Raw genomic sequence first — 72089 nt, 5'->3', positions numbered from 1 at the left:
GCTCAAAAACAAGTCAATTCAGGATCATGTCAAGGGCTCTACTGGCTGTCTGTGCTGAATGTCAAAGCCAACACTGGCTACCTGCGCTGAATGTCAAAGCCAACACTGGCTACCTGCACTGAGCGAGAGTGGACATGTGGCAAGCTCATTTCTCAAGGTGTCAAAACCCGGGAAGCTTCCAAAATGACACTTGCCTCAGGGAATTCGACTGGTGATGAGTAAGAGGTTCCAAACCTCCAAGTGGATGCAAGAACCTCCAAGTGGAATCAAGAACTGACAGAGGGAGAGGACACTAGTCAGATCTCAAGCTGACTCATCCTCTCTCCAAAACATCTATATATGGATCTCTCCTCCATGAGATCTAGAGGCTGGAATTTTGTTATTGCAAAGAATTGCTGTTGGTTTGAGACTGGAATCATTGGGTGCTTAATGCTTTGAAGGGAGGTGAAGATAGGAATTCCATTTTTCTGGGAAGGAGATGCTGGATTGGAGCCCTCTGGGTTGTATCTCTTCCTGAACCTTGTTATTCATCAATAAAGCTATCTTGGTTTCTCCTATATACTGATGTATCTTTGATGTATGATTGCATTAGTATGTTTAGTTTACTTCTAATCCTGAACTAGTTATGTTTATGAATCTATGTCTTTGTGTAGTGTTCTTCTCTTGTAATCTTGCAGAGACCTGTTGAAGCTGGGCGAGCGAGAAGACAAGTAGCTGTGAACTCCCAAAGAGAAGAGAAACCGGATCGAGGGACAAACAGAAGACACTGGTTAGTCCATCCATCTCTCTTCATTCTTAATTCATAAAGGAAGAATACTAGAATAGCTGTTTCTGTTTGTTGCTAAGGCACTGTCACACCTTAGGTGGATAGGATCGTCCTGCATAGGCATTTTTCCCCACAACAAATTGGCGACTCCGCTGGGGAGATCTGTTTAGTCATTTTATTTGTGTCTCTATCATTGTTTGTTTCATAGACTCAACATCAACAATCGAACTGCTTCTGATATTCTCAGTTGCAAAGTAGGCAGTTGCTGCCTTGATCCAATCACTGGATTTGTCTATGATCTGAACAATGGACTCACAAATGATTTGATGATCCTTTGTGGTAGATCTTAGTACCCCCTCAAAGCATCCCTTTGATTGTACCTTGCTTGTTGCTTTTATTTGGCCTGAAACTGTTGATTAATTAGCAATCTGTGACCCAGAACCCAGTGAGAAACTCTCGTTTCTCATTCAGTGCAAACCCTGTGAAGGGATTCTGCATTTCAACGCAGGTCCCGTGAAGGCCACCTGCATTGAATGTCAAAACCCCAGTGTTGAGGTTGTGCTGATCCAGTTTTTCCTTGTGCAGCTGGGGTTCTCTGCTCTCTGTTGCCCTATTTTGATCTCTGTTTTTTGCAGCCTGTAACCAACATAGGTACCAGTCTGATAACTCCTTTTCTCTGCTTAAATTCCGCCTCCTTTTGTACAAAAAGACTGTGAGTGTTTTTATGTGTTTGTGGTGTCATTTACAGTTTTCCTTTGCATGAGTGAAATAATCATCCTGTAGCCCTTGATTCAGATCTGTTGATTGTGATCTTAGGAGAGAGTTCATTGGCTGTTTACAGTTGATTATACATTTGCTTTGCTTATTGGTTTGAGTTTGTCTCTTTTAAGTGTCAAAACAAGTGTTCATTTTGAAAGTCACAAAGTGTTGTAATCTCTTCTACCCTTTCTGATTTTGAAAAAGTAAACTTGTTTGTATTTGTCATTTAAAAGCAAATTCAAAGCTGTACAAAAAGCTTTCTTTGTAGGCATCAATACTATGAAAGCGGAAAACAAACACCTGCATTGTGCATTTGCATTTTGATAGTTTGCATGCTTGATTTAGGAAAAGTGCATTAGAGTGTGCTGATTGCTCTTTGAGAAAAGATGGTGTCTTTCTTTTCCCTGAGTAGCTAGAATTTTCAAAGTTGAAAAGATATAAAGCTTGCTTATCATCTTAGACTGCATCTAGGAATTGTATCATACATCTCGTGGTGATCCAGAAAGGCAAACTTCTAAAAAGATCAACTTAAAATAAACTGAATGAACTTAAAAACGCTTTGCAACATAAAGCACAACATAGAGGTCTAGGCTAGAGACGTGTTCCGGCGTCGTAAAGCCTGGTGACTGTCGATCTCGTTGAAGGTGGGTGATTCCTCCTGAGGGACGATAGCGCCAGTACGGATTGTGCTCCCACGTACCGTCGCGTATATATTGGGAGACCCCTATAGGAATATAACCTTTATCCTTAGGAAGCCGTGTCGGCCACCCTACTGATCGCAATGCACTGAACACAGCATTTAGGAAGATCGACCGCCCGTACCCTAAAAAGTATTCTGCGGTTTTGCGAAAAGTTTGGCACACTCTCTGCCTAGAACTCCATAGCACTTTCTTTTGGCCTTTTTCAGACTCTATAACAGAAAAAGTCCATCCGAGCATTTGTCACTTCGGGCTCGTTAAAACATCGAAGGAGACTAGAGTCATCTTTAGCTTTTTCTCGACTCTTTAAAAGTGAAAAAGCAAGTTGTGTCTAAAGCGTCTAAAAATTCATTCAATTCGGAAACACACTTTCCCCTATTTGTATTTTGGTTGATCGAGTAATCCGCAATCGTGGAAGAAATTCAATTGAAACCCAGTCGTTCGCGGAGGCTTACGAGTCAACCGTCTTTGTCTCCGGAATCGAAAACAGTACGGACAAAGTGGACTCGTTTAACCGGTTCGAAATCTCCTATCAAAGTTAGAACAAGTGTTCCGACAACAGCTGAGATTCCGGTTACTCCAAACATTTCTGGAAACCCTGCCTCTATTGAAGAAGTTCAACAGCCACAGAGGGACAGTGACACTGATCCTAGTCTGAGAACAAATACTTGCGTTACTGAACCAGTTCCATCTGTAACCGGTCCAGAGAGTCTTGTTCCTCAAACAACTGTCGTTGTCGATTCAACCCCTTCTTCGGCACCAAAAATATTTTACGGACCTGACGGTCTTCCTCTTCCACCTGGCTTGATTGCGATAGAGGAAATTGTAGAAGATCCGCAAGCAAGTACTCCAACCCATTTTGGAGTAGGGGTCACTCTATTTCCTTCTACATCAGAAGTTAGTCTATCACCAATGGAAGTTCCTGTAGAATCGCTAGGCAATCTATTGGATAGACTCAAAATGTCTGAACAACCGTCAACATCTAGGACTGTGTCGAACGACACAGCGATAGCAGAACTCCCTGCCGTCACTCCGACGATGTTTGCCGGCGTACCATCTGTCCCAACTAGCTCGCAACCGCTAGAAGGAGTCCACCCAAGGACTATTTCAACAGTGTGGTCTGTTCTAGTTTGTTCCTCCGGAATAATATCCGGCAACTCTTATGTTGAAACTTGACAAATTGATCCCTATGGAGGTCAATTTGGGCCATCCATCCCCAAGGGCAAACAATTCCCTTGAGTTTCGGGTTGCCACCGTATGGGGGGCAGTATACCCTTTCATTACCCCCTCCAGGAGGATACCCATACGGGAGTTCTCAGCAGTATTCAGGTTATACTGGAGTTATGACAAGTGGTTGGGTACCTATGCTACCCCAACAACCAAGAGTTGTGTATTCTATGCAACAATGTGTACCTATGTTGAACATCCCAACGACACCAGCGATTGTAACAGTGTCGCAAGTTCAAACGATGCCTGTTGTATGTCAACCTCAGATTTCTCAGGTTGTAATGCAACAGCCCCTTGACCCTGTGACACAACCACAATCGCCAACTGGTGGGGCGACACATGTCCAAACGGGTACAATTACCCCACATCTTGGTCCGCCGGTTAGTATAGCGCAACAGAACATGGCTTCACAACTGTGGCTAGTGCAATACCAACAACCACAATTCCAGCAAGTGTACCAAGGTTCTGAGCAGCAGATCTTTGCGAACAGTGGACAATCGTACATTCAAAACGGTCAAAACCAACCAATTTACAGTGGTCAAGTCCACCAACCGTATCAATCATACCAACATCAATTACATTATGCTGGTATGCAAAGGCCCACTGCTCAGGCAATTCCGTCGTACCCTGGGTACGCCTCACCTAACCTGAATCAACAGTTACCATTCGTGGCAACTTTAGAGTTACCCGATTTACACCGATTAACAAACGATCCAATTGCTTACGCCCCTTGGTGGCGGCGATTCCTCACAAACTTCCCTCGGACATTCCTAAGTTTAATGGAAATCCAGGTGAAGACCCATCGAATCACGTGATGACTTTTCATCTGTGGTGTTCATCAAACACCCTGAACGATGATTCGATAAGGCTTCACCTTTTTCAGAGGACGTTAACGGGTCCAGCGGCTAAATGGTATATTGAATTACCTAGAGCCTCTTTCGACAATTTCATCTCCCTAGCCACGACTTTCTTAACCCATTTTCAATTACCGATAAGGTATGAAACTGGAACGGAAATCTTAACCAACTTCAAGCAGACGATGGCCACCCATATATCCGATCATATACATGAGTGGTGTCGTCGTCGCAGGATGGTGAAGACTTACGTTCCCGATCAGCTATTAGCTGAATGGTTTATAAAGTCGTTACTTCCTGCCATAACGGAAGATGTGGCCAAGGGGGGGGTCGTAACGGAGGAGCAAGTTATTGCTCGTGCACAATATCTAGACTTAGTATACACTCAGTCTGGCACGCTCTACGACAAAATACCTAACACCCCTAGACCGGAATTCTCAATTCCTCCTCCTCCTAAATCAAATAGTGACTCTCATTATGGGGATGGTGTGATTGGCACAGCAAACGCGAAATCGACAAAGGCTTCGTCTAAGAAAGCCCGTAAGACTTTAGATCAAAATGCAAAAGAAGAAATTCTTGCTTCGGAAGTAAATGACGTATCATTAGATAAAGGCAAAGAAACCAATCAACCAGGAAGAAAGAAGAGGCAAAACAAAGGGAAGAAGAAGAAACAGGGTGAGTCATCCCCTGAAAAAACTTCTTCAAACCCTCCTGGGAAAGGGAAACCAAAAAGTCCATGTCTCATATGTGACGAGGATCATTGGACAGGCAATTGTCCATACAAAGCTGAGCTTAAGAGGTTCTTCAAAAGTTCGCAAACCTCAGCTGTGTTAACTGATCCGTTTCCCAATCCAGGTCAAAATCTGGTTGATAGTGGAAATGCTTCCCCGTCGCAAGTGCTAATGTTGTCGATCTCCAAGCAAAAAAATGATGCTTTGATTTCGACAAGGAATAAAGATTACGGGAATCCGCAGCTGTCGAACGACAAAGGTAAAGATAAACCAAGTAGTTCGACAACAACCTCGACAGAAGTTGTACCACCCATCATTCCTGAATTAACAATAAAACCACCAAAGGGAGTAGTACACAAGTCGACATTTAATCCTCGCGCCAGAGCGGTGCAGCATTATAACATAGTGGAAGATTTGGCCCAATCGCCATCCGCTATGTCGACTCTTGAAGTACTACAAAATTGTCCATCCCAAAGGCAGGCGTTGTTATCGGCTATTGGTGGGGTTGATCCTAAGGATTCCAATCTTGTATCCTTCGACCACAAAGGATACGATCCTCAGTTACCAGCCCAACTAGCTTTCCTTATTCAAGTGAAAGCCCTCAACATAACTGTTCACAGAACAATTATTGATGAGGGGGCATCTACATGTATCATGTCGATGAGTTGCTGGAAAACTTTAGGGTCTCCAACCTTGTCGCGATCTTCGACGACACTAAAAGCATTCGACGGAAGGACGTACACCCTGTACGGTATCCTAAATAACTTGAAGGTTGAACTAGGGGGAAAAACAGTGGAAATAGATGTTGAAGTCATCGATGGGAATCTTGACTATAACATCCTACTAGGAAGACCATGGATATATGCCATGGAAGTTGTAGTGTCGACTTACTTTAGGAAGATCGCATTCCCTTTTCAAGGAGGGATTACGGTCGTCGACCAACAAAACTTCCTCCCTAATGGTTCACAAGTTACGAGAAGCATTCCCATGATCCATGGAAGCAACCATTCGCTTCAAGATATCAGAGTAGGCCTACTGAAAGACCCCACATTAATGGGAACTTTCGCGCTTCCACCTCCCATCTATATAGGAGAAATAGCATTGGTAGCAACCTGCAACATGATATCTTACACGAAGGTCACAGAAGATGATATCGACATGGATCATGCAATGGTTTTTCCCCCAAGCCCAATAGAAATATTGTAGCAATCAATGTTTCAGGCATGGGAGGCGAACCCAAATCAACGCTCATCAAGCGTTTGGTTAGATAGGTCTAGAGAATATGGTACCTCATTAGATCCTTGGTCAAAAATACATGGGACTGACGAAGGAATCCTACAATCAATGTTGATTGAGGGGGCACCATGGAATGATTGCCACCATCGTTCCCTTCTTCCAGATTATGAAGAAGATACTCAGCATGACCTTTATCACCCTTCAGTTTTTGAATTCCTATCAAATACTGTAAATACGGTGGATTCCAAGCGGAACTTATCCAATATTGAAGAGACTATAGCCATAAATATCTCGACTAAAACAAATGTTGTAGAGAATATTTATGTCGGCAAAGGTTGTTCTCCTTCAGAACTGGAAATATATAACGCTCTTTTTCGCGAGTTCAGAGATGTCTTTTCTTGGTCATATGATGAAATGCCAGGCATTGACTCGAGTATCGTTGAACATGAAATTAAGATGTATCCTGATGTCAAACCAGTAAGACAATGGCTTCGGCAGGTGCACCCCAAGAAAGCCGCTGCCATTAAAGCAGAAGTCGAAAAGCTTCTCCATGCTGGTTTCATCTACCCGGTTCCTCTAACCGATTGGGTATCGAATATTGTCCCTGTTATGAAGAAACAAGGGACAATTAGAGTGTGTGTCGACTATAGGGATGTAAACCAAGCTTGTCCGAAGGACAACTACCCTACACCCTTCATCGACCAGATAATTGATGAATGCGCCGGATGTGAAATCTTTTCATTTATGGATGGATTTTCCAGGTATAATCAAATAAATATCCGCCCACAGGACCAGTCAAAGACTGCATTTATTTGTCCGTGGGGCACATTCGCTTATCGAAAATTACCCTTTGGTTTAAAGAACGCAGGGGCGACGTTTCAGAGGGCAATGAATTATGCCTTCCATGACATCAAGAACATCATTCAACCATATCTCGACGACCTTCCAGCTCATTCGCGAAAGCGGACTGATCATCCGCAGCATTTGAGAGCGATATTTCTGCGTTGCCGACACTACAAGATAAGACTCAATCCGCACAAATGTGTGTTTTGCGTCAGTTCTGGTCGTTTACTTGGCTTTGTAGTCTCTAAGGATGGGATTCGTCTCGACCCTTGCAAGGTTTAGGCAATCATTAATTTTCCTCCACCATCAAATTTGCTTCAGATTCAGAAACTCCAAGGGAAAGCAAACTTTCTGAGGAGGTTCATTCCAAATTACGCAGAACTTGCTAAAGGTTATACTCGTCTTGTTCATTCCAAATTACGTAGAACTTGCTAAAGGTTATACTCGTCTTTTGAAAAAGGATGTACCTTTTGTCTGGGATCAGGTAGCGCAAGCTTCCTTTGATGCTCTGAAAGATTCTCTAGTAAAAGCATCATTAATGTATGCCCCAGACTATCAAAGAGATTTTAACCTGTATCTAGCTGCAGCGGATATGACCATTGCGATGGTTTTAGTTCAAGAAGTCGATGGAATTGAACATCCTATATATTATTTAAGTAAAAACTTAAATGATATAGAAAGCAAATATTCTTATGTTGAAAAACTAGCGCTTGCAGCTGTTCAAGCGATTCAAAGATTTCTACATTATGTCCTCTTTCGGAAAACTACCATTTTATCAGATTGCAACCCCATGACTTATATACTGTCGCGACAGTTGTTGGGGGCAAATATTCAAAATGGATAGCGATCCTTCAAGAGTTTGATCTGGATTTTGTAAAATCCAAATCAAAGAAAGCTCTAGTTTTCGCAGAATTATTGTGCGATCTCCCATCGTCGTCCAACGATGAAACATCCGAAGAATCAATCGTGGACGAGAATTTGTTTCTGATATCTACAAGCAATGAGTGGTATGGAGATATAATAATTTATCTCCAAACCCAAAAGTTCAGCCCTAACACCTCTCACTCTGAACAGAAACGTATACGATATCAAGCAAAAGACTACATGATCGTCGGTGATACACTTTACCGTCATGGTATCGATACAGTTCTGAGGAGGTGCCTCACCCATGAGGAGGCCGAAAAAGCCCTGAATGAGTGTCATTCAAGCGCGTGTGGGGGGAATCAATCTGGATATGCAACAGCACAAAAAATCTTACGAGCAGGATACTTCTGGCCAACCATGTTCAAAGATTGCATAACCGCAGTCAGAAGTTGCCATGCTTGTCAAAATTTTGATAGCAAAACCAGAAGACCACCCGCACCTTTGCAGCCAATAGTTGCTGTTGGGCCTTTTGCCAAATGGGGCATCGATTTCATGCAATGTAACCCCACCTCGACTGGGGGGCATGGGTATATTATAGTCGCCGTTGACTATTTTACCAAATGGGCCGAGGCGATGCCTACATTAGATAACACTGGTGAAACAACTGCCCTTTTCTTTTTCAATCATGTAGTCACCAGGTTCGGCGTACCACAGGCTATAGTTACAGATCATGGATCGCATTTTCCCAATCACATGATGGTTGAATTAGCTGCCAAGCTAGGGCTATCCCACGACAGCTCTACCCCGTATTATCCGCAAGCCAATGGACAAGTTGAAGCAATCAACAAGGTCCTGAAGCATATGTTGCAAAGGATGATCAGAGTTCACAAAAGAAGGTGGCACCTAATCCTGTACTCAGCCTTGTGGGCTTACCGAACATCAGTAAGAAATGCGACCGGGTTCACACCTTTCCAACTGGTGTATGGCCTGGAAGCAGTCTTACCAGTCCAGTGTGAAATTTCGTCTCTTAAACTCGCAATTGATCTCCTCCCCGGAACTTCAGAAGAAGAGACACGTTTCTTGGAATTAATCCAATTGGATGAAACCCGTCGTGATGCCGCTTTGGCTAACGAAGCCCATAAGAAATGAGTCAAGGCGCAGTCCGACAAAAATGTCAAACCCCGTGTCTTCTCAGAAGGCGACTTGGTCTTGCTTTACGACCAAGAATCCGACAAATTGGGAGCAGGTAAATTTAATTCTTTATGGATGGGCCCCTATATTGTTAAACGAGTGTTAGCAAAAGGAGCCTACGAGTTAATGGATTATGACGGAATTCCACTGGCGCAACCCCGCAATGGGTTGTACCTCAAGCGTTACTATGCTTAAATAGTAACCTATGTGCTTTTGTTGTATTTTGTTTTCGCTAAAGTGTTTGTTTTGGTCGAGTAATCCACCTTTTTACATTTATTGTAGATGTCGAACCTTTCTGAGACATGTGTGGGATATGTTGACGGAGCTAGTCGTAGTTCGCGGAACCTGTCCTCCGCGGCCTGGGCCATTTTTGATCCAAGCGGCGAGTTAGTGAGTTTCAGAGGTGTGTGTATTGGGAAATCAACGAATAATATCGCTGAGTATAGTGCGTTGATAGAACTACTCTCTGATGCCATCACCCATGGTATACGCCGACTAATCGTCAGGCTAGACTCACAACTCGTGATACTACAACTCAATGGTATATGTTTTGTCCACAATCCAGCTATTTATCGTATGTTTCTAAGGGTTAAGATTTTGGAAAGATAGTTTGATTTAATTCAATACCAACATATTTCCAGGAACTTAAACACATTAACTGACTCATTAGCAAACTATGTGTTAGATAGACATTTGCGACATTTATAAAAAGAAATGCATCATCAATGTTGTACAAGTGGATCATATAACTCAACTAGAATAAACCCCGAAAATCAAAATATATATATATATATATATATATATATATATATATAAGCTGTTTATCGTTTACACATAATGTTCCGTAACCAGGACAAAAATTGGTCGCATGACCCAAAAACTCAAAAATGCTAGGGGGCACCCTAGCCTAGTGGTGCTCATGATAGCACGTCACGGCCCGTGCAATCATGCGCAAGAGACGAGTCCATCGTCTAGGCACACCAGTAGTATGCCGTTGCAACTGTAAAGGTAACTTGTCGATCCGTACATCCGGAATACCGAGAGTAAGGCTATCAACCTGCTCCTGCACAGCTATAAGGGTCTCGGCCACATCAAGGTCGCGAAGAATAACCCTCCCAACAGGCTCCCCTGCTGGAGCAGTGACTGGCGCTCTCAGGCGAACTGCTGGACGAACAGGACCAACATATGCAATGCACACAAGAGTTTGATTAAAGTCTTGATAGAGTAAAGCACAGAAACATTATGAATAAAAACAGTAAACAGTGATATGGTCGAAGATTTTACCAATAGCGCCCCACTGTTCGCCATCCGGTAGCACCAAATCCGGATCGCCTCGGAAATCCATGCCAACATATGGATACTCGGAATATACCATCTCCTGACGCTCGAACCACCTGAAGAAGATATCAGTGAAAGAAATCTGAGATTGACCAGCATGCCTAGACATGTGATCAACCCATCTCTGCCTGCGTGGCTCGGTAGGAGAAGGCAAGTCGAGTGCAATATACTGAGGCTACATCAGTGGTATCTTCTCTAAGGCAAAGGCAGTCAAAATAGAACCAAATCCAAAGTTCTTCAGCTTCCCGTCCTTTACCTTGGTCAACTGACTTTTCATCTGAAGAAGTACTGCATCACACCAGTTGAATACTTTCGGTTGGAGACACTCCAAGGCGTGCTGCACATAAGATCTGTTGGCAACATGAAGAGATGCACTACCTGCCATCCTACCAATTGTATACAGAATGGACCTGAGAGACCTGTCAGTAATCTCACGGATAATGACCTTGCCTTCTCTGCTCGGCTGAGATCCTTCCCTGCAATACTGGCGGACATAATCTCTCACGGAGTCATTCCCTCGGGCCGAACCTGACAAAGAAATGGGGGCACCCCGCCTTGACAACCCAGTCAAGAAGTAAATGTCTACAATGGTCAAGGGGATGGATTTGCCCCTAATCTGGAATACTTGGTTGATGGGATCCCAAGCATCAAGCATATACTGCAGTAAGGAGATCTGTGCTCTCATGCTAGAGATACGGAACGACTTCAGCAGTCCACAGTTCCGCAGCGCGTTCACCGTGACAGGATCATGGAGGGCAATCATGTCCTCTTCTTCATGTTCTCGTTCTCGCCATGTAAGGGTCATTTTTCTCAAAGGTCCCTGCAAAACAAACAAGAGAAAGAGTAAGATCCTGGATTTGATGAGAAACTGGAAAAATTTCATCAAAAACTGTACAACAAAACCAGTTTTTTGTGCCCAACGCAGCTAGCCAGTGTTCCACCTGCATTGAAGGTCAAACTGCCTTAAGGCAGCTTGACATTCAACGCAGGTTTCAAGTGAACCAGCTGCGCTGATGGCAGAGCGCCCTAACAAAACCCCAGGTGCTCAGGGAGACAGGAAAACAGGCACAGAATGGAAAAATGAAACCATGAAAAGAAAGAGCTAGGGTTTAGCTCCTACCTAGTCCAGACGACACCGAGAATCATCCACAGAATCTCCCGAAATTAGCTGGTGAAAATCAAAGGGGAAGAGGCACCTCCAAAGCTCCAACAAACCAAGTTCAAATGAAATGGTAAAATGAGAGGTAAAAACACTTTTTAATTGCTTTTTACGTAGTTCAAAGCGAAATATTAGGGTTTTAATCTCATTTTCAAACAAATGTTACTCTTTTCTAACTAAGTTTAATGCAGCAATTGAGAATGCAGTACTATCTTTGAAAAGGGCAAAGCTAGTTATGGTAAAAAATCAAAATTTGACCATATAATCGAGCAGTTTTAGCACAAAGTTCATGCTCGTTAAAAAATAAACGCAAGATCCGAGCAGTTTTAACGCGGACTTCATGCTCGTTAAAAAATAAACATAAGCAATGAGCAAGTGTTTCCACCAGTGTTTAAGCTCATTTTAAAATAAAAAATGAACCACTACCCGGTAAATAACCATTGTGAATGTAACCTTATCAGCCATTAAAGCCTTGGTCGTGTTTGCACCGTCACCTCCACTTTTCATTTGGCCGATTGTTCACCTCCATATGATTGTTTACCCATTTTGAGGAACAGCTGCGAAGAGTGATTTCACCTAGCCATCCTTGTGACACTACCGTGATTGGAAAATTCCAACTTGTACCTGGAATCAGCTGCTAATCCTGTTTATCACTCGTTCCTCAAAAGACGAGTCTTCTTTAAGCTCTTTTCAACTGACTCGTAAAATATGAAAAGATTGCCGAGTCCTTGGCCTTCCAGCTCGTTAAAGGGACAGGAAGTGCTATCCCTCCTCTAGATTTTAATCTTTTTGGACCTGAGGGATTATTGCACAAAAAGATCGAGCACTTGTTTTGTTCGGCTCGTTAAAACTATCAAAAACTCATCCCTTTTGTATTGTTTTATACTTTTTCGGGCTTAAGGGATTAGATGACGAAAAAGGACTTTTGGAGTTAACTTTATGTACCTTTTCAGACTCTCTAAAAATGAAAAGGACCGAGTTATCCTTGTCGTTAGACTCGTTAAAATCACTAAATAGCGACAAACTTGTCTTTAGACGAGAACAAGTTTCACTATCGCTAGGCTCGTTAAAACATAGCGATGGGCTTGCCCGAAGGGCAAGTTATAGAACAAGCATATGTTATCCTCCTCAAGCTTGATAAAAATAAAGAGGTACTGGTCAGCAATGACTGGGGAAAAATTGGGAGAAACTCAAGAAAACTTTGATGGTAGCAAGTCGCTCTTGAACATGACACTTTTCCTCCGTACCACAATCGGGTTGGGTTGTTTCATTCACCGGTCACATCACCATGGTCTCGCCATACCATCCATAATTGGGGTAATGCTACCGATCTATCACATCAGTGTCGCCATATGTTCAAGAGAAGTTGTTCAGAAAGAGTCAACCGTATCCCATCCACTGCCATACATTATCCTTCATCCGTTCATGACCGCCACCCTGAATCATATGTCACAGATCGTTTTCACCTCCATCAAAATCATTAGCTCCGTTCCGTGTCACTGATGTGGGATTCATTAAGGCCCTCCTTTGACGGATCGCTTCTTGTCGACATCAGCTCATTATCCAAGAAGTTGATCTAGGAACAACCCCTTCAGTACTTTGAAGCTTGCATGCCTCAATGGCAAGTTTCTCACTTCCGGTGACAGGTATACATCAATGACCTTCGACCAGAAGATTTTGCGTGGTGTTCGATGCCAAGTCCTTTATTCACACCACGTGAATTGTACTGCAGTACCTTGAGGGTCATTATCATTATCGGTGATTCCTCTCGCGCTTGTTAACAGTTTACCTCATTGACTGGTAATCAAGCGATGTCTTTCCATTTTCGACTTCAGAACAATTCTCACATGGATCGACTTGTACTTAGAGTGAAGATCGAACGAGTTTGAAGACCACGGATCTAGTTTCATCCATCTGGGCTGCGATATATATTCAGGAAAGATAAAGACATTTGACATGTACATCATTGCAGCAGATAATCATCCTGCTCAAAGGATGATAATTTCATCAAAATTATCAGTCTACCATCAGACGATTGTCTGTTCTATGTACAGAAAATGAATTTATAAAGCTGAGCATGGGAATGCCCGCCTCAGCTAGATCATGAAAGCAGTATGAAAAATAATGTATTGTATTGTATCTTATTACAGGTCTCCTCCCAGCATTGGATGAACTTCGGACCCTCCTGGATAAAGCATTTCACCCGATAAGCAGCCTCATACTTTAGGGGGCAACTGTTATAGACATTTTTGTGCCTTACAGCATTGAGCATGAAATGTCCATAATCTAAGGGATCCAAAGTCCCTAAACATGTTGTTCCTACCCCTAGAGGAACAAGGCTAACAAACCACAGCAATTCACAGAAGTTCTCCACCAGAAACTGCTCAAAAACAAGTCAATTCAGGATCATGTCAAGGGCTCTACTGGCTGTCTGCGCTAAATGTCAAAGCCAACACTGGCTACCTGCGCTGAATGTCAAAGCCAACACTGGCTACCTGCGCTGAGCGAGAGTGGACATGTGGCAAGCTCATTTCTCAAGGTGTTAAAACCCAGGAAGCTTCCAAAATGACACTTGCCTCAGGGAATTCGACTGGTGATGAGTAAGAGGTTCCAAATCTCCAAGTGGATGCAAGAACCTCCAAGTGGAATCAAGAACTGATAGAGGGAGAGGACACTAGTCAGATCTCAAGCTGACTCATCCTCTCTCCAAAACATCTATATATGGATCTCTCCTCCATGAGATCTAGAGGCTGGAATTTTGTTATTGCAAAGAATTGCTGTTGGTTTGAGACTGGAATCATTGGGTGCTTAATGCTTTGAAGGGAGGTGAAGGTAGGAATTCCATTTTGCTGGGAAGGAGATGCTGGATTGGATCCCTCTGGGTTGTATCTCTTCCTGAACCTTGTTATTCATCAATAAATCTATCTTGGTTTCTCCTATATACTGATGTATCTTTGATGTATGATTGCATTAGTATGTTTAGTTTACTTCTAATCCTGAACTAGTTATGTTTATGAATCTATGTCTTTGTGTAGTGTTCTTCTCTTGTAATCTTGCAGAGACCTGTTGAAGCTGGGCGAGCGAGAAGACAAGTAGCTGTGAACTCCCAAAGAGAAGAGAAACTGGATCGAGGGACAAACAGAAGACACCGGTTAGTCCATCCATCTCTCTTCATTCTTAATTCATAAAGGAAGAATACTATAATAGCTGTTTATGTTTGTTGCTAAGGCACTGTCACACCTTAGGTGGATAGGATCGTCCTGCATAGGCATTTTTCCCCACAACACACTCAGTTATTGTCATGTAGTAATTTGGTATACTACTCTCCTCCCATTGGTAATTAACTCCTATAACCCGTTGTAAAATTACCATTCATGTAATAAATTTCCTATGGTAACATTTAAATGGTAAATTGTAAATTGATTACAAATAATTCGTTTAAGTATTGATAGTCATTTTTCTTGCCTCTGATCCTATTTCTTGCTAAATATTGTCTTCTGTAAATTTCCCCTGTTTAAAGAATAGATCCAACCCTTCGCCATCCACCTCAGTATACTTTGAACTCATATTCTTGTACAATGGCTTCCAAAGCCAAAACCCAGAAAACCGTTGAAGAAGCAAGCCCTTCCATTGCTCTGGCTGATCTAGAGTGAATTCCCCTAAATGATGCCTTGTTTAAAGCTTCAGACAGTGAGTGTGAATTCAATTTTATCAAATTACACCCATGGTTAAAACAAAAATACATTGATCAGGGGGATCAAATCAAGTCTTAGGAAACTCATTTGCCCCTCTTTACATTTCCAAAAACTCATAGCTTCCCAAACCTGATAATCTAGTGCCAAGCCCATTATGACCCGGTACAAAGAGTAGTAATGGCTAAAAATGGAGACATGCTAATTACAATTAATGCTCAGAACATCAACTAGATACTAAAGGTTCCCTATTCTGATTCCCTGAGCTTTTTCTCACCAGCAGCTCTCCTTGATCTTTACAACAAACTCACCTTCCCATAGAGAACTTCAATTTTTGAGATTTTCTTATTTGAAGAGGCCCAAATGCCTAAACGAAATCCACCCTATCCATCTTCTAATTTTCCTGAAGCCAATAGACATGTTACCTCTTTACTATCCTACCTCCTAGGGTATGAGAATGATCACAGTATAGATGAATCCATTTTTGGATTCCTCTCTATCCTCAGTGCAGAATTTCAGCCAACATTCATGCTTAATTACAGCCAATCATTAGATTATAATATTCATGAACATATAATCCATTTCACTACTCAGGGAGTATTCAAATACTCCTCTGTGATTATTCATATGTTTTTATTTCAGAGAGGTTATTTATTTCCTATTCAACTTCAAAAGCAGGATGATTAAGGGATGGATCAATTAGTGATCCATTGGACAGAGTTAGTCAGAGAAAATTCAACAAAGTATACCTATTCAAACTTCATAGACTTGTTCATTCATCCAGTTCTTCAACTTATCAATAGTCAAAAAGAACCCAGGATTAATGAAGAAATAAAAAAGGTTGTGTACTTATCTGATCAGACAAAGATAGGTGACTTGTATTTATACCAGAATTACACTGAGATAAGATTCTATGGCAGTGAGTTAGCTCCCTACAAACTGCCTAAGTATGTGCCAATGAGAATTTTATCATTGGAATACATAAGGAAAATTATTAACATGGATGAGCTGCATTTTGTTTCAGCTAAGAAGAAGTCACAATTCAAGCTCAAAGTCCAGATACAATCCTTTATTTGCAATTCTAGGTCTGCAGGTATAAAAGTTGATCAGCTATTAAAAGAGATGAACTTCAAGCTTAGTTTCACTTGGTCGTATGATCCTTTTGGGATAATTTCAGCATTAAGAGTTCAGTTGAAGTCTACACCATACAACCACACTCCTAGACCTGAATTAGAGAAATACATGAACCATGAGGAGTGATCTGAAGGGACCCTATAGGAAGCAGATGAACATATTATTTCAACACCACAGGTGAGCACTCCATTGACAAAGAAAAATCCACTAAAGAGGACCAGGGAGGAGACTACAGCTAATACCACCCTAGTTAAAGATTTCATTATTCAGCCAAAGAAGCTAAATACAGGATCATTTATGTCATCAGGTAGAAGGAAACTAGAATTTATTGATCTTGGAGATCAAGAAGAAGCCTCATCAGGAAGGATGACAGATCCCAATTCTTTTTCTTTTTTGAAACCTATGGAAATAATTCAATCCATAGAGCCCAACATTGCTGAAGATGTAAACATGTTGTCTAAATACAAGGAGATTAAGTAGAAGAATGGGACTATTAAGGCTTATATGTATAGCCAGTTTTGGAAGTAGAAATCTGCATCACAACATAGAATTCTATCTACCTTTAATATTGAGAAAGGGATGATGCAATTGGCCTTCCTACAAGCTCAGGTTCCATTTCCTAGGTCAGTTGATGACTACAAAAGGACAATTTTCTCCTTTCATGCAAATCAGATTCACCCTATAGATCAAAAGGACATGCACAGGCAATCAGGAGAAATGTTATTCTCAACAATGACCACCACTTCCATGACACTTTCTAAGCTAAGAACCGTTTTATCTAATACTTTGTCTCAACTTATGATAGAAAAGTTGTCATTAATAGCTAAAGACATTAAGTTAAAAACACTGGAAGAACTTGCTGTAAAAATTAGGTATGATCCCAAGGATTGCAAGGCAGTGGAGGAGATTCTGAAAAAGAAGGATGTAGAGATTGCATCTCTTAGAAAAATAGTTAAAATTGCCATCTACTGAGGACCCACAGATCAAGGAGATGGAAGAAAATGAGAAAAACAAAGAAGATTTTTTAAAGCTTATATTTTAGCAGAATATGCAGATTAAGACCATGGAGGAGCAGATTGAGCAACTTCTCAAAGAGAAGGAGGCCTTACAACTGACCACAATGTTTGTTACACCAATTTCCATCACTGGAGTAGAACCTAGTTCATCTTCTACAGGTAATGAAACTTCCCTAGCAGCAGAGAATGTAAAGTTGTCATAGAAGCTGCAAACACAAAAGTAGCAATATGACAAGTTGCTTCAAAAGTGTCAAGCTTTGGAACCAAACAAGAAAAAAATGATACAGAATATGTCCAAGAGATGCAGAGGACACATAGGCTCGAGAAGAAAGTCAAACAGTTAGAATATCAAACATTCATGGCAAATACCTTGACCCAAGCCAAAGAAGACATTTGGTTTAATATTGCTAACTCTATTTCAGAAATATGGCCTTTTGTTAAAATTGTTTTTGAATAGCAGGAACTAATTGAGAAATACAAGACTGAGATAAAAATTCGAAAGGAAGCCATACAAAACCTAAAGAAGCCACATCTATGGTCAAGGTATTGAATTCTAAAAGCAAGGAGGAGCTACAAGAGATAAATATCATGGACAGGACATGTACAATTTTAAAGATAAATAAATTCTTGTAGAAGAAGAACCTATTGACTCAGCTGGAAACCAAATGTGAAGCTTTGGACATTGTTGTCAAAAAATTTCATTCAAAGTTCAATAGGTTAAGTAAGAAAGGGTTGCCACAATTAACATTTGTTGATGATCAATTAATAAAATTAGAAAGTTACAGTGAAAAGTTGTATACTATTGCTGCTGATAAAGCACAGTTTGCACAAATCAAGGGACAAATTACAAGGAAGAAATTTTTGGAAGCATTAGAGCTAGATTTAATCATCAGACATGACATCAAAGCCTCTTTCTAGTGAAACCTACCTTTGAAAAGTACACTGAGATCGATGAGGTTTATAGAAGGATGGTAAATCTGGAAATTCCATCTGATGATAAATGGAATCAATTGTGTGAAACAATTGATTAAACTTTTAGCCAACTAGGAAAAAGAATGACTCATATAGCAAATCAGCACATCCAGGAATGGTCATCAATTGTCATTAATAGTCTACAGAAAAATAGGGATAGATCATGCAACAATTCATATCTCATATATTATATCATGCTGTTTTTGTAAATTAGTTTAAGATATTTTGTCAAGTCCTAAACTAGTATAAATAACTTTGTTTTTAAGTTATCAAAGGTGGTACCTTTCCATAAGAAATTTTGTAAGAACTGATGTACAAGCTTTTTCTATATCACTGGTAATAGAGCAAAGGATTCTGAATTTGATATCATACAGTCTCGTTTTCTTCTATATGTATTTCATGTGTTCCATTCACTTTTTTAATTATGCATATGTTTAAGTTTTACAGAGATATTATGTGAGAATAAATGTGTCACAATTATTCTTAAAATTCCTTCTGAAATTATTATTATAAATAGATTGAGATATTGGACTATTTGTCTAAAAAGCTCCCTTTAAATCATAAAATTGTCAGTGTCTTATGTAATTTTAAGCATGTTTTGTTTAACTTTTGAACATTGGTGAAAGGTTTTCCCACTTATGATGATTTATCTTTCTATTTGAAATTTAAAGTAACCATATCTCTTTACTATTATTTCTGTACATCTTATCAACTTAAATCAATGTGTGGAGTTAAATACCAGCCCTTTGGCCATCTATTAGTACTATCTAAAAGGGTTAAATACATCATTCTTATAATTTGTTTTATGTATTGGTCCTCCATAAAAGCCCAAAACACAAAACCCCAAAACAAATACCTTAGATGCTCTGGCATGATCAATTGACCATTATCATCTCAGAGGTACAACAGGGGTAATAGTGGTAAAGGGTAGACATATACAAGTGAATGAAGAAGTCTTCACAAAAGTGACAGGAATTTCCATAGAAGGAGAGAAGTGGTTCGAAATACATACTCTACTATAGAGTGCAGCGTTCCTGTTTGCGAACCCTGGAGAGGAACTGGTCAGGAAAGGGAAAGGGTACAATCCTGCCTCATTTTCATAGCCATGGAAGGAATTAGCAAGAATCATCCAAAGTTAAATTACATGTGATGGATGGTATGACGTGGTAAGAGGTCGACATTTGAAATTAATGGCAGCATTGAGACGGAAGGTAATCCTAAACCTTCCCTATTTTCTGAATTTGTTATTGCATGAAACTACTTTAAGGCTTAAAAGATCTAAGGACCAAGCCTTATTTGTAAGTCACTATGGGCTCATAAAAATAATAGTTTTCATAGGTTTGAATCAAGTAAAAATGAGTTGGGAAGAGTTCTTAGGAAACCCTGAGGCTCCACCAGAAAGTGAAGCACCCATTAGAGATTCTGGAGATACCCTACTTAATAATGAGCATCCAAAGGTGAATGAGGAGGCCAATCAAAATTAAAAATACATGGTAGAAGGTAACCAAAAATGAACAACACAAAACCTTTCCCCTCAATAATTAACTAGGGAAGAGAAAAGAATGGCTTCCCTCTTGGCCTCCCTACTTAGAAAAAGGAGAAGATCGACTAGGTTGGCTAAATCATGAAATCATATAGACTCCTTTGAACAACAGTTGGAAGAAAGTGGGCCTCAATAATTTATTGATACATAAGGAACACAACAAAATATCCATCAAGATAATTATCCTCAAGGGCAGGGAACAGACATAGCCCAAACTTTGAAAGGATTGGAGAACTTTCTAAAGTCTATGAATTTAGAAGAAATTGCAACTTGTTCAAAAAAACCTTCTAACTAGAAGACACTGCCTAATTCTTCAAACTCTCATCTAATTCTATAGCTACTGTTATTTTAGAATCCTTATGAGAACTTGAAAATGCTTTTGTTCAAGAAAATTCTACATATTTTGTTGCATCTATCTTGGAACCCCTTTCCCCTGAAGAAGTAGCTTTACAATTTCCTTTGGAAAACGTGGAACAAGAAATCAATATTGAATTTCCAATCGAACCTCAAGAACCTGTAATTAATGCCACATTTGAGTCGACCCAAGAAATGATGGCTGAAAAACCCGAGGCCATAGCCATTGTTTCCTCTTCTCTAGTTACTCTGGCCAAAAAATTTACACATAATATTAGCAAAGACCTGAAGGATAAAAGGAAAATCAAGACTAGCAAAGAAATTGAGTTGTTGAGAAAATAAAATAGAAGGCTGCAAGTAAGGTAAGGAAATTAAAGAAATGGTTGTGGGACAGTAAGCCTCAAAGGAGTCATGAGAAGAAAAATGATAAGAAAAGAGAAGTTCTAGAGTATGAAACTCAAACTGAATTTGCAGACTTTGCCGCTACTTCTACTGTAGGAACTCAAACTGAGTTGGACCCAATAATAGTTGATTTTTCAACTACTGAGATAAGGACCCAAATAGATTTACAAATCTTCATTACAAGAGAAGAAAAGAAAGAACATGTACCTCCATATACTCCTTTAATTGTAGAAGACACCATCTGGCCTTTAAATAAAATAATGGAGGAACAACAAGAAACTATAGCTCAATACCTGAAAGAGGTAGTGCCTTAGAAGGAGCATAAAGAGCTAAATAAAAAGTTTAAAGAATTGATAGTCACAGAGGACATGAATTATTCCAAGCTTAGAGAAGCTAAGAAAAAAATTCAGACTTTGAAGAGTCATCTTGAAAAGGCCATGGAACAAATAAAGGAAATATGTTTTATATATTCTAATGCTCTATCATGTAGATCTCCGACTCAGAATTAAGCTTTATTTCTATTAGAACGATATTTACTACTTAAATTCAAGGCCATGTGGTTGGGAAAGCCATATGAATTCAACAATGTTTTGGACTTTGTTACCTCTTTTAATAAGAAGGATGATCATACGAGGTACTTCTTATGTGAGTTTTACATGCATAACTTATTCCTAAAAGAGAAGGTGGATGAGAATCATGTTCCTTTCATAGGGGATGTGCAGTTTCAGGCTTTCATATCATTCTCTCTGAATTAGATAAAGTGGGTCAAAGCTTATGATACATTCCAAAGAAGAGAGCTTTTCCTGGACCTCTCAGTTAGAGGGGAGCCACATAGCCTTATACGCACACTTGTCTGTCATAAAAGGTTGATACGACAATCTAGTGTTTTTGCTACCTTGGAACCCATTCACAATGAAGTTCTAGAATCAGGACTAGAATATCTGGGGGACATTAGGGTTGAAGCTCTCCGAGGAGCCAAGCAGAGATGGCAAGCATGATCTAGTGAAATTAAAAATAGAGAACCTTTTGGATTTCGTAATTTCCAGCATGCTATGAGTAGGGCACAAGATTATGCTCATATGGTGTTAGAACAAGGTCCTATTTTAATGGGGTGCAGATACAAATGACCCATAATCTGGTGTCCTCAATCTTCCTAAAAGTCTGAATATGACTTGACAGAGGCAACTAAGTATGTTTCCTTTCAAGAAGTTTGCAGTAGGAACAGATTCCAACATGTAGGAAAAGAACCTTACCCAGCCTATTCCCTAACTACTCTTCATGTCTATCATTTTTTTTCATGAGGTCATGCAAAAAGATAAGCCAGGGGGTGATGTTGTGCTTCGTAATTGATATAATTTTCTTATTTTAATGTTTGTTTTCTAAGACTTTTTCTGTAGAGAATGTGATAACTTGCACAATATAGATTCTAGAAAGGATTCAATGGCCTTTCATTGTTTTATCTCTTTTGAATTGATTTAAACTATGAAAGGCATGGTTTACTTATGATTTGAATAGTTATTTGAACAGGGATATCTGATACCAGGTGTTGTTTCCTAGAAAAGTCAAGGAAGAATGGATTATGTGGGATTTTTAAGGTTAATTATAGCCATTTGAATGAGATTGACCTCTTTCCTAGATGAATCAGTTGGAGAAAAGATTATGACCCTCCTATTTTAAGAAACGATGGATATTTTTGTAATTTGAATACAACATCCTAAAAATATTCAGATTCTTAGGATCGCTTTCTATTTGAAAATATGTACATTTTGTAATATAAGAATGAGGGAATGAACCTTAGTAAAGAAGAGGAGTGTGAGTTCTAATCATTCTGATCTATATTGTAACTATCTACAAATATTTCTTTTAATTTACTCGTTATAATTTAATGGAGTCATTTACAGTTCGACTTTAACTTATTCCGCTGAGTTAGCCGCGAGGCAATTGTATTCCTGTGATTTTGGGCCCATTCTTGGAATGACTACTATAATTTATTGTATTATAAAGTTTGTATTTTACTTTTAGTTCATTTTATTCAATTATTTAGTTGTGCTCTAGATATACTTGATGTTAATCAGATTTCTTGTTAAAGTGTGATTTTTTGTAGTAATTACAGTTGAATACCATAGAGTTAGATTTACTACAATTGGTTCTTTGGAGTGTTATATTTCCTTGTTGTTTCTTGTTGATTAACGTAGAGCTGTTAATTCTAATGATTTGATATCATTTATGGAAAATTCATCTCTAGCTATATTGTTGTTCCTTTCTTGCAGATGTAATTCCCTGGAAATAACTTTGTATTTAGCTGGATTTCTTTACTATTTTTCACAAGAGACTTAACGATTTGATTCCTTTAGCAGTCTTGATTGTTTAAGGTTGAAGCATATAAACCAAGTATGAGTTGTTTCTTTTAGTAAGTGTGATCTATTCCTTTCGTTCGTATACCTTTAATTTCCATTAGGATCATACAAGTTAGGTGATATTAGCACTGTATCTTGCACAAACTATGTGGAAAACCTTGAAATAAACAAATGAAACTTCAGGTTGATGATTTAATGTGTCAAGGTTAGTTGGTCCTTTAGGAACAACAAAATGCCCCAACAACATCACATGCACGAAGAATACAATGACTGCGTTTTTGAAAATTCTTTAACAAACATTTCAAAATGTTGCACAAACTATAGTCACTGAACTTAAAATGGTTCAGAAGAAAAGGGTTAAACAAAATAATTAGTACCGAAAATTTGCCCAGATTCTACCTCTCGGGGCCTACATAGAGTGTGCAACATTGAATTGCATGATAGGAGAAAGGAGTTTTCTTTGTAGGGTAGAGACTCCTTCTCCCCTTTATCTGAACCAAATTGTTTGTCATATTCAGGTTCATTAAAGTAAGGATTAGGATTTAGTACCAGTTCTTGCATGGAAAAAAGGACTTGTAGAATGCTTGATAATGATGGGTTAGACACTTCATTTCCTCTACCTGTCCATCTGTCTAAAACACTCAGACACACTTTCCTAGTATCAAACAAATTCGAACTCAACCATAACCCACCAAAATGATAGTGTACAAACTGCAAAATTAAAAACCAACACAAAGAGAAATGAGATCTCCATATTGAAGTTAAAAACAAAACTTGATCACATATTCACTTTAAAATCAAAAAGTTCTAATTAAGTGCTTACAGGTGGTACGTCAGGATATTGGGTTGTTGTCTCTTGGACTTCTATTATTGTAGAATATGTTATTCATGGATTTGGAGAGGAAGCCCTTCAACTATTTGAATAGATGCAATTCTCTGGCATAAAAACCAACAATCACCTTTGTTGGTGTTTTGTTTTCATGTGATCATGTGGGTTTCATAGACCATGGTTGGAAATACTTGTATTCCATAAATTAAGATTACAATATCATCCCTACAATAAAGCATTATTGTTGTATGGTTGATCTTCTAGGCTACATGGACATATTTACGAGGCACAAAATTTTATCAACAATATGCCATTAGAACTTAATGCAACTATATGGGGTTCTTTTCTCAGTGCATGTAGAATCCATAACAATAAAGAGCTTTCTAGACATGCAACAGACTGACTTTTTGAGTCAAACACCCAAAATTATTCACATCATATGTTATTGTTAAACATATATGCAGAGTCTAACAGGTGGCATGAAGTAGAAAAAGTAAGAAATTTTATGAAATACCAGGAGGTGGAAACAACACCAAGGCATAGTTGGATTGAAATAAATAACAAGGTATATTCATTCGTGATTCATTCCAAGTAGGAGAATGAATGCACTCACCAACAATAGATGTTTATGTACAATTGGAATAATTGGATGAAGATATAGAGACATGCTATGTGCCTAACCCAAACATTTTACTGCATGATTTGGATGAGGAGAAAAAGAAGCATGCTTTATCTCATCACAGTGAAAATTTGGCCATCGCATTTGGGCTTATTAGTACTTCTCATGGCTGGATATTCTTCACATTTGTGCTAACTTCCATTCATCTTGTCAAGGATGGACTCTATGCTTGTGGAGATCATTCTTATGGATATTATTCATGATGTTATGGAGATAATTATTCAACATCAACTTGTGTGGTAACAACTGGATCTCTTAGTAGCTTTGTAGAGGTAGGGTGCTTATTTACAATTGATTGTGTTGTTAAGAGAAATGTTTGAGATTGTCTCCCTTTATGTTGTAGTGTTGAAGCTTGAAATTGTATGAATGTCAGATTCAATGAAGCGAGGTATTCCACCCATGCACAAATGGTTTCTATTCCTACTTTACATGTTTGCACCTAACACAATCACCCCCATCATGTGTCTAATAGTGGGTTTATTTGGTCACCTAGGAGAAAGTTCAAGTGAATGGAGGGAGTGGTTGTGCATGATACACGAGGATTCCATGCCTATAGAACGAATAGTTTATGATCAATTTATTTATGGATAGAATTGTTTAGGAGTGTCTCCTTTAGTTTGCAATATTAAATCTTGATTTTATTGTGATGCATGTCAATCAAGCCAGAGATTGCACCCATGCACATATGGCTATTATTCCCACTTTACTCGTCTACACATAATTCAATAATTCTGAGAGTCTATATCTAACTGTAGCTTTATTTTCTTGTGACCGAGAAATTTCAAGAACATTGGAGGGAGTGGTGGTTCTTGAAGACATTATGAAAGGGGATGATACACAAGGAGCTCACGCCTACTGCATGAAGAGCCTATGATTGACCTTTGCACTAAGAGCACTCTTCGGAGTTATTTCCTTTATATTGTACTATGTAGATGTTGGATTGGTTATGGGATTTCAAAAAAATATGTTTAAAAACTTTGTAGCTGTGCAACATTACAATATCTAACAAAATCATACTTCCCTAGACACTGCAGACTAAAGTTCCCTTAACAAACAGGAATCTTCATTCAACTGTACATGTGATGAAGGGCCCACTTCACCGTTAAATGTAACTTTACCAAGCTAATTGGACTCCTTTAACCAATAGAAGATAGTTTCATGCTTTCTTTCCATTATTATGTATGCTTCCTTTCTACTGGGGATATTTAAATGTGGCAGTTAAATTTAATTCACATATGACATAAATAATTTGAAATTTTCTCTCTCGTTTAATTACTTTTATAAAATGGACTCAATCCTGAAAGCTAAACTGCACCTTGTAGGCATGAAGCTATAATTTAGTTATGACAAATAGAAACATACCAAGCACTTATTGAGCGATTAACTAAATCTTAGAATTGGGCTCAAGCACTTATCAGACAAGATTCTTGGCATGCTCATAAACGTTTCGCCATGTTTCTTTTTTGAAATCTATCTAACCCTTAAGAATGGCCTGAGAAACCTCCTACTTCATTTCTGTATACAATTTGCACAAAATACTCAATGCAAATTCCCTACACATTAATATTATAAGCTTCCTAGTGCAATAAGCCCTTTTCTATCTTCTTGTTTCTTTGTTTGAGAAGCAGGGGTCATCTACCAACCTACAAAGCTTCAATAACACATGTCATGAGCAATTTGAAAGCTACAACAAATGAATTATCTAATTTCCATAGATCGAATGATTCTCCTACATTATGTTGAGATTCACTTGAATCCAACCTTCTTAGAGCAATAGCAACTTGATTTTCAATTCTCAGCACCCTACCTTCTACTGTTGCAATAATGAATAATGCCTTCGATGATGAATTTGGTTTTACCAAGGAGAAGATGTAGTCAAACATCTTCCTCAAGACTCTAAAAAATGATTTGAACTTCTCTTCTTTATTATTTGTATGAATTTCTCCTGCATTGGGAATCAACAATCAATGTTTGCTCTAGCTCCTATAGACATGATCTACATATACTATACTCAATCCTTCTAGTAAAAAATATAAGTACCAAAGTATGAATAAAGGCAATAACACACTCTTATTTGACATGGGATCAGAACGCATTAAACTTTAATATACTAGGGAAACGTGATACAAACAAGTAGTTTCTTTTTTAACTAACTGATTTTTTCTAGCATTGTGCCTCTCTCATTCAGTTATAGCATTACATATCTCACTTACAGTACATGTGCATGGTAACACAATAAATTCAAAATAAGCACATGTAACTAAAACAACTCAAGGAAAATGACTTAGAACAATGTTTTTTAGAATAGAAAAGTGCATGGCACATTGATCTTGTTATCTTATTGCTCAAAGAGACCGTTGAACGTAGTTTATGAATTTAGTTAGCCAACCAAGGCATCCTATGTTCCAAATCATCATCTGAAAATGAGGTCTCGCTTGAAAAAACTTCATTATAAAGTTTCATCCTGCAATGCAAAAAAAAAAAAACCTTTCCTCTAGCACTACAAAAACAAGCAGGATGTTCATAATCATTCTTATTAATTTCATTCATTTTTATGGGAACAATAACATGTTTACTTTGTTTTCCATTTCTTGTGTGAAAACCCAAACACTTGTAAAAGGAACAAACCAAAAATGGATTGCTTCTGCGGATAACTCTGAAGCATTGGTGTCGAGGATTGAAGCAAGAAAATATACCTTTAGACAAAAGAGTTAAAAGAACAAAAAGGATATTTAATACTTAAGGGTGTCCTTTAACACCAACATTATTTTATTTTAAAATATAAGATTCAATTCCAAGCTTGATCTTGGCGGTAAAATAATAGAAAAATTAATACCACAACTCCCTAATGAAAAGTAAGACAAATTAGTATTGAATTCCATGTTTTGAATTAAAGGACTCCTACAACAGATTGAGAAAGACAATATAATAGACAAGAGGAATTTATTTTCAGCACTAAGAAGAGGAATTAACAATCAGGGTTTATAAGTTATGTTCAAAGCAGATGATCTGAAAGAAAATTTAATAACGGATAAAACTTTGGTATCAGGAATGTTGATGGACAACATATATTCTAATATTTCATATTCTAGCCCAAAATTAAAAATGGATGAAGATATGCCTGACTGGACAGAGTTGGACCTTTGTTCGGGCCACCATGGATCAAAGGGTTTTCAAATCACCAAAAACATAGAGACAAATACTAAATTAGGGAACTTTGCAAAGACAAATATACACATTAGAGATAATCTTGCGAAAGATATTGTTTTCTTGAACTCTTCCTTCCATTAGCCATATCTGTAGACATTAGCTTGTCATTCTCTATGTCAAAACCTTTGTTTCCCACCGAGTAGACCTCAAGAAGATACCTCATTCAACAGTCCTAATGAGTAAAAATGTTGTTGTCTTGTTTGAATTTCAGGGCCCTAATTGAAAATTTTCCAAATGAAAATGTGCTCTAGCAATGCTAGAAAGTAATGTATTTTCAATATTAGATCTGACTATAATTACTATTCTTATGTTTTCTCATGCTGTACAGATTAAATTAGTTAAATTTTTTTTGAAGACCAACATGGAATGATGAGAATCATTAATGTTACTGGTATGTTTATCATGAAATGAGATGTGCACCACATAATCACTTAGAACAAAAATTACATATTCTAGTGCCTAGAAGACTCAAAGTCAAAAAATAAATGATATTATTCATTTTCCAAAAACATAAACATTCCCCTCAAAATATCTAGATGCCTTTCATACTGTGAATTAAAATCCTAGAAAGGACATGATAGATTTCATACCTAATTCATAAACATCACATATTTTGAGACCTTTTAAGATCTAAGAAGATGCTTGTGACTGTTATGATTACATAAGAACTAAAAAATATATAATAAATAGGACAATGAGATTCAAACCAGATAAAAAACCATAATGGTAATCATTCCAGCCAAGAACTACCATGGCAAAGCCACTAAAACAAAACATGATATATAAAAATTCCAAAACTCTTCTACAATTTGCCTCATAGAAAGGACAATCCCTACAAATGTTTTTTATCCTTGACCAGACCCCTTGGGATCTTATTTAAAATTTTTGCATTAATAATTTTGTCCTGCTACTTCGATTTCACAGATACTTTGTGTGCAAAGGAATTGAACTGATGTTGATGTTTCTATTATAGAACCATAACAATATGTGCACCAACATGCACTAAATAAAATATATCATAACATAATTAGCTTAAGTCAAAATATTTCTTATGTATGTTTGCAAGCATTTAAATAACAACATTAACATAAAAAGAACAAGCAACCTCACCAATGTAGGCAAGAGTCAAGAAATCGCACCAGCTTCCAATAATAGAGAGAAGTTAGAGACCTGCAACTACCTATGGAGATCAAGGATTAAAACGAAAATCTAGGTGTGTTAAAAGTTCAAAATTGAAGAGCACAAAGGGTTTAAGAAAAATACCAATAGATATTTCTTCAAGTCTCTACAAGTTGCAACCTCATGTAAAACAACAAAGCTCTGTTGACTTCAAATCTAAGTTCAAAGGAAAGATTGTGAATTGCATCCTCTGGAATCACAATCTCTGGAATATGTGGTGGGGACCTGTAGCAAATGATACATCAATTATGTGCTAAATAAAATAATATTGTTTGACCTTGTTCTTGGTAAGAGCTTGTGATTTTGTAACATTTTTTCACAAGTCAATGATGTTGAGAAACCACAACTATGATATGTTAGTTATTTTGCACAAGTTTGTACTGAAAAGAAGACAATTCCCTGCAACCATTACACAAGACAACATTCAATTTTACTGAAAAATAGGAAAGAGTCTTACATATCCGAGAGGTAAGTCAACTTAGCAAAGTGAGAAGGAATTTCTCTTGTTATTTCAATTTCATAGGCTTTCCTGCAAGCAAAAGAGAAACTAATGGATTAGGATACTTGGGCTTTGCAATTATAATTTGAAAAGAGACCACTTTGGCTAAGATCTAAAAATCAATAAACACAAGTTCATGTTTACTGGAAGTGTAACAGTGCATTGAATCTAACTTAAGCAAAATTAAAAAGAAATAAAAATGGTATAGTTATGAGAAGTTTTACATTTGCACAACATGGAAAGTGGAATTGTTGTTGAAGTTGAAATCACACTTGAAGGAAGAATTCATAGAAGTATCACTAATGGGCATACTTTCAATGTCTTTTCTAGTGCATGGATCTCCAATAATATTCCATAGAGTGTTCCATGTAAGAAATAACCCATAAATAAGTATAAAAAAAACTAGAAGTAAGAAATAATTGTTGTTTTCTTTATTTTGTTGCTCCATTGAATAATCATGGAAACATTTGGTATTCAAGTTTGAGCTAGAAGTTGATTTAAACATGAAAACATGAAATGACAGACCAATTTGTATTTTTTCTTTTTTTTTATTTGGTATTCTCTTTGCTTTAAAGGCTGACGTACTGTGGTTTTTTTTAAAGAATTGACTAGACAAGAGCAATTTGTCTTTTTTTCTTTTTTTATTTGGTATTCTCTTTAGCAAGAACTGTCACCAGGAAAACGAAATGAATTGATCAACAAATGAAATATTGAGAAAAATAGATTACATGAGAATAATTGCATCTTGTTGTTTTGTTTTTTCAAAAATATACTCTTTTTTACCTTCATTTGGGTCTGTGACTACTGCTATTTGATGTTAGTGAAACAAACTAAAACATCCCATGCCCAAAAAAGTGCACAGAAGGAAAAATGGAGATGATATTTGAAGCCTATACATAATGATGGCCTAGCCAAATATAGGCTTGGTGCTATATCATGAAATATACAATATACAGGTGGCTTAAACAGCAATGTTTGTAAAACAAGTTTGATTGGGAAATAATCTCAGGCTCGAATATTTTGTGTGTCACCCTTTTCTTGGAGATGCCAAAAATGAGTCTGTCAAAAAATTGTTACATTATAATGAGGAGTTTTTGTCACTCTAACTCCATGAATATTTCCTCATTCTGAGGGGCCCAATCAAGTTCTATAAACCAAAGTTAACAATAAAACCTAAATTGACAATCTGGTATTTGATGCAAAGGTAGTACCAAAAAATATTGTGGGTACATCTATAATGTTCTGATATCTATATAGAGGCATATAAACTGAGGCTATTGGGAGCTACAAATATTAAATTTAAGGCATGTGTGAGTGACGACAGGGGACATCTTTTTGTATTTGCTAGGGAAGTAACAACTTCTGGTGAACAACATTGTTAGCTGAAAATTATAATCTGATGTTCCTACTTGAGCAGTGTATACATTTGACAGGCTATGTGGGATGTTCAAAACCCAAAAATTCCACACGCTCATTTATTGAAACCCATAAATTAAGAACTTCTGTACAAGGCTTGAAGTCACACTAAACTTGGACCAAAAGGCTCAGGGTTTGGGTAGCACAAAGGAACATATGCGATATGATTTGTATTATTCTTATCTGGATCGTTTTGAATGGTTGTTTCCTGGAATTGAAATGCATGTTCCAGATTCCATAGAAGGTCTCCCATGGCATGCTTGTCGATTCCCTACTGTTCCAAGCACTTTTCGATAGCTTCCCCAAGCTTTTTCGATGCCCTGCTCTTCCAAGCACTTTTCGGCATTCTCCCCAAACTTTTTCATAGAACTAGGGTTAATCAACTCAACAAGGTGAGGGTCAATGATTTTTTCAAGTTTCCCTTTTTCTACCAGTGCAATGTCCACTCTGCTATATTGATTTGTTCTCTGGGCATAACAAGATTAAGAGTTGGCCTTGCACACAAGATCTCCAATAACACTACTCCAAAAGAATAGAAATTAAATTTCTATGTCAGTTGTTGATATTACATATTCCTAGATCCCATTTTATTCCTTAATTGTTTTTCGATTTCCCCTTCAAAATTGCAACTATGAATGCATTTAAACTGAAATTTGAAGGGTCAAAAGACCAAAATTTCTGCGGTATTCGCACATAAAAGAACTCCGCAATTTCCTTTTGTATTTCTTAATCGCATTCAAAACGAAAACCAAAACGACAGTTCCTATTTCAGACCCTATAACATTATTAATGCTATGTCCTTACACCCACCTGACAGCCCCTTGATGTCGCCATGAGCATTGATCATGCATGTTACATGCATCCATCTCTTATCTTCCGGCGAATATGGGTCCCCCCGTTCCGGTGATGCATGTTCCTGCCCACCTCCAGCTCCGGCGATGCTGTGTTCCTGCCCGCCTTCACTTTGGTGTCTTAATGAGTTTACCAACCAATACTTTGAGGCTCATAAACATCTACACCAACCATCCTCAATATGTTATCGTTATCTGTTCAAATCCCGACAATTCAAAGAGTGCAACCATCAAACAGGAACACAGTAGAGCTTCGGCGAACAGACGTTACAGAAGGTGATCCCCTGTAGCGCTTCGAAACCGGTAACGCTCTGCCTCTGTCTTGCGCCAAATTGTGCTTTCAATTACGGATTGAAGACCATGAAATTTATATCATAGTCCTGTACCCACCCCCCTCCGAATATTACTATTCTGAGCTTATCGCCAACCCTTAAAGAGGTTATGAGCTTATTGTGATAGAACCTCTTTGTCATAAACCGCAATCAACTCCTCTTTGCTTCAATTTACCCCAATGAAATTGAAGAATCTGGTTCACCTGGCTTAACAACCAAGAAACCCGCCGCGTAAGGGACATGAACCTTGTGGACGAGAACAGTCCCCGTATCAGCTACAATGAAAGGTTGCCTTTCCTTACTCGTAGGTTTGAGGGCTGGTATATGCCCGAGATAATGACGCTCCTTAACACTCATATCTTTCACTACTTGTTGTGAACCACCACCTATGCTGGAACGAATTAATTCCCTCAGTTTGGTATCAATTTCCTCGTTGCTTAGAGGGGACTCTTGTTCAAGCCTACCAACATAATACACTCGAAGGAATAACCTTGATAGAACCTCTTTGTCATAAACCGCAATCAACTCCTCTTTGCTTCAATTTACCCCAATGAAATAGAAGAATCCGGTTCACCTGGCTTAACAACCAAGAAACCCACCGTGTAAGGGACATGAACCTTCTGGATGGCTATTACTATTCTGAGCTTATCACCAAACCTTAAAAAAGCAGATAATAATTAGTCCAGAATACAAACACAAATCCAAAATCTAAAAAATAAACATCGATTGAAACTAGAATTTTTAACCTTACACGTGTGGGTCAACAAATTTGAATCTTCATTAACCTGGAATGATGGGAGATCCAGGGATTCCACTGCTTTACGATAAGAAAAAGTGGCTTGAATTGGTATCAAGGTCTTCGAGCTCTGTCTTGTCTTTTCTAATTGTAATTTCTTATAACAAATACAAAAATAGATCCTCACCTAAATGGTTTGCACCCACTCAGTTAGACTGCCAAGTTCCTTCACACCCAAATCTGTGCTTTTTGCACTTTATATCATCTTCTGCCAAAGGCAAACCGACCTTTTTCATTGCCATTGATTCATGGCCTATCATCATAGATTCATGGGCTGTTTTTTGACTAATTAAATTGTTTCATGTCTGGAGGTTATAGGGAAAGTCTATAAACAAAACCTTCTTGAAATTTTTGTATAATTTTAATACTTTGAGTTGTATATCACTACTAGATGAAGATGTGTAGAACTTAGAAAACAAAAGAATTCAGTAAATGATTAACCCACAAGTTGTTTTGCATTTTTTTATGATTTGCGGAGCATTACCAAACATTTTGGAGGTTGCCCTTATTTTGTGATTATATCACTTCTAGATGCAGACATGCCTAGAACTTAAAAAACAAATCATTTCAATCAATGATTAACGCACAAGTTATTTGGTTGGTAAGATATTGCCAATCTTTTTAGCTGTAGTTATAGCTTCAAATGGAATCCGAAGTAGATCAAGTTGTCCTTAAACGAAGTAATTGCAATTTTAATTTTATTTTAAATATTTTGTTTTATTTGTTTATCAACAAATAAGTAGCAATTTGTTTATGTTTACCAAATTTCCACTTTAATAATAGTTTTCAAATTATGTATCATCGAAATATTCTCAATTTTCAATGAAAATTAGAGGGAATGTTCTATTTTAACTTCATAAAAAATGCCTTGTTTTCTGGCAATGATAGGAACATTATAATTAGGCATCTCTACCGTGTCTTCTTTGGAGTCAGGCAAATTGTGTTTTTCAAACTGTGTGAATATAGTTCATTAATTTAAAACGATGTTAATTTTATTTATTTTTTATATATTTGAATATATATAAGATGTACACTTTCAATTGTTTTTGTTATTGGGTTTTAGATAGTCTAATTTTTTAGTAATCAAATCTGAATTTGAATTTAATAGCTATAGTTTATGAATGTAAATTTCTAGATGCGCGAAATTTATTTATACTTTTAAAAACTCAATTTATATAATAAATTAGATTATTAAAATTAAATCAAAATATTAAACAGTTATATTGCATTGTTTGTCGAACATAGTTTGAGATAGATTAAGCTTACTGGACTGTAGATAGGGAAGATAACAGAGAGGCTTGGATATTACTGAATTCACTTATTTTGCTAACTCTGTTCTTTCAACGAATATATTGACGTAGCTCATCTGATTGTTTGGTAAACTGAAACTAGATTTGTGGATGCCACTTCATAAATGCAACACTGGTATTGGAAAATATTTTGTCATCCTTCTAAATAAATACCTTTGCTTTTATATGGCACCTTTTAAAACGAGGATACCGAACATCCTAGCAATGGAATTCGAACAAACATAAGTCATCTTTCTTTTGTTTGTTTTAGTTGTAAATGCAACACTTGTTTTTAGCACTTGGTTTATATATGTAAATATATATGTGTGTGTGTGTGTGTGTGTGTGTGTGTGTGTGTGTTGGGGGCGTGTTTATATCTGTTTGATATAAGTCGTAAAGCTGTCATGTTAAGTGAAACACAAATTTAGTAAAAAAAAATTATAAACAATATCTTAACCATATATCTCATCATCAACTAATCTAAATTATAAATTAACTATAATATCTAATCCCTCTTTTTTTTTTTTTTTCCAAGAGCCGCCCATCCCAGCTAAAGTATAATATTACTTCCAGTTTCTGACAAGGAATGCTTGCTCGGTAATGAGGTTAATGTGCAGGGTGTTTGAAAGAAAGTTGAAAATATGGTTGTAAGTGTTAATGTACATGGTTATAGTTGAGAGTAAAGGTAAAGCGCCCCAACTTTCATCCCAACCCAACTAAATTATAATATAGGTGCATTTGCTGAAAAGGAGTACTGTCCTAAAAAATGAGTTTAATGACCATGGTATTAGAGGGAAGGTAGTAGATATGCCTATAAGGGTTAATGTACATAGTTATAATTGTGGGTGAAGATAATAATTAATTAATTTTATTTTTTTGGGTAAAATTTAATGATTTTTGTTTTTTTATAAGATTGTAAGTTTTTTATTAAATTATATTCAAAATTTTTATAATGCAATTTTTTATTGGGTAAATTATATTTTTGAATGTATAAATAAATTTAGTTCTTCAATACTAATTTGTTTTAGTGAGATTGTAAATTTTAGTCAAATTATTTATAGTACAATATCATTTATAAAATACGTTGTCCTTTAATCATATAAGTTGAAATTTAGAACATTGATAATGCATATTGCTTATAATCATTCTCACTCCTAATATCTATAGTTTGGCTTAACACTTATCTTTCTCTTGCAGGCTTGTGCAGAGCCTAACCCCACGGTTTACAAAGAACAAAAACAATCATTGTAATTTTTCTTTAGTGGGTGACTAGAATCCTTTAGTGAATTGCCTTCACCTCTGCAATTTTTTTCCATATAGTTCAGATTGTTTTAATAATCAGTATTAGTAGGGCAATTACTTAGCCTTTACTTTAAAATTTTTACATTTCACACATCTTAATTAAGGGGAAAAGTAAGTGGCCATAATCCACACATTTTTTCAATTTGTTTTGCTATTTTACCAAGTCACGTAGCTTAATTAGCAAAGGAGTAAGTGGCCCATAATTCACTCATATTTTTTACTAACCAAAGCATCTTTACTTCATTAGCATTGGGACTAGGAACTGGGGTTATTAAAGAAAGGGAGTAGCCCCTGCTTCCCTTGCATCTTTTAGACGATCCTGGGCTTGCATCTGAAATCTTTCTCAAAGCACTCAGTTTTTCATATCCCTCTTTAGGCTCACATAGTGTAATAGGAAGGAAGTAAGTGGCCCATCAACCACACATTATTTTATTTGTAGGTAAGGAACAAACATAATTTAGTGTAAGTAGACGAATTTGAAAAGGATCATCGAATATCCACATGACTACAAACTTTGTATGTTCACTCTGTCACTTACACACACATTTCACTACACACACTAAGCTACTCTAAACTTTGAACAAAGGGAATCAAGTGTAAAAACCTTCTGTACTTAGTTTATTTAAGCTTAATTTTTCACACCATAAGTGAAGGAAGACACGTAAAAGCAATCATAACTTGAACAAACTGAATTTCCCCACATGGGCCACAAAATAATTTATAGTTTAGGTTAGGACTGTTGGAGGTAGGCATCCAATAAGCCGCCATGGTCATGTTACATTTTGAAACATAGAAGTTATCTCTTAGGGTGCTTCAAATCCTTCAATCAGTCCATGGAAAAGACAACCCAGGTAGCACAGAGACCTGATTCAGAGGGGGTTCAGCTTAGGCTCTGTGTGTGCGGTCCTATATGGGGCTGCCCAACTTGTATAGTGCTCGGTACTGATAACCAATTACCAAGAAGCTAAAGACTCGACTGCCTCCGTGAGATGAAGGTATCCTATTGGCCAAATTTTAGGGCATCTTTCCCTATAGGTGGAGGTGTGCGAAGCACTAAAACCTCATTCAATACCTTGGTTGATTCTTTTTTTTACTAGAAGCGTCACCAGTTCTTCTGGGACGTAGCCCCAGTACTCGTCATTTTTTGGCTGCTGGAAGCGTCACCAGTTCTTTCGGGACATAGCCCCAGTAGCCATCATTTTTTGGCTACTGGAAGCGTCACCAGTTCTTTCGGGACGTAGCCCCAGTAGCCATCACAAAAGATATCTCCGCAAGGCCTATTTACTTATAGAGTGGAAAAGATGAATACGTCTTCATAGGACCTTTTATCATACGCAAAAGAAGCTAAAATATTTTCCTTGTTTGATTGATCACATAGCTTAACTTAAAGGGAAAGTAACACTTTATTTTTCATTTTGCTTTATGTATGTAATTTCTTTTTATACACATTCCTCTCCTCACCAAAAAAGTGACACACATTCCATTTTAAGAATACATAAATACTTTATTTTTTCATATTAAGAATAACAAGACAATGCTACACAAAACATTCCAATTCTTCTTTCACCTGAATATACATTAAAATAAATTCTACAAATAAAAATTGAAATGAAACATTTTTTTTAACTGATTTAAAATGAATTATTGGATAATTTGTTATTTATTTTGATATTTTTTGGGTAGAAAAATTGGAGGAATTATCTTTTGTGACATATTTTATGATATGTCTTAATTTTGAGATTTAGAATTTAAAGCCCTCTAAATTTATTTTGGGATATGAAATGAGTGAAAGATTTGTGAGCATAGCTCTCTGCCTCTTGATGTCGTTTTACACACCAATTCTAGCTTTCAAACAATGTGAAAATCACCTCAATCAAATTTCATATGCAGAAGCTATGCCTCCCACAAGTTCAGCTAACTTGTTCATACGGTGGTACCAAGTGGACGTTGCATCAACACAATTACTTAGATATGTGGAGTTAGTCACGTGTGGACATTCAAGAAGATCCTAAAAGGTCCAAAACCGTAACGCTAATAGTGGCTTGAAAAATGTGAAAACCCTAAACCGTAAATAGTTTCCAAGCTATGTTAAATACTACGTCACTAGGAAGAGAAGGGGATCCATCTTTTTAGGATTGTATTAAAACATAGTTTAGCAAAACATCTAGGAGTGGGATTTGAGATCAAAACAAAGGAGAAAGATAATCTACAACAACCATATAGACAATAATGTCATAGGCAACTCGATAGTCAATACCCCTTTCTTTGTATTTGTATTTCCATAATTAAATAAAAAAGAGTAGAGTATAAGCCTCACCTTCTAATTAGGTTTTCTTTTATATGATATCCCCTGAGTTATATCTTGTATTAAATTATATGATTTTTATATTCACTTACATTTTTTTCTTTTATGGGTTTCAATATCTATATGTATTTAACACTAACAAAGTGTTGAGACATGTGAAATCCCTAATCTAAAATCATTATCAAGCTATGTTAAACACCAGGTCACTAGAAAGAGGGGGTTCCATCTTTCTAGCATTGTATTGTCTTGTGGTAGAGTAGAGCATCTAAGAGTTAGATTTAAGAGCATAACATAAGAACCATTTAGAATACAATGTCAAAAAAACTCTGTAATAAATACTCATTTTTTTGTATGTAAAGTTTCATAATTAAATAAAATAGAATAGAATATAAGTCTGCTTTTTAATTAGATTTCTCTGATATCATATTTTATAAATTACATCTTTTATTAAATCATATAACTAATATTTCCATTTACTTATTATTTTTTTAAATTATTTTCAAATATTTGAATAATAAAATAATAAACAATATTAAAACTCAAAAAATAAATTAAATAATAAAAATTCCAAAATGACAATGTAGGCTATAATAAATTACTTCGGGTGAATATCTACAATAATTTATATCTAGTTTCACAATAACTTAAACTTAATATTAGTTTTTGAAAGATTCACTCTCAACTTTCAATACCATGGCATCTCATGGTGAAGACCTATCCTATCTACTTATGTAAAAAACAAAAAAAAGAGGGGTATTATTAGACTCGAGAAGCTCAACCTATGCTTTTACACTTAAAAGTTACCTTTCTCAATGACTCATTATCATCTATAACCACATACCTTGAGATCTGGTAAAGGACTCTCCATAATCTACTTAATTAAAAAAGAGGGGTGTTATTAGGCTAAATAAGCCTCTAACTTAAGCTTCTAATAAAGCAAAGATGCGGGGTGCATCAGCTTATGTTAAGTTGGTTCATTGTTTAATATTAAGTATGTAAGCTAGGGTGAGAAATGATATTATGGGGACGACTAACTTAAATTCTTTTTTTTGCTGAAGCAAGATTCGTACCTTCTATTCATTAGAAAAAAAGAAACAAATTACATATAATACAACTACCCAAAGAGACCTGAGGGACATAGAGTCAACTATCCACTCAGGGCTTGGGTACCAAGTCTGGGCCACGAACCCACAAATTTAACTGTGAGACCTTCAAAATACAAAAAAAAGCCTAAACCGGCCAATCCGTTTGCAAAGTTCTGACAGATGAGATGCAAATCAGAGCCAAAAAAGGCATATTCTTAGATTCCAAAAACGGACCCGATGAAATAATAGAAACCATACTAAATGGATTTCGAGTCCGAATGGTGGAATAAACTTCGCGCATGTGAATCTCCCGAAATCCACCAATTCCAACCTCAAGGCTCAACATGCACGGAAGATAACAGTGAATCCGGACCCGAATTCAAAATAACCCAAAATTTCCACCAGCCCCCGGTAGCCCGCGAGATCTCCCGCAATTCAGTCCCCAGAAGAGTCCCTTTGATATGAACAATCTTGACCGTTGATCCACATAGAGAAATCCAACGGAAGAGCATAATATCACACCAAACAAGTGGACCAGACATTAGTGTGCGATGGAGGGTGGTTTTCCAAACCCTCTCTCTGCCACGTGTAGGATGTTGGATGGGATTGCTGCAAAATCGCTAAAACTGTTTCCCACTTTAGAGCGATGCGAACATCCAAAAACCACCAAGGAAGCAGTTTTACTCTACAAGGCCCAAAATGTAAAGATTCTAGTTGCCGGTAAAACACGGATTCCTTCCATGCCTACTCAACTTTCTTGCCTGAACCTGGATCCTAGAAAAGAAGAGAGGATCTCCATTATTTAAAGAACTATGGTATCTGCTGTGCTCACGCCAATGAATAGTGATGTTCATTTGACTGACTCTAGGTATTTTAGCGGCGAGCCTGTGATTTCCATAGAAACAATTGTTGTATTTTATTGAGTTCTTCTTGTGGTAACGAATCTACTCCTCCCGTGGTTCCCTGTATCAAAAACCCTTCCAGATCTAGGTTTTCTTTATCAAGAATTTCTTGTAGTTCATGATCCTCCACGTCCATCTCATTTTGGATCATTTCCTGATCCATCTCCAGTTATGCATCACTCATTATGGCTTCCTTCTGATAATCGATGTGCTGTGTGTTTTCTCGGTTTTCATCAGATTCCTTGTCTGCAGGACGTCCTTCCATTGCTTGATCTTCTTTTGTGATCTCTTCATCTTCCTCAAGCACTTGGAATTTGTTTTGACTGATTTTTTGACCTTCATCTTGATGTTGTTTTGGTCCTCTTTTGCTGCCCTTTCCACGATTCACCACTTTTTGAAATCTGTATGTTTCCTTCATTGGGTTATTTTTGCTCTTGCTTACTACTTTACTGAGTGGACAATCTTTGAAAATGTGTCCATGTTCATGACATCTATGACATCTTAACGGAATGTGCTCATAATCTACTGTTTGCACCCATTCGGCATCAAAAACTTCCAAGATCACCTCATCTGGTAGAGCTCCCGATAAATCCATTTCCACACATATTTTGGCAAAGGAAGTATATTTTTCTTTTCTTGTGGCTTCAGAAGCTTTAACAAAATGACCTAATTTATTGCCAATAGCGGTTAACGATTCATTTTACCAGTAATCAAGAGGTAGAGAATAGAGCCTTACCCAGACCGATACTGAAGTAAAATCTAAACTAAAACATTATGAGTTTTTATTTTAAATGTTAATATTAGCTGTTTTGAAGTGTAATTTGGATTTTGAAAGTAGTAATACTGGTTTGCAAAATGCCAATTTTTTAAATAATTGCAAATTACAAAAACGACATGCATATACGAAAGATATGCACATACAGGAAAGTTAGAGATATATGGAAGATATGCGCTATATGCGCAATTTCCGTATATGCGCATATCTTCCGTATACGCAAAATTTCCGTATATGCACAGTTTCTACATATGGAATTTGTGCATATACGATGTACATACATGAACGAAGATATGCACAAATTCCATATACAGAAATTGCGCATATACAGAAATTGTGCATATACGGAAGATATGCGCATATCTTCCGTATATGCATAATTTCCGTATATGCGCACTTTTTGTATATGGAATTTGCGCATCTACGAAGAAAATACATAAACGACAAGCACATTCAGGAAAGTTAGGGAAACTGTGCATATATAGACGATATGCGCATATACGGAAATTGGGCATATACGGAAGATATGCGCATATCTTCCGCATATCGCTAACTTTCCTGTATGTGCATATCTTCTGTATATGCACATCATTTATGTATCTGCATCGTATATGCACAAATTCCATATACAGAAATTGCGCATATATGGAAACTGTGCATATATGGAAAATGTGCACATATACGGAAATTGGGCATATACGGAAGATATGCGCATGTCTTCCGTATATCCCTAATTTTCCTGTATGTGCATATCTTCCGTATATACACTTTGTTCATGTATTCGCATCGTAGATGCGCAAATTCCATATACAGAAATTGCGCATATACGGAAACTGTGCATATACAGAAGACATGTGCATATCTTTCGTATATGCACAGTTTCCATATATGTGCAATTTATGTATATTGAATTTGTGTATATACGATGCAGATACATGAGCAACGTGCATATACGGAAGATATGCACATACAGGAAAATTAGGGATATACGGAAGACATGCGCATATCTTCCGTATATGCCTAGTTTCTATATATGCACACATCTTCCGTATATACATAGTTTCTGTATATGTGCAATTTCTGTATATGGAATTTGTGCATCTACAATGCAGATACATAAACAAAGATATGTACAAATTCCATATACAAAAATTGCACATATACGGAAACTGTGCATATACGAAGATGTGCGCATATACGGAAGTTGGGCATATACGGAAGATATGCGCATGTCTTCCGTATATCCCTAACTTTCATGTATGTGCATATCTTCCGTATATGCATGTCGTTCATGTATCTGCATCGCAGGTGCGCAAATTCCATATACAGAAATTGTGTATATACAGAAACTGTGCATATAGGAAGATATGCGCATATACGGAAATTGGGCATATACAGAATATATGCGCATATCTTCTGTATATCCCTTACTTTCCTGTATGTGCATATCTTCCGTATATGCACGTCATTTATGTATCTGCATCGCAGATGCGCAAATTACATATACAGAAATTTCTCCTTCAAAAACTCTTTGATCAATATATATGCAAAGCAATGCCACCCTCTATTCTTCAAGGATGATGGTTATAGGCTTTGGCTTTTTAGCTAGAGGAACTAGATTGCAAAATGAGGTGTGGTTTGGTGAGTCTTGTCTTTTTGAGCTAGTTGATCCTATTCTTTCCTAGTCGAGTCCCTATCCTATTCTATAACATTACTAAGTCACCACCACCATGTATTTTTTTCTCAAAGAAGATTTAATAGAGGGGATTTCCTCTTGTCTTAATTCACAAAATTTTTTAGTGCTTTTACTCTTGATATTGGGGGGTTTGTTGGGGAGAGGTTTTATGTCTCTCCCTTTCATCCCTATTTGAAGGGACCCATTAGCACACCATCTTATGTGCCAGTGTTAGGTAGTTCCCTTTGACCCATTCCAGCTCAGCGACTCATCACAAGTCGCCCCTCGACAATAACATGGTGGCCCCACCTCCAGAAAGAATTCATATGTCATACATGGTTAGTCTAAACTTGTCAGAGATATTTAAGCTTATTAATGACCCAATTTCTTATGAGCTTACTTATCGTACAATGTCATCTAAGATCCCCTGAATATTACTTAATCCCAAAGTGGTTTACGTTAAAAGTATAAAATATTTACTTAAAAATGAGACTTCCATGCTTAGTACGCTATGCATTGATCAAGACCATAATATTTACTCAAACTAAATTATTTTCAATGAAATTTGTACATGTATTTTAAGAATGAATAAGTGGACGAAGATTAACCAGTTGGAAGTTGAAGACACGGAAGATATGATACAATTTTCAGCAGAAGACTTAACATGGACAGAGATTGAGGGGGACCAAGTTGCGGTGATTCCATGTTGTCGACTTGATGATTTCATAAGTGGAGAGGAATCAAATGAAAGTGCACCCACTCAATTTCATCTTAAGAAACATCGAAGTAGAGGAATAGAGGATATCACACACACCAATTACTCAACATACCTGGAGTACAGTGTGTGAGTCTCTATATGCTTTTTCAATATACGTATAATTTTTTCAATATGCATAAATATTATATCTAATTTGTAGTAATTTTTTTACATACAGTTATTGGTGTTCGTATGGTCCACAGTCAACAAGGATAATTAGGAGTGCATCATCAGATCCAAATACAAACCACAATCGACATGAAAGTATTAAAGTTGGTTGCCAATGTCACTTCTTTGTGCGACGACTTCAAATGAGACCAGATGATGCTGTAATAATATATACTACATGTAGACATATTGATAAATCCAATGTTATTTGTCATGGTCAAATGCAATCAGTAGGTCCATGAGATTCAATTATGCACCACATTTAAGTTGGGATATGCGATCTAGTGTCCAACATTTTGTTAAAAGAGGTTTTAATGTTACAATGATATGGGACAAATTCATCTCTGATGTGAAGGATGGATCTGGTGAGTTATACACAGGGATACCTCGAGATACATACATGAAAAAAAAGATATAAGTAACATTTACAATGATATCATAAGGCTAGAGTATGCTAAAGATCAAAGTGATCCAAAGAGTGTAGAGTGCTCGTATAAGGAAAACCTAGAGAGTTTTTTCTTCTACCAAAAACAAGATCTTGTTGAAAATATCCCTTTTATCATAGGCATACAAACAAAGTGGATGTGTTCAATGATGCTGAAATACTCTCACAATAATATTATCTCAATGGATTCAACCTTTAGTACAAATAAGTACGGGGTGAGTACATATTTATCCTAAATCTGATTAATTTATTTAACCTCATATTAATGCATGTATCTTATGCACATTTTTGTAATGCATTATCAACTTTACACCTTAATGGTTTTCGACGAACATCACAATGGGGTTGCAATAGCTTGGGTGATATCATCACGCAATACTATAGCTGATATTTCTAAATGGATGTTTGCCTTACTTGCAAATGGAAACAAAGAGCGACCAGATTGGCATGTTCTTGCCTTCATCACAGATGATGCTACTGCCGAAATTGAAGCATTGAGGTGATGTGTTTATTATTTTTACAAGAGGCATAAAAAATATTTTTAATGTATAATATCACTAAAAATTATGTTATTGCAGGTCTTTGATCAAGTGCAAAGTATTATTATGTGTGTGGCATGTTCGTCGTGCATGGTTGAGAAATGTTGGAAACAAGGTCCAAGGGAGGGAAAAACAAATAAGCATTTTTCGCGGTTTAGGAGAAATCATGCACATGTGTAAAGATGATGAATCTGTGAGAAAGAAAGTTGAAAACTTATTTGAAGAATTCAGTGAACAAAAAAGGTTTTTGGAATATTTTAGAAATACTTGGTTAGCCAACAAAAAAATATGTAAGCTTCTTATTGGCGGTTTTAATGACTCTATATTTCATGTCATATGTATACTTATTAATATATAACTAATAAATTTCTTTCTACAGATATGTGGGCAAAAGCATACAGAAATTTTCCACATTCAAATCAAGATACGAACAATGCCATTGAATCTTACCACCAGTATATCAAGGAAAGGTAGCTATGTGAGAAGAACAATGCATGCCATAGAAAGGTTGATTGATTAATCTATGTTTTTTTGACAAAGGTTGTATTATATTACAATCATATGCACCGTTTAAAAGAAGCTGGTTTTGTACGACCCAGAAAAATACAAGAACAATTGAATTCATCCAAGTGTAGAGCTAAGAAAATCCCAAATGAAGATTGTGTGCCTGATGAAAAGAGTAATGACTATTGGGTTCGTAGCCAAAATAAGGATACTCGTGACATTTGGTACAATGTCATATATAAGGGTTCTAATCTACACTTCTGCAATTGCAATTGGGCCCTAAATGGAAATATCTATAAACATGTATTGAAAGTTGAGATGTTAGTGAGTAACACTATTTTGGGTGAAAATGTTGCACCTGGTGTCACTGACCCTAGGACAGAAAGGCATAGAATTTTATTTAATTTGAATGAAACACCTATATTGGGCCCAGAAATCCAAACAGAGCTTTCGCCATGCTTTGATTCTCCTCCCAATCTGAATTATCATAACGAAACAAGCATTGATAATTTAGAGAATTTCTCATACAATGTTGAATCGACCAATGTACGACAAGATAGTGCATTCTCTGAACATGATGAGATGAAACATGTTAACTCATCAACCCTTGAGAAATTGAGATCCATAATACCCACAAATTTGGAACAGGCATATGCATTGAACAACTTGGTAGACAAAGCATGTCAAGAATACAACAAAATGTTTTTCAATACTATAACTCCATCCAAGATCACTACCAAGAGAAAACATAGTTTCTTGAGTCCAGTAAATAAAAAGAGGCGATGTGGTCACAAGTCAAAATCAGGGACAGATAATCTACAATTTGAAAGGGTTGGACGAGTTCATGCAAGGAAAAAAAGAATGGATGAACAATTGGAGTCATCTTCTCAAAAACAAATAAATGTGGACCACGCGCCTCAGATAATGCAAGATTCTATTATACCCAATATTGGTATGGAAATTTCATGTTATCCATTGTTTTACGTTAAATGCGATATATTAGCATGTTCAACACATTTGCATGACTATATGAACTATTTTTATTGTTACAGCTGAGGGAACCACATCTCACAACATTCCAAATTGTCGAATTCGTTTATTTGATGAACATGCTATTGAAAAAAGATCTAGCATTGGGAACACTGCTTCAGCCATTAACACCCCAATATCCTCCCCAAGGGTGCTCCCCCCTATTTTTGAACCAATTAGGATGTATCATCGCCCACACCCACCACTTTTTTCCTCCATAAATTCTTCCATGCCTATAACCACCTCTGTAATACCTTCCCAATGCTCACCCCTACCCTTCAGTCATCCACCATTCTCATTTTTTCAATCATCCACCCTTAACATTCTAATTTCCCCCCCTAGGTTAATCCCCCAGCCTACAGTGATTCCCACTATCGTACAACCGGTGGGGGTGTATTTTCACCCACATCCACTACCTTTTCCCTATTTCACATCCACCATGCCTTTATCCAGCATCCCTGAACCGTGCCTATATCCGTCACCAAGTGCTCCGCCATCTACCCAGCAAGGGCTGTCTTCTCCATTGCCTCAAATCCTCACGGTGAGAATGAGTATTTGATCAAAATATCATCATGAATTAATGAAATTGATTATATGCCTTTCAATTTTTACAACTAATTAATTATTGTAATTTTTTGCAGAGATATCAATTTGGAAATCCACCTCAGAGTGCCAAGAGGGACGAGGGTGACTTATAGACCCATACTTTAGATCGATCATGATGTTGTTTTTCCATTATGTCATTTATGGGCATGAGATTCCATTATTTATGTTGGAAATGAAGTTCTATTTTGTAAAAAAGAAACATGTATAGTTGGACCTATTTTGAATAAAAGTACATAAATTTGTACTTGTGTTGATGACAACATCTTCATTGAATTTTAAATCCTTATGTGGATGCGATGTTATATTCTATCAATGTTACATTACTTTTGATGAATAGTTGTAACATATTTTTCTTATATTATTTACAAATTATCAAGTTTATAAGTTAAGTTACTTTTATATTTATATCTTATTTGATGTTTAAAATGTAATCTTAAGACTTATACCTCGCACCTCAAGATTAATCTGTCTAAAAATACATGTGCCTTTCAAACTTGATACTAGATAAAAAAACAATAACCACACATTACAATCCAATATCACTTTAAAAATATACTTACCAAGTCTCTTAACAAATATGTAACCGTAGATATTTTTATCATAAGCTACCATACAATTATGACTCTTAAGTATAAACAAAATATATATCGAAAAAAACATGAAAGATTAAATATATTTTCACATCCTCGACCCTAGAATATTCATTTATTTTTTTACATATGAATTATAGTTTATAGTTTATGTTCATATTCCATAGATTTTACATGTGAGAATCAACCCATTTAATAAACATGTACTTGTTATTTAACCTCTTTAACCTTTATTGATTTTTTTTTTGTTTTATGGGGTTAAGGGTGTGATTGGAGAAGAGGGAATATTAAGATTACCAAAATAAAGTTACAATTGAAATAGTAAGGAAGTATAAAGTTAAAAGTTGTAAATTTAAATTTTGAAATGGTTAATATTCTAAAGTGAAATGTTGATTTTTAAGACTGGAAATATCGATGGATAGAAGTATTTATTTGGAATCAAAAAATGTGAATTCCATTAATTTCAAACCTCCAAACTGCGAATTTTGATTTCTAAAGCATTAAGTGTCATGTTTTGTTTCAAAAATATAAATTTTGATTTCAAAGTTGTTAATTTAAATTAAAAAATAGTGAATTTCAAAGTAGATGTTTTGAAGTGTAAATTTGGATTTTCAAAGTAGTGATATTGGTTTTCAAAATGCCAATTTTTAAAATAATTTCAAATTACAAAATGACATGCATATACGGAAGATATGCACATATATGGAAATTGCGCATATCTTCCGTATATCCCTAACTTTCCTGTATGTGCATATCTTCCGTATATGCACGTCGTTCATGTATATGCATCGTAGATGCGCAAATTCCATATACAAAAATTGCGCATATACGAAAAATGTGCATATATGGAAGATGTGCGCATATACGGAAATTGCGCATATACAGAAGATATGTGCATGTCTTCCGTATATCCCTAACTTTCCTTTATGTGCATATCTTCTGTATATGCACGTCGTTCGTGTATCTGCATCGCAGATGTGCAAATTCCGTATACAGAAATTGGGCATATACATAAGAGATGCATGCATATCTTTCGTATATGCACAGTTTCCGTATATGCGGAATTTCTGAATATGGAATTTGCACATCTGCGATGGAGATACACAAACAACATGCATATATGGAAGATATGCACATACAGGAAAGTTAGGGATATATGGAAGACATCCGTATATCTTCTGTATATGCCCAGTTTCCGTATATGCGCACATCTTCTGTATATGCATAGTTTCCATATATGCGCAATTTCTGTAACATAAACGAAGATATGTACTAATTCCATATACAGAAATTGCGCATATACAAAAACTGTGCATATACGGAAGATGTACACATATACGAAAACGGGGCATATACGGAAGATATGCGCATGTCTTCCATATATCCCTAAATTTCTTGTATGTGCATATCTTCCATATATGCACGTCGTTCATGTATCTGCATCGTATACGTGAAAATTCAATATACAGAAATTATGCATATACGGAAATTGTGCATATACAGAAGATATGCGTGCATCTCTTCCGTATATGCACAGTTTCCATATATGCCCAACTTCTGTATATAGAATTTGTGCATCTGCGATGCAGATACACGAACGATATGCATAATCGAAAGATATGCACATACAGGAAAGTTAAGGATATATGGAAGACATGCGCATATCTTTCGTATATGCCCAGTTTCCGTATATGCGCACATATTCCATATATGCACAGTTTCCGCATATGTGCAATTTTTGTAACATAAACGAAGATATGTACAAATTCTATATACACAAATTGTGCATATATGGAAACTGTGCATATACAGAAACTGGGCATATACGGAAGATATGCGCATGTCTTCCATATATCCCTAACTTTCCTGTATGTGCATATCTTCCATATATGCACGCCGTTCATGTATCTGCATCGTATACGCGCAAATTCAATATACAAAAATTGTGCATATACGGAAGATATGCGTGCATCTCTTCCATATATGCACAGTTTCCCTATATGCCCAATTTCTGTATATGGAATTTGCGCATCTGCGATGTAGATACACGAACGACGTGCATATACGGAAGATATGCACATAAAGTGAAATTAGGGATATACGGAAGACCTGCGCATATCTTCGGTATATGCCTAGTTTCCGTATATGCGAACATCTTCCGTATATGCATAGTTTCCATATGAGCACAATTTCTGTATATGGAATTTGTACATATCTTCATTTATGCTTCTGCATCATATATGCGCAAATATCATATACAGAAATTGCGCATATACGGAAACCGTGCATATACGGAAGATGTGTTTATATACGGAATTTGGGCATATACGTAAGATATGTCCATGTCTTTCGTATATCCCTAACTTTCATGTAGGTGCATATCTTCCGTATATGCACGTCGTTCATGTATCTGCATCGCAGATGCACAAATTTCATATACAGAAATTGCGCATATATGGAAACTATGCATATACAGAAGATATGCACGCATATCTTTCGTATATGCACAATTTCGTATATGCGCAATTTCTGTATATTGAATTTGTGCATATATGATGCAGATACATGAACGACGTGCATATACGAAAGATATGCACATACAGGAAAGTTAGGGACATACGGAAGACATGCGCATATCTTTCGTATATGCCCAGTTTCCGTATATGCGCACATCTTTCGTATATGCACAGTTTCCATATATGCGCAATTTCTGTAACATAAATGAAGATATGTACAAATTTCATATATAGAAACTGTGCATATACGGAAACTGTACATATACGGAATATGTGCGCATATACGGAAACTGGGCATATACGGAAGATATGCGCATGTCTTCCGTATATCCCTAACTTTCTTATATGTGCATATCTTCCGTATATGCACGTCGTTCATGTATCTGCATTGCAGATGTGAAAATTCCATATACAGAAATTGCGCATATACGGAAACTGTGCATATACAGAAGTCATGTGCATATCTTCCGTATATGCACTATTTCCGTATATGCGCAATTTCTGTATATGGAATTTGTACATATTTTCGTTTATGTTACAGAAATTGCGCATATAAGGAAACTGTGCATATATGGAAGATGTGCGCATATACGGAAACTGGGGCATATAAGAAGATATGCGCATGTCTTCCGTATATCCCTAACTTTCTTGTATGTGTGTATCTTCCGTATATGGATGTCGTTCATGTATGTGCATCGCAGATGCGCAAATTCCATATACAGAAATTGTGCATATACAGAAACTGTGCATATACGAAAGATATGCGTACATCTCTTCTGTATATGCACAGTTTCCGTATATGTGCAATTTCTATATATGGAATTTGCGCATCTGCAATGTAGATACGCGAACGACGTGCATATAAGGAAGATATGCGCATATAGTGAAGTTAGTTATATATAGAAGACATGCGCATATCTTCCGTATATGCCCAGTTTCCGTATATGCGCACATCTTCCGTATATGCATAGTTTCCATATATGCACAATTTCTGTAACATAAACGAAGATATGTACAAATTCCATATACAGAAATTGCGCATATATGGAAATTGTGCATATACAGAAGATGTGCACATATACGGAAACTGGGCATATAAGAAAGATATGCACATGTTTTCCGTATATCCCTAACTTTCCTCTATGTGCATATCTTCCGTATATGCACGTCGTTCATGTATCTGCATCGCAGATGCGCAAATTCTATATACAGAAATTGTGCATATATGGAAACTGTGCATATACAGAAGGCATGTGCATATCTTCCGTATATGCACAATTTCCATATATGGGCAATTTCTATATATGAAATTTGCACGTATACGATGCAGATACATGAACGATGTGCATATACAGAAGATATGAACATACAGGAAAGTGAGGGATATACAGAAGGCATGCGCATATCTTCCGTATATGCCAAGTTTCCGTATATGCGCACATCTTCCGTATATCCATAGTTTCCATATATGCGCAATTTCTGTAACATAAACAAAGATGTGTACAAATTCCATATATAGAAATTGTGCATATATGGAAACTGTGCATATACGGAAGATGTGCGCATATACAGAAACTGGGCATATACGGAAAATATGCGCATGTCTTCTGTATATCCCTAACTTTCATGTATGTGCATATCTTCTGTATATGCACGTCGTTCATGTATCTGCATCGTATACGCGCAAATTCAATATACAGAAATTGTGCATATACGGAAACTGTGCATATACAGAAGATATGCGTGCATCTCTTCCGTATGTGCACAGTTTCCGTATATGCCCAATTTCTATATATGGAATTTGCGCATCTGCGATGCAAATACACGAACAATGTGCATAATCGAGAGATATGCACATACAAGAAAGTTAGGGATACACGAAAGACATGCGCATATCTTCCGTATATGCCCAGTCTCCGTATATGCGCACATCTTCCGTATATGCACAGTTTCCGTATATGCGCAATTTCTGTATATCAAATTTGTACACATATTCGTTTATGCTTCTGCATCGTATATGCACAAATTCCATATACAAAAATTACGCATATACGGAAGATGTGCGCATATACGGAAACTGAGCATATACAGAAGATATGTGCATGTCTTCTGTATATCTCTAACTTTCTTGTATGTGCATATCTTCCGTATATGCACATCGTTCATGTATCGGCATCGCAGATGCGCAAATTCCATATACAGAAATTGGGCATACACGGAAACTGTGCATATACAGAAGAGATGCACGCATATCTTCGGTATATGCACAGTTTCCATATACGCGCAATTTCTGTATATGGAATTTACACATCTGTGATGCAGATACACGAATGATGTCCATATACGAAAGATATGCACATACAGGAAAGTTAGGGATATACAGAAGACATGCGCATATCTTCCGTATATGCCCAGTTTCCCTATATGCGCACATCTTTCGTATATGCACAGTTTCCGTATATGCACAATTTCTGTATATGGAATTTGCACATATACGATGCAGAAGCATAAATGACATGCATATACGGAAGATATGCGCATATCTTCCGTTTATGCCCAATTTCCGTATATGCGCACATCTTCCGTATATGTACAGTTTCTGTATATGCACAATTTCTGTATATAGAATTTACACATCTGCGATGCAGATACATGAATGACGTGCATATACGGAAGATATGCACATACAGGAAAGTTAGGGATATACGGAAGACATGCGCATATCTTCCGTATATGCCAAGTTTCTGTATATGCGCACATTTTTCTTATATGCACAGTTTCCGTATATGCGCAATTTTTGTATATTGAATTTGCGCATATACAATGTAAAAGCATAAACGACGTGCATATACAAAAGATATGCCCAATTTCCGTATATGCGCACATCTTCCGTATATGCACAGTTTCTATATATGTGCAATTTCTGTATATGGAATTTGCGCATCTACGATGGAGATACATGAACGACGCGCATATACGAAAGATATGCATATACAAGAAAGTTAGGGATATACGGAAGACATGCGCATATCTTCTGTATATGCGCACATCCTCCGTATATGCACAGTTTCCATATATGCGCAATTTTTGTATATTGAATTTGCGTATATACGATACAGAAGCATAAACGACGTGCATATACGGAAGATATGCCCAATTTCCGTATATGTGCACATCTTCCGTATATGCACAGTTTCCATATATGCGCAATTTCTGTATATGGAATTTGCGCATCTGCGATGCAGATACATGAACGACGTGCATATACGGAAGATATGCACATACAGGAAAGTTAGGGATATACGGAAGACATGCGCATATCTTCTGTATATGCCCAGTTTCCGTATATTCACACATCTTCCATATATGCACAGTTCCCGTATATGCTCAATTTTTGTATATTGAATTTGCGCATATACGATGCAGAAGCATAAATGACGTGCATATATGGAAGATATGCTCAATTTCGGTATATGCACAGTTTTCATATATGCGCAATTTATGTATATGGAATTTGCGCATCTGTGATGCAGATACATGAACAACATGCATATACGGAAGATATGGACATACATGAAAGTTAGGGATATACGGAAGACATGTACATATCTTCTGTATATGCCTAGTTTCTGTATATGCATATATCTTCCGTATATGCCCAGTTTCCGTATGCGCAATTTATGTATATGGAATTTGCGCATCTATGATGCAGATACATGAACGACGTGCATATACGAAGATATGCACATACAGGAAAGTTAGGGATATACGGAAGATATGTGCATATCTTCTGTATATGCACAGTTTCTGTATCGCAATTTATGTATATTGAATTTGCGCATATATGATGCAGAAGCATAAACGAAGATATGTACAAATTCCATATACAGAAATTGCGCATATACGGAAATTGTGCATATACGGGAGATGTGCGCATATAAGGAAACTGGGCATATACGGAAGATATGCGCATGTCTTCCGTATATCCCTAACTTTCCTGTATGTGCAGATCTTCCATATATGCACGTCGTTTATGTATCTGCATCGCAGATGCACAAATTCCATATACAGAAATTATGCATATATGAAAACTGTGTATATACGGAAGACATGTGCATATCTAGGGATATACGGAAGACATGTGCATATCTTCCGTATATGCACGTCGTTCATGTATCTGCATCGCAGATGCGTAAATTCCATATACAGAAATTGCGCATATACGGAATGGAAGACATGTGCATAGTATACGATGCAGATATATGAACGACGTGAATATATGGAAGATATGCACATACAAGAAAGTTAGGGATATACGGAAGATATGCGCATATCTTCCTATATGCGCAGTTTCCATATATGCGCACATCTTCCGTATATGCACAGTTTCAAGGGAGCCTCCTCCTCAGATAAGAAAAAGGTAGCATCATGGAATACTCAAGTTATGGAGGTCAATGCCCTACAACCTAATGCGAGTTTAGAAGAAGAACCAATTGAGGAGTTAAACTATCCACAAATCATGGAGGAAGAAATAGAAGCAATAGATATGGGGGAGTTGGACATTCCAGGCCTGGAGTAGGCTTGTACTACAAACAATTTTGACAACATTCCAGATGGACAACTTAAGAATCTGGAGGAAGTCTTATCTCATGCGCAAAGGAAAAAATCTTTAGGTATCCAGACTGGTGGCCCTTGGGACGGAAGATTTATAACCAAAGATATCAAAAAGCAAGGTAGGAAAACAGATCTTTAGCGAACAATCAGAATAGGACAAATGTTAGTGGACTCAGGCAGGTATTCCAAGCTAACCAAGTACTACAACTTTGATCATAATCCTTCCCAATGAAGTTAATCTCTTGGAATATAAGAGGGCTCAAATGCCCAGGGAAAAATCAAATTCTTAAAAACATGATAAAGCAAGAAAAACCTCAAATCCTTTTCTTGCAAGAGACCAAATGTAGTTCAAGTGCACTAGATAGATTTGCAGCAAAAGTATGGCCATGAAGATTCAATGCTGCAGTGGATGCTGATGGGAATTTTGGAGGTCTGGCAATTATCTGGGACTCCCGAGCAATCAAGCTAGACAATATCCATGCAAGTAGGAATTTCCTACAAGCAACCTTTCACATCATCGGGGCAAATATACATCGGCTCTCAACCAATTATATTTTCCACAGGAAGCATCGCCTAAAGCCGGAATCCTTAATACTCTCTCTGCAATCAACCATGACAGTTCGCACCCTTTATGGATTTCTGGAGGAGACTTTAACATGATTACTAGGCCAGAAGAAAAATGGGGAGGAAGATGCAGAGGAAGTCAGGAAGGGATAATCCTAAAGGAATTCTTTCAGAACAACTCGCTCATCGACCTACCCTTCAATAATGGTGTATTTACTTGGAACAATACGAGAGCACGTAAGCAATAGATTACTTCTCGTCTGGACATGTTCTTGCTCTCAGATAATGTTACTCATCTTGGTGGAGACTTCGCAGCCTCCATTTGTCCTCTTTCATGATCTGATCACTGGCCCGTCTCCCTCCATTGGTCGCGTCCTGGCAATCTGATCCGCAGACCGTTCCGCTTTGAGGCTTTTTGGATGTCTCATCCAGATTTCCAAGGCTTAATCAATTCAGAATGGAACAATTTTTCCCCTCCTCGAGGTTCAAAAATGTTCCAATTCCAGCAAAAGCTTAAGCACCTCAAAAGCAAGATCAAACGCTGGAATCACACTTCTTTTGGTAATATCTTCCAGGCTCAGGAAGCCCTCGAGCTGGAAATGAAGAAATTGTAGCAGAGGATTATTACTGAAGGCCGCTCAGAGGACCTGTCAAAACATCAAAAAATTATTGAAGCGCAACTCACAGAAAGGGCTAAGCAGGAAGAAACGTTATGGAGGCAAAAATCAAGAGTCGGATGGCTTAAAGATGGAGAGGAAAACACTAAATTTTTTCTGGGGGTGAAAGCAATGTTCATAGCCCTGGTTCCCAAGGTGGACATGCCAAGCACACCTGACAAGTATAGGCCTATCGCACTATGTAACATAATTTATAAGATTGTCTCCAAAATCATTACCTCCAGGCTCAAACTGCTACTTCCTCTCATCATCTCGCCTGAGCAATCTAGATATGTCGAAGGTAGGTAGATCATCGATGGTATCATCTTAACTCATGAAATAATTCATTCCCTGAAGATTTCCAAGAAGCCAGGTGTGCTCCTCAAACTAGATCTCTCAAAGGCCTTTGATAGCCTAAGCTGGATGTATATTAAAAAAGTTCTAATTTCTTTTGGGATTTTTGCTCCGTGGGTCAGATGGGTCATGAGCCTCATCTCTTCCTCTTTCTTTTCTATTCTGGTCAATGGTATACCCTCATCTCCTTTTCATCCTTCCCAGGGAATTAGGCAGGGAGACCCTCTATCCCCTTTCTTGTTTGTTATCATGGTAGAAGGATTAGGCCGAAGTATTAAATCAGCTTAGCAATCCCTCTGTCTCAAATGCATATCCTTTCATAACTCTCCAACCTTCACACACCAGCAATTCGTTGATGACAACATGCTTTTTGGGCATCCCTTGGTCCAGGAAGCCCCACTGCTCAAATTCCTTCTGTCGGACTTTTCAGAAGCCTCAGGTGCCTCTATCAATAAATCCAAACCTCAGATCTTCTTTTTCTATACTCCTTCTTTAACTCAGGTAGCTATAGCCCGTATTATAGGATTCTCCATTGCTATCCTCCCATGAAAATATTTAGGTGCTCCTTTGACTGCCTCAGCCCTAAATCACTCCTCTTGGAAAATCCTCTTAGAGAATCTGGAGGCGTGGCTATCCTCTTGGACTCACAGATCTCTAAATATGGCGAGTCGACTTGTCCTCATAAAAGCAGTACTTCAGGCTATGCCGCTATACCTCTTCTCCATCCTTGTAGCACCCAAATGGGTTCTCAAAGAAATCAAGCTTCTCCAAAGATATTTTCTCTAGGGCAGTAATGTTCACAAGCGAAAGTGGGCTCTGGTTAAATGGGACATTGCTTGTCTACCAAAGAAAGGGGGTGGTATTGGTTTTAGGGATCCCTCTCAAAGCAATGAGATCATGGGGGCTAGAATCTGGTGGAAATGGCTTACGGAGCCTCTCACCCCTTGGGCCTCTCTGTGGATGGCTAAGTATGCAAGGAATTACCCAGCGGAGGAACTAATAAGAATATCAGAGGTTAGCATGGGTTCCCGTATATGGAACTCGCCCAAGTAGCACAGGAATCTCATTCAGCAGCACAGCTTTTGGGAAGTGAAGAATGGAAACACTGAAAGATTTTGGGAAGATTCATGGCAGCAAATGCCCAAATTAAAGGACCAAATCCCTCTTACTCAACCCCTGGAGCAGGAGATGCAATCTTATGATAAGGTGAAAAACTTCTGGAGAAATTCACCAACCCAAGAGTACCGAGAATGGCTCAAGGTAGATCAGATTTTAAGACAAGGCTCGACACAAGTCCAACAAATTCTAGACACAGAATTAACAAAAAGAAGAATTCAACATTCTAATGAAAAGGACATTCTTCGGTGGGGATATGAAGAAAGAGGTACCTATTCTACGAGAGAGGCCTATAATATCATTATCAAGGAACATAGAGTGAAAGATCCTCTCTGGAGCATAATCTGGGACCCTTCCATATGGCCGAAAATCTCCACGTTTCTCTGGCTCCTATGTCATAACAAGATTCTCACGTGGGATAATCTCAGAGAGAGGAACTTTCATGGGCCCTCAATATGCCCTAATTACAGACAAGAGGAAGAAACCATCAAGCATCTAATGCTGTCCTGTCGGACTCCACGCAAGCTCTGGGAAAAGGTCAGTTTCCGCTGCCAAAAGGAAGGAAGAACTCATGGAGACACCATTGCCATTGTGCGCAACTGGGATCATAACCCTTATCAAAGCAAGATTTTAAATTTCCTTTGGAAGCTCATTCCGGGCTTTCTCATGTGGGCCATATGGAAGGAGAGAAACAGCAGAATATTTAAGGATCACACTATGCGGCTGGAAGATATCTGGAAAATAATCTGCCAAAATATTGAGGAAACCATATCTATCAAAACCTGGTATCAAGAGGATCTCCCAACTAACCCCCAAGAACAATCCATGTGGGCCAATTGGAACTTCTAATGCAAGCAAGAACATCTTATCAAAGGAACAAAGCCTATAAGGAACTATTTACCTAAGAAATGGTTACCTCCCCCTCTGCATATGTACCAACTAAATTTTGATGGCACCTCGAAAGGAAACCTAGGAAATTCGGGCTTTGGAGGGATTTTCAGAGATGACAAGGGGGCTCCTCTTTTAACCTTCTTAGGTTCAAAGGGATGGGATACCAATAACTTGGCAGAATTGGAAGATCTCTAGCAGGGACTAATTCTTGTGCAAGATAAAGGTTTCTTCCCACTCATAATCGAGGGTGATTCTTAGATAATCATAAATATGGTCACAAAAATCCTACAAGGATCCTCCTCTGGCAAAGTGAGCAACAGCTAGAGAATGGCAAAAAGGCTTGAAATTATTGAATGTTGGCTCTCCTCTAACAAAGAGATCACTTTAAAGCATATTCAAAGGGAAGGGAATAAAATTGCGGACTTACTTGCTAATATGGGGGTTGATTGTAGGATGGATTTTCATGTTGGATCAATTTCAAGCCTAGCATTTGAATCTCAACTCACGGATTACAACAACCTAGTGAAGAAGGAAATGCAACAGGAGGAAGGAGAACACCCAGATGCGGGTGAAATTAGTGAAACATAATGAGCTTATTCACTGATGGACAGGCTGGGTACTGCCAGCTGCACCTCTGCGTGGCTTCCCATGATTTCACCTGATGCAAATTGGATAGCCTTAAGAGAGGTAGATTTGGAGGAATGTCTGCATTAATGGCTCGCTTCGTCCAAGGTGATGCTTCAGCTGTTATATTCATGGCCCTCTGTTTTATCCTCTCGACAACTTTTTCTCAGCCTCTATGCTCTAGGTTCTAGCCTACAGTGGGTCTGTGGTCTTGTTATGCTGAGGATCGTGATGGTAGGCTTGTCTATGCAATTGGTGGCAAGCTTTTAATTGCCCCTGAGTTTCGAATTAGGCTGCACTCTCAGGCCTGTCTTGAGCGAATGAAGAGGTCCCTTGTGTTGTTCTATAGCCCTCCAGCCATTGCCCCTGGTCTCATTGTGCGTTCCCCTCACCGTCTCAACATGGTGCGTCAGAGTATGAGGAGTCGCTCGGGGGGATGCAGAGGTATCCAAAGGCATTCGAAGGTTAGCGATTCAGTGGATCCTGCCCTACCTCCTGTTACTATCCCCTCCTCTTCGGTGGTTTCGCCTCCTCATAGCCCTTCTCGCAGGTTGACCCCGAACAGTGCGTTCCAGACCACTCACTTCAAATTTCAGAGCAATCTCAGGAGGCCAATGATCACCGCTCATATCACTATTATCCTTTCTGAAGAGGAAAGCTAGCTTCATCCTCTGGTGCGAGTGGTGTCTGAGAAATCTCAAAGCAGTGAACAGTTTATGGCATAAGGAAGTCCAGTGAATCGAAAGGGTAAGATGCTCGACAGAGGAGACGCTCCTAGCGGTATTATACCTTCTGATGCCATCATCCCGGTGGACGGGGAAGGCAATTCCATGACCACTCATCACCCCACGGCAAACCCAGAAGGCGAAAAGGTAGGAACTGAAGATATGTGGACTGGTATTGCGTGTCAGGAGGTGGAGATGCCCCCGAATGAGGACGTGGAGGTGTAATGCCACCTGGGCATGCCAAAACTTCTTTTGGTTTTGCTGATGTTTTATATGGTCAACCTCAGGCAATTTTGTTTGTAGTTTTGGTTTAACATCTACAGCCAGATGATTTTGTTAATCCCCTCGAGCAACGATAGTATAAAGATCTTCTGGGCAGCTAGGGAAAGTCTTTGTCTTGCTTTCGTGTGCTTTCTTATGTTATGCTGGTCTATCTCTGGTTTAAATATCTGTTCTCTTGTCCTCTATAACTGCTTCTCCCAAGCTCTCCCTATACTGGGGCAGGTTTTTTGTGTTGAGTGCTCTCGGGTGATGTTATCCGAAGCCTCAACTCCTTGTAATATTATTTTACTTTTCAGTTAATAGAATTAGTCATTTACCGAGAATTTTTTTTTATATATAAAAAAACAATGATATATATGTGATTTATAGTGAAGAATATAATATTTCTTTCTGAAGTGAATTTACAAAAGATAATTAATTAAAAAAATAGAATTTTAAATCTCTTGTGCATATAAATGTTAATAAAAATATAAATAAAATCATGTTTACCTTTTTTTCTTCTTTCTTTATTTGATATAATTTTTAAGATTAATTAAATAAAATAAATTATGAATTGATGATAATATTTATGAATATCTTTTTAATTTATTATGTTTTTAAAATTTCTGAATAATTTATTTAATAAGATGATGTTGATAAAAATGAAAAAGTAACTTTAAAATGAATGAAATGAATCATATAACAATAATAGTTGTTTTGGCCCGGTTAAGTTTATTTTGAGTGGTTGAGAGAAATTTTTGTTATTCTCTCCACAAAAGTTTAAATATTGTAAATGATATGTTGAGCTCATGTTGAGTATATTGTTGCAATGACTTTGAATCTTGTTGATTGGCCTCGTGGCTAGAAGATTCTAGGGTTTAACATTTATAGCCTCAAGGGGTCATCCCAATTGGTGATCCACGTAATGTTAGTCTCTTGTGACTAATAAATCCAAGGTTCAAATACCAATGGTTTGATTTACGAAGAGGAGATGAAGCTTGATCCCAATTGTTGATCAAAGTAATGTGCTAAAAAGAAATTACTTTTGAGACTCTATATAGTAAATATTATTATTAAGTTGGTTATCTTGATTATTAACATAGATATTAATTTTTAAAATATTTGTGGATAATCCACATATAAAGACTTAATATTAAACCTAAAGTGTAAAATAAGATAAGCATGACTAAAATAACTTCCAATTTTTATGAGTTTCATATTGTTCAATTTCCAAAACATTAATGAAAGATTTATCACATTTTTTACATTATGAGGATTGAGAGTGCTTTCTTTATGAGTTTCATATTGTTCAATTTCCAAAACATTAATGAAAGATTTATCACATTTTTTACATTATGAGGATTGAGAGTGCTTTCCTTTAAACTCTCTATTTTATACACATATTAGATGTAAACTAAGGCAGAGATATAAATTAAATGTTGGGTAAATGGAGAGAGGCATGAATATATACTAGAGATCAAAACACTTCATCATAATACATTTAATGTTGCTAAAATTTAAAAATCCATAAAAAATAACTAAATTATGACATTATTTTAAATTATTATTATTAATAATACTAATAAAAAGATTATATATATATATATATATATATATATATATATATATATATATATATATATATATATATATATATATATAAAATAACATTTTTATCCATAGAGATTTATCCGACTTTATGAGAAAGTATTATAGTTCATCAATACCACATGCCCCAAAAAAAATATTCAAATTATTTTTTGTATTACCAATGTTTTGACCTTTTAAATAATAATAAAAATAAGATCTTAAAGTGTTTCTTTATATGTTTTTCAAATACATAAATTAAATGATAAAAAATTCTAAATAATTATTTCCTATTTGAAAGTTTGTAAATCATTTTTCATAACTACCATCATCAATTTCTGTAAATGATGAGATCTTGAAGTGTTTCTTTATATATTTTTCAAACATAAAAATAAAATGCTAAATAATTATTTACCATTTGAAAATTTGATAAATCATTTTTCATAACCACCGGCATCAATTTCATCAGTTTCTGTAAATATATGTTGAAAATATTATTTAAAGATACCAAATTTCATGCTACCAAATTCTAACGCTATACTAAGTATGCCAATTAATAAATTATTCTTAAATTTTTTAATATTAAATTAGTTTCAATTAATATTTGGTACCGAAATACATTTTGCTCCAATTTTTTGTGAAAAAAAAAAATCATTCATATAATATCATTGAAAATTACATTCTATATGTGTGTGTGTGTGTGTGTGTGTGTGTGTGTGTGTGTATTAGTTAACGGCCCCATAAATAACAACCATTTAGCAAAAAATAGCTCACATAGAGAAAAAGTGAGATCTATGAACAAAAGATACAAACCAACAGAAAAGAAACGGTTGATAACTGTTCACAGAGTGGTACAAACAGTGCAGCCCAAAAGATCATAAAGATGTTGACAGTAAGAATCTGTAATCACAGACATAAAAAGAGTGGATAACTGCTCACAGAGTGGTAGAAACAGTGAAGCCCAAAAGACAATAAAGAAGTTGACAGTAAGAACTTGTAATCATAGACATAAAAAGACAACATGCCGAAACAGAATAGAATTAAAATTTTATATTTAAAAGGTCCATCTACATAAATTTTTATTTTGATTTGAAAATTTAATTTTTAAAATAAATTTATCCACTTATTAAAATAATTCTTTTATCAATATCATGTAAATCTTTCTTTTTTGATTCTTTTATCAACATCATCGCACCCACTGCCATGAAGCTGGTCCAATTGAATGACAACCAACATCCAACATATTAATAGAATATATGAACATGAAAAAGCAACCTCATAAAGCAACTGAACCAGAAGCATCCTCGATAGATTCTTTTGTACTAGAAATATAATAAAATTAAAATAAATGAAATCTATATGAATACATAAACAAGAGTGAGAATAGATAATATTTCAATTTTAAAAGAGAAGTTCAGAAGTTGGGGTTATCTTTATTGTGTACATTTTGAAAATACTTTAAAATTTAATTGGAAGTAACCATATTAATTGGTTGCATATTCCAAAAATATATTGAAATTCCATAAGTTAACCTCACTGCTATGCATTGAATGTGGAAATATTTTGAAATCTACAATCTGAATAAGTTCAACTCACCCCACATCCTGCTAGCTAAATATGAAATGGAAATTCTAAATCAACATATACTAAATAAGCAACGAGCAGAGCAGCCTCACTAACCCCTTGTATCTTTAAAAACATACTTAGCACCTGGAAACAATTTTTGGGAAAAAAATTATGTATTGAAAAGTCCAAAGAATACAGAGATTACATGTGAGAGACATTGTTGTACCTTATTGTGAAGTAAAACTATTATTAGCAATCTAATAAAAGAAAGTTAATACATTGAAACTCTCCTTGTAGCCCCTTTATAGACAAAAAAATGGCTAAAGTTATATTATTGTAGCCTAAGTCATTTAAACTTGCTGGAATGTTTAGCCTTCAAAATAGCAAACCTAGTGGGTTTAGTGAGAGCAATGCTAGTTGAGCATATATGCTCTATGTATTGTTTGCCTGACTTGAACCCACGTGCTTTCAAGTCCTTTGGCGTGATTTTGGTCCTTTTAACCATAGCATCAACATTTATCTTTTTTGTTTTCTGTGGAAATTAAAACATTATCAATAAATATCAAAATCCACATAGATATAATGAAAATATGTGGACCATGTAACGAATATGAAAAGACAATGCATTGACTAGCTATCAATAAATATCAAAATCTATATAAATATAATGAGAATATGGGGAACATGTAACGAATATGAAAAGAAAATGCATTAACTAGTCATAAAAAAATATGTCAATGTTATTATGAGCTAAGATATGTAGTATATAACTTACCTCTCTTAATTTATCTTGAAGTCTAGGTGAATGCCGCAATGGTTGAGGAGAATGTGATTTTTGCTGAGTATCATGTCCACCATCATACATGTGCAAAGGTGTTTTAGGAGATGTATATTCATTACTCTGAACATTAGATTATACATAGATATAAGTATGACTCAAATAGAATTAAAAGTAAAAATATGATAAATTTATAAGAGTATAAATAAATATAATCTTACCTTGCATTGTGACATTGGACGTGAAGATGGTTCTAGCATTTGAACCATTTCATTTCCATTCTTCTTAAGACTTCGACAAGGGGTTTTCATTGATTGTGATGGTTCCAAAGAGAACACATGCACTATAAATAAGAAATAGCACACACACACATATAATCAAAACAAATCAAGGATAACGATATATAATACAAAACATCCATTTCTCATCCCATCATTATGGTAAAACATAACAATTTATATATTAATGTTTTTAGTGGAATAGGTTATATGGATTAAAAACTTACTGGCACAATAACCCCTTGAAAACCTTGAAATCTAGGTGAGCGTTGTAATAGTTGGTAGCTTGAACTTGGGGAATTTTGTTGATTAGGCTATGCATATCAATAACAATGAGAAATTAGTATACAATTATAATAAAAATAAATATTATTTAATATTAAAATGTCTAAAAAATTAATATATGCAAAAAAATGGACTCAACTATGTTGTCATTGTCCTGATTAGTTTCATCAAAGTTTAATATATGGTTGTGCCCATCTAATCCTTCTTCCCCCACATCATCAGGAACCTCGGTCCTTACTTTCTCTTCTAAAGCAATATCTATGTGCTTCATTGTCTCCATGCGTCTAAGAGGTAGACTCTGATCCCAACGTTGAATTTTTTCACAAATCCTTTGCTTTGAAGTATCATTAAGCTGATCAAATGTAACAACTGACTGTGAAAACAAGTTTCAATGAATTTTGTCCACAACAATAAATTAATATTAATAAAAAACATATATAGATAAATACTAATAAATACTTACAGCTGAAAGAATTTCTTCATTGACAATATTAATAAAAAAGCATATACAAATAAATACTAATAAATACTTATACCTGAAAGAATTTCTTCATTGACAAATCTTTTGTATGCTTGTTGTCGTGCATGACATAGCCTTACATATAAATCATATTGTATTTTGGCATTTTGCCTTTTAACTGCCCTTGTTGATTTGACCGCCCATGTAGCATTTGCATCTCTTACTCGACCTCTTTGATGTGGAGGAATTGGTGGGAGATTGTGGGTGGTAGCCTGATGATGATTAAGGCCAGATAGCTTAGATCGACTCAAGTTCCCTGCACAACCACCAACAAGACAAGTGAACACTTGCTTGGTGCCTTTGATAGTTACCTCCCATTCATGTCTATTTTCCTCCATTTTCTTACTTCCTTATAAATGAATATGTAAACAATAGTGTTGTTAAAAACATCATAAAAACACTTTAAAGTAAAAATCAATATTCATATCTATTTTTTGTGGTTACTATAACTATCAACTTTTATAAAATATAGGCCAAAATATTTACAGCATATCTACTACCTTCCCTCCAATACCCTTATAGGCATATCTACTACATTAACCCTTATAGGCATATCTACTACCTTCCCTCTAATACCATGGTCATTAAACTCATTTTTGAGGACTCATTTTTTAGGACAGTACTCCTTTTCAGCAATTGCACCTATATTATAATTTAGTTGGGTTGGGATGAAAGTTGGGGCGCTTTACCTTTGCTCTCAACTATAACCATGTACATTAACACTTACAACCATATTTGCAACTTTCTTTCAAACACCCTGCACATTAAACTCATTTACCGAGCAAGCATTCCTTTTCAGAAACTGGAAGTAATATTATACTTTAGTTGGGATGGGCGGCTCTTGGAAAAATAAAAAATAAAAAAGAGGGATTAGATATTATAGTTAATTTATAATTTAGATTAGTTGATGATGAGATATATGGTTAAGATATTGTTTATAATTTTTTTTTTTACTAAATTTGTGTTTCACTTAACATGACAACTTTACGACTTATATCAAACAGATATAAACACGCCCCCCAACACAAACATATATGTATATATATATATATATATATATATATATATATATATATATATATTTACATATATAAACCAAGTGCTAAAAGCAAGTGTGGCATTTACAACTAAAACAAACAAAAGAAAGATGTCTTATGTTTGTTCGAATCCCATTGCTGGGACGTTCAGTATCCTCGTTTTAAAAGGTGCCATATAAAATCAAAGGTATTTATTTAGAAGGATGACAAAATATTTTCCAATACCACTGTTGCGTTTATGAAGTCGCATCCACAAATCTAGTTTCAGTTTACCAAACAATCATATTAGCTACGTTAGTATATTCGCTGAAACAATAGAGTTAGAAAAATAGGTGAATTCAGTAATATCCAAGCCTATTTGTTATCTTCCCTATCTACAGTCCAGTAAGCTTAATCTATCTCAAACTGTGTTCGACAAACAATGCAATATAACTGTTTAATATTTTGATTTAATTTTAATAATCTAATTTATTATATAAATTAAGTTTTAAAAGTATAAATAAATTTCGCGCATCTAAAAATTTACATTCATAAACTATAGCTATTAAATTCAAATTCAGATTTGATTACTAAAAAATTAGACTATCTAAAACCCAATAACAAAAACAATTGAAAGTGTACATCTTATATATATTCAAATATATAAAAAATAAATAAAATTAACATCGTTTTAAATTAATGAACTATATTCACACAGTTTGAAAAACACAATTTGTCTAACTCCAAAGAATACATGGTAGAGATGCCTAATTATAATGTTCCTATCATTGCCAGAAAACAAGGCATTTTTTATGAAGTTAAAATAGAACATTCCCTTGAATTTTCATTGAAAATTGAGAATATTTCGATGGTACATAATTTGAAAACTATTATTAAAGTGGAAATTTGGTAAACATAAACAAATTTCTATTTATTTGTTGATAAACAAATAAAACAAAATATTTAAAATAAAATAAAAAATTGCAATTACTTTGTTTAAGGAGAACTTGATCTACTTCGGATTCCATTTGAAGCTATAACTACAGCTAAAAAGATTGGCAATAGCTTACCAACCAAATAACTTGTGCGTTAATAATTGATTGAAATGATTTGTTTTTTAAGTTCTAGGCATGTCTGCATCCGGAAGTGATATAATCACAAAATAAGGACAACCTCCAAAAAGTTTGGTAATGCTCTGCAAATCATAAAAAATGCAAAATAACTTGTGGGTTAATCATTTACTGAATTCTTTTGTTTTTTAAGTTCTACACGTCTTCATCCAGTAGTGATATACAACTCAGAGTATTACAATTATACAACAATTTCAAGAAGATTTTGTTTCGAACCACACTGGTTGGTTCGAAACGCGTCGACAAAAGATTGATTATGTGATTTTGCCGAAGATTATCTAGACATTGTTATGGATCACAGAAGTCTAAATTCCTTAAGATTTTGTTTACAGACTTTCCCTATAACCTCCACACATGAAACAATTAAATTAGTCAAAAAACAACTCATGAATCTATGATGATAGGCCATGAATCAATGGCAGTGAATAAGGGCGGTTTGCCTTTGGTAGAAGATGATATAAAGTGAAAAAAGCACAGATTTGGGTGTGAAGGAACTTGGCAGTCTGACTGAGTGGGTGCAAACCATTTAGGTGAGAATCTATTCTTGTATTTGTTATAAGAAATTACAATTAGAAAAGACAAGACAGAGCTCGAAGACATTGACACCAATTCAAGCCACTTTTGCTTGTCGTAAAGTAGTGGAATCCCTGGATCTCCCATCATTCCAGGTTAATGAAGATTCAAATTTGTTGACCCACACGTGTAAGGTTAAAAATTCTAGTTTCAGTCGATGTTTATTTTTTAGATTCTGGATTTGTGTTTGTATTCTGGACTAATTATTATCTGTTTTTTTAAGGGTTGGCGATAAGCTCAGAATAGTAATAGCCATCCAGAAGGTTCATGTCCCTTACACGGCGGGTTTCTTGGTTGTTAAGCCAGGTGAACCGGATTCTTCAATTTCATTGGGGTAAATTGAAGCAAAGAGAAGTTGATTGCAGATTATGACAAAGAGGTTTTATCAAGGTTATTCCTTTGAGTGTATTATGTTGGTAGGCTTGAAAAAGAGTCCCCTCTGAGCAACGAGGAAATTGATACCAAACTGAGGGAATTAATTCATTCCAGCATAGGTGGTGGTTCACCACAAGCAGTGAAAGATATGAGTGTTAAGGAGCATCGTTATCCCGGGCATATACCAGCCCTCAAACCTATGAGTAAGGAAAGGCAGCCTTTCATTGTAGCCAATCTGGAGATTATTCTCGTCCAGGAGGTTCATGTCCCTTACACGGCGCGTTTCTTGGTTGTTAAGCCAGGTGAACCGGATTCTTCAATTTCATTGGGGTAAATTGAGGCAAAGAGGAGTTGATTGCGGATTATGACAAAGAGGTTCTATCAGGATAAGCTCAGAACCTCTTTAAGGGTTGGCGATAAGCTCAGAATAGTAATAGCCGGAGGGGGGTGGGTACAGGATTATGATATAAATTTCATGTTCTTCAATCCGTAATTCAAAGCACAATTTGGCGCAAGACAAAGTCAGAGCGTTACCAGTTTTGAAGAGCTGCAGGGGATCACCTTCTGTAACGTCTGTTCGCCGGAGCTCTGTCGTGTTCCTGTTTGATGGTTGCACTCTTTCAATTGCTGAGATTTGAGTAGATAACGATAACGATAATGTATTGAGGATGGTTGGTGTATTGAGGATGGTTGGTGCAGAGTTTATGAGCCTCGAAGCATGGGTTTGTAAACTCATTAAGACGCCAAAGTGGAGGCAGGCACGAACACAACATTGCCAGAGCTGGAGGTGGGAAAGAACACGCATCGCCGGAGCTGGGTGACCCGTATTCGCCGGAAGATAAGAGATGGATGCATGTAACATGCATGATCAATGCTCGCGGTGACATCAAGGAGCTGTCAGGTGAGTGTAAGGACATAGCATTAATAATGCTATAGGGTCTGAAATAGGAACTGCCAACGAAAACGAAAGAAAGGAACATGGCTTTTTTTTGTTCCTGTAACAACCAAATACGTACCTTTCCTATATGTCGCTGCACAATTTTCTCCTTTTGTACACCTAGTCTTGACACCAAACAATACAAGGCAGAGTAATAAATTATGTTGTATAATTTTGTGGAAGGAACACATGTTCCTTGTCGGTTCGAGTAGACCTAACTAGCATTTTCTTTGTAAGTGCACTGAAGCTTCTCGTACCCTATGTTCAATCCGTCCTTTAAGAGTCTCTCTTTCCTAGGTTTGCTCAAGCTCAATTTTCTTATTTTCGGATTAAGACATGGCCTTGCAAACAAGACCTCCAGTGACATTAATCCAAAATAATAGGCATCAGATTTCTCTGTCAATGCTAATATTTCATATTCCTGAATCCCATTTTATTCCTTCATTTTGTTCTGAATTCCCCTTCAAAATTTGCAAATATGAATGCATATAAACTGAAATTTGAAGGGTCAAATGACTAAAATTTCTACAGTATTTGCTGATAAAATAACTCCACAATTTCCTTTCATATTCCTGAATGTCATTCAAAACAAAAACAAAAACAAAAACGAAAACGAAAAAGAGAAACAGGCAGTTTTTTGTTCCTATAACAACCAAATATGTACCACTCCTCTATGTAGCTGCACAGTTTTCTCCTTCTATATACCCAGTCTTCACACCATAAAAGACAAAGGCAAAGTAATAAATTTTGTTGTATATTTTTGTGGAAGGAATTCACGTTCCTCATCGGTTCGAGTAGATGTAGCTATAATTTTCTTTGTAACTAAAGCTTCTCGTACCCTGTGTTCAATATGTCCTTTAAGCGTCTCTCTTTCCTATTTTTCCTCAAACTCAACTTTCTTATTTTCGAATTGACCCAAAGCATAAGAGGTGGTAGAGATCTGAGCATTACAGTGCTAATTTTGGTCTTTTCTGGTGATTTGTGGTCGTCACAGAGATAATATCCAACCACGTACGCGAAGTGATGTGTGAGTCTCAATGATTGCAGCAAGCATGGCCACTAGACGGAAGAGTTTCCCTTCATGAGTTGGTGTTTCCCTTTAGAGAGTTTCCCCCCAGGGCGAGTTATATTGGCGTTTCTTTCAATGGTGTTGTTCGTTATCCTCGTCATCTTCTTGGCACTACATCCACACAAGCCACAGTTCTACCTGTAGATAGACATCATATTTCTCTGTTAGAATTCAGGTTACCTTCGTCGATGTAGCAAAGTCATTGGTACTCCAAAAGGAGCCTTCTTCCCATTCTTTACTCTTTACTCCAAACCAGGGTTCATTGGTGCTACCATCTCTGCTAATCAACCCCCTTCATTGTCTCTCCGCGTGTGGGAATCCGAGCATGTCTTGTAACTGTACCAATTTGAATCATTTGAAACTGGATGAATCTAATGACAGATCTAATGACAGTATTCTTCAATCATCTAAAATTCAATCCAACAGTGTAGATCGATGTAGAATGGCATAAAATTCAATCCAACGGTGTAGACCGATGTAGAATGGCAACTCGAAGAGTTCTTCTCAAAGAGGGATTCCTTACAGAGTAGTTATACGATTGCAACAGAAGGATGAATATCCTCCCTTGGCAGCACACTTTTACTTATATTCGAGCATGATGGAGCTATAATTTATGCATACCATTGGGGTATGCGTGGCTATATCTATTGGTGTATCCTCTCATCGGTTGCCATCCCTGGAGATATGAGGGTACGAAGTCCATATGACTGGCCAGTCACTCTTGGAACATTTTGTAAGACCCCACACTCCGTATTTCTTTTTGATGTGTATTGAGACCATATATATTTGTCCTCCTACTCATCTTGATCTAAGTAGAGTGAAACACGGTTTGGGAAGGTTTGGAGACCATATAAATTATTTATTAAAAACTTGAATGGGAAGAGAATATGGGTTAAATGGGGCATTAATTTTAGTTTTCAATGTCTACAATTTTATGAGAGGGTGCTTTAAAACATAACCTCAACTAAAGACTCATAAAAAGATACTCAAAGATAATCCTCATTAGAACAAGAGAGAAAAATATTTATCCTCATTAGAACAAACACAAAACATACCATGCCTATATATTGTTAAACAGATGGAGGTTCCCCAATTATGGAACTTAACATTTCAAAGGTTAAATCCATTTCTCTAACATGTAAACCGAGAAAATTATATATAGATTTAATGGATGTTGACAAAAACACAAAAGCATTACACCAATGGATCTTTAGTCTTACACAACCAACTATGACCTTATCTTTATTTATGATTGAAAAGATTATTTATTTTCTATTTTGATACATAGGAAAATTATGATTTTGTGCTAAATGAAGGGCCTTGGTTTTGGGATAGTTTTGGGCTCTTGATAACCTCATAAAATTAGATGTAAAAAACATGTTGGTCTCAAAAATGTAAATTTGGGTGAGACTCCCAAATCTTTCTCTCCCATTTTGGCACCTTAAGATCCTAGAGAATATTTATAACTCTAGGAAAATTTAAAAAAGGGATTGTGAAATAGCCAAGAAAAGTATATTTACCTTTTGATCCGGATTTAAACTGGAACGCAATAAAATACAGAGATAACTGTAAAGACAATTATGCAGCGGAAATAATACTTCATTTCATTACCGTAAAATACTGAAATATGCTTACAAATAGAAATGGAAACAAGCCAGCTAGGGCAATGGTAGCTTATCTCTGAGAAGAGATGTGTCGGCTACATGCCTCTGAACTGTTCTCCCCAAAAAATTGTGTTAGCCCTATTTATTGTTGAGAAACAATGGAAAACCCTTCACATTCCAAAACCTAACCCTAGAAAATGAAACGCCAAATTGTGGGCCCCGTTTTTTTGGGTAAGTTGGCACATCAACTTCCCGGGGTCGCGAATTGGTCGTACTATCTCCATGTGACGCGCATGATAGCCCGTTGGAAAGATCTCTCCGAGGACTACGACGGAAAAGATGATTTTTAGATAGAAAAATCGTTGGCGGTGGATTTCCCAAAAAAACATCGTTTAGGGCCTCAAAACGGCTCCAGAAGTTTAGGACCCGAAAAACTGCTAAAAATAGTAAGCTGTGCTATAATTAAGGAAACAGAAAAACTGAAAGAGACAGTTGTGGGGGGTCCAAATGGGATAGGTGGGTGGCCACCAACATCCACTGGATCACCTTTAGTAGGATATGGGTGGATATTGACCTAATTAAAAGACTACTAGATCGCATTATTATAATGCACAAAGACCTCCACTAGTGTTAAACCATATATTACGAGAACACAACATTTAGATGTAGGAACTATTTCCAAATAGCACATTTGAAGAACACATTCCATTCATAAAAAATTTCTCTAAAAAAAGAATGGCACATAAGCCAAGAGGATGGTAGTTTACAATTATTCATCCAATTTAGGAGGGAGAAGAAGAAAATATGGAGAATCTAGACAAATAGGGAGGGGAAATATAGGATAAAAATGATTTTACTTCTCCCAATCAGCGTGGGACAGATTCAATATCGATACAGGAATAAAAAGTACAACCAAAACTAAATCAGATGGAGGATGGAACAATGGATACAAAGCTTACCCACATATCACAAGTTTCAAAATCAGATAAAGAAAACCCCCCAAAGTCATTGATGGGTGTTATGGCCTTATTTCTAGTGGTATTAAGTGCCACAAGGGCTTCACTCAATGAATCTCTGACATAACACGTGTGTTCATGGCATACCAAACAATACCCTTAATTTGACTACATATTGGGAAATACTTCTAAAAAT

Source organism: Pinus tabuliformis, chromosome 8 (assembly GCF_031772625.1).
Source record: "Pinus tabuliformis cultivar Carrire ecotype Pingquan chromosome 8, CPIR1, whole genome shotgun sequence".
NCBI lineage: Eukaryota > Viridiplantae > Streptophyta > Pinopsida > Pinales > Pinaceae > Pinus > Pinus tabuliformis.
The sequence above is the reverse complement of the archived record's forward strand: the minus strand, read 5'-3'. Positions refer to the sequence as shown.